This window comes from Eulemur rufifrons, chromosome 12 (assembly GCF_041146395.1).
Source record: "Eulemur rufifrons isolate Redbay chromosome 12, OSU_ERuf_1, whole genome shotgun sequence".
NCBI classification, from domain to species: Eukaryota; Metazoa; Chordata; class Mammalia; order Primates; family Lemuridae; genus Eulemur; species Eulemur rufifrons.
The window spans coordinates 14,932,124-15,003,940 of record NC_090994.1 but is presented as its reverse complement, the minus strand read 5'-3'; the positions used below and the strand labels follow the sequence as shown (position 1 = coordinate 15,003,940).

General features: G+C 45.2%; 1 protein-coding gene across 1 annotated transcript; it reads left to right on the top strand.

The window, feature by feature from the left end:
- Positions 1-17,329: 17,329 nt before the first annotated feature.
- Positions 17,330-65,273, top strand: PRAG1 (PEAK1 related, kinase-activating pseudokinase 1). The gene is made up of 6 exons (XM_069485219.1): positions 17,330-17,360; positions 21,606-22,022; positions 23,990-25,776; positions 46,045-46,202; positions 55,610-56,361; positions 64,068-65,273. The coding sequence occupies exons 2-6, from the start codon at positions 21,693-21,695 to the stop codon at positions 65,205-65,207; spliced, it is 4,167 nt and encodes a 1,388-aa protein (XP_069341320.1). The 5' UTR covers positions 17,330-17,360; positions 21,606-21,692; the 3' UTR covers positions 65,208-65,273.
- Positions 65,274-71,817: the final 6,544 nt, after the last annotated feature.

The following is a 71,817-nucleotide window of genomic DNA, read 5'->3' as shown; positions in this document are numbered from 1 at the left end:
CTTATAAAGTAGCTTGTATACTTCGGAAAAAAGGGAAGCCGTTCAGTGATGTAGAAATTGTGAAAGAATACATCATTGAAGTTGTAGGATGCTTAGACTCTGATAACATTTCAAAGTATAAACAGCTGCTTATTTCAAGGAGAACAATAATTGATTGGCAGCATGAATTAGCCTTCAACCTAACAGAACAACTTCATCCAATACTTCAAAAGGAAAATATATATTATTCAATAGCTTTGGATGAATCAACTGATACTACTGACTCAGCGCAGGTTTTATACTTCATTTGGGTCATAACAAGATTTTCTTTGCTATGAATAATTACTCACTTTGGGCACTCTTGCCAACAGAACACATGGAATAGATATCTTCAAGAACTTTCAAGACAAATGTTGTGAAATTGGACTGAATTTGGTAAATTTACTGACTATATGTATATACAGTGCACCTTCCATGACAGGAAAATATGAAGGGTTTATTGCATAGATAAAAAAAGGATTAACAGATCCAGATGCCCTCATTTTATTTCATTGTGTCTTGTATCAGCAAAATCTCTGTGCTAAAGCTACTATTTTAAGTGACACTTTGCAACAAGTTGAAGTATGGTTAACTATTAATATATTCATGTAAATGCAACATGGCATCTTTGGTTCCCTAACATGCTAAAGTTGAATGATGAGATATTCAGTGTGGATTTGCCGTATCTTTCTAAAGTGCATTGGCTACTGCAAGGGCAAGTGTTAGGCAAAATTTTATCTCTGAGAGAACAGATAGTTAAATTTTTTGAAGAACAGAATCAGCAATGTGAATTACTGAAAGAAGATTTCTATAGGAATGCAGCATTTCTGTGTGATATCATGTCAAGTCAAAACCACTTGAGTATTTCTTGCAAGGTAAAACTAAGTGTATATATGATGTCGCAAAAAAAAAATCCAAGAATTTTGAAAAAAGCTCTCTTTTTTCAAAACACTTCTGTTTCAAAAGGAAATTTCTAATGAACATTTTCCCCAGTTAACAAAGGTCATCGATGAGCAGGATGATATATGTGAAGCTTTGAAGAATGCACAGCTGTTACAGACCTATTAAATGGAGAATACAATGAAAGCTTCACTGACTTTGAGAATCATGACATCACACCCAAATCAGCATTTCAACCTCACCTAGTTTATGTCACCAAAGCACCTAAAGAACTACAAATGGAATCTAGTGAGCTCCTAGTAGATGACATTTTAAAGTCATTATTTGATGCTAAGAAAGATTCAATTGAAATATAGAAAAATGCAGTACAATACCTACACCTTTGGCAGCATGCCCAAAAAATGCATTCTTGCCTTTCAACCACTTATTGCTATGAATCTACATTCTCCTACCCAACCCCCCAATCAAGACTCCCTGAAGGTCACAAATGACTGATATCCATCTAGAGGATCAACTGAAACTGCAGACCTCCATTCTGCAACCAAATATTCAAATGCTTTCCAACAAAAAGCAGACACAACAAAATCATTAAAAAGTTAATTAACTTTAAAGTTAAGAAATAGTTTTCATTTTTTGAAATTATTAAGTATACAGTAGTTAGATTTCTACAAAATAATGTAGATTTTTAAGTATCTCTAAGTGAAGTTTCTTGAATGCAGCCTTATTTGATTACAGCTAAATGAATGCAGACTTCCAACATGAAAAGGTTCCCCACCCCTGCCTTCTACAAAGAAATCAATTGGAGCAGATAAGAGTACCACTGTTATCAGCAAGTCTAGCTTCCAAGGAACAGTCTGCTTGTCCTGCGTCTCTCCTCCTATGCCATTTCCCCATAACTCAGCTTTTAGTCATGTTTCTCTATCTCCACTGGTAACCTTCAGAGTAGAAAGATAAAAAAGAATATATATTCTTCATAATAGCTAAAACTTACATTCTACGTGCCCATTGTGCTGGATGCTTTCGAAGTATTATTTTATTTACTATTGAAAACAGTCCTATGAGGAAGGTACTGGTGGCACTCCCATTTTTCAGTTAAGAACACAGACTCTTAGAAAAGTTAAGGTACTTGCTGAAGAGCATTCAGCTATGCAGAGGGCAGAACTATTATCTGGCTGGTGTATCACCAAAGCTGGAGCTCGTACCCGGTAGGCAAAGACTGCTCCATCCTTGTAAAGTCAAGCTATTTCTTCCAGATGTGATCAGCATCTCTAAACATTGCCTTTTTTCTTTCAAAATTTGAAGGATACATGATTAGAGGCCACGAAATCCTGTGGAGAGGGCTGTGGCATCAGATAGGCCTGGATTCAAATCCAGACACAACAGTTTGATGGTTGTATGAACTTGGGTAATTTGTTTACCCTCCCCAACTCTACCAACTATAAAAGTGGAATAATAATGTTTATCTCATAGAATTATTTTAGAGATGAAATGTAACAGTATGTGTGAAATTAACTCAGTAAATGGTGCTTTTTCTCCAAAGAATAATTTCATTCCCCAAAAGTCAAATTATTCACTACTCCCAGCCATTGTAAATTGACATTAAAAAAAAAAAAAAAAAAAAAAGCTGGACACGTGTAAAGCAGCCAGTGTTTTTCAAACTTTTAAAGGATGTAGAATACCTAAAATCCTGATGTATTTATTGGGTTGTCACTGAATGTGAATGCAGGAATAAAATTAGTATTGTCTTCTGTGTGACTCCCATGTTTTCATAAAGACTTCCTACAATGAAGACATCAAGACTGATATTGGACAAACCTTCCCTCTTTTCATACACACTCCCCTAAATCCTGTCCTTGCATAAAAACCTCGATTCATCTGTTCATCTGAAGCTAGAATTCTATTTGCTTACAGGTGCTACATCTCATGACAGACGTAAGTGAACTGGAAATCATTGCAGGTTTGAAGAACTTTCAAGTGAGATTGATTAATTGGTACATGAGATCATTAGGGAGCACTTAATTTTTAGTTCCATGCAATGTAGAAACATCTTCCATAATATCTTGATTAATTATCTGAACATAAATGCTGACATCTTACCAGTGTTGGGAGCTCACTTATCATGTAACAACGCCACTCCTTCTATTTTTAAACTTATTGAGCCTCCCCTATAACCTACACTTACCAGTCATAGCTTTCATGTAAACAAAATCCCACTTGACATGTGTAGATGAAAATACGATCCTGCCTACTTCTTCTCTTTTCCAGATGATACAGCATCCAGTCTCTTACTCTCTCTTATCAACAGTGTCCAAACTCTTGGCTAAGCCCCCCAACCACCATCCCCACACCCAACATTACAACGAGGCTAAGATTGTATAGACTTATTTTGGTAACCCGTCACCTGGTTGTTGGCTTAACATTGAGCTTATGATGATAGAAATTGCATAAGGAAAAGATCAGTCTCCATGGCTCAGACGAGTGGCAAAGTGGGTGTGGCGAGTTTGACGAGGACAGAGGACCCAGACTCTGTTAGCTGAAAGGCAGGAATGCTGTCTGTGGCAGGATGAGCTCTTGAGACTGAAACAATGTGTAAAATCCAGAAGGCTAGTGGATTAGTTAACGATGAGCAGCAACTGACTGTCTCAGAACCCAGAAGTGGCTCAGATTCAACACAACTATTTATTTCTCCTCTTTCACACAAAGTTATGAAATTCTTGGTCAATGCCTCCATGAACTCTGTAGATGTTCTGTACACTGCATGATCTCTATCAACCAGCATGATCATCCACTGAATCCTCTTCCTGTGTCTTCATATTGAAACAACCAGCTTCCATGGTTATTTCGGGCATCCTTGTGTATGCAGACAGCAATGCAAGTGATCCAGGCAGGGAAGGAGCTTGGCAGGAGGACCCAGTTAGACTAAATATTTTTCTTGACAAAGATTGATGGGCAAACCATCAAAGACCCTAAAACACAGCTTATGGCGAAGTGTATGCTCTTAACCTACAGGGTAAGAGGGATACAAAAGGAGTATAAATCAGGATTTCTGACCTCTGGGCTCTTACTGTTGAGGCAAGAGCAAGAGAGAAACCGGTAAAATGATTAAGAGCAATAAAAGGAGGCATGGATGCAAACATTAAAAGGGATCAATATCAATGCTACAGGAGTTCAGAATGGATTGGACTAAGAGAGAAAGGACATGGGGGAAGGGACAGGAGAGGAGGGGGAGAAATGACCTAAGATGAACTTGAAGGATGAATAGAATTAAACGAGAGGGTGCTGGTGAAAAACAGCTCTATGGGTAGAACTGATTAAAATACAAAATATAGAGGAAAAATTCATTAGTAAGGCAAATGCATTCCATCAAAGATGACAGATTAAATCAAGGTGATACATTGTCCAAGATGTACTGAAGCTTAGGGAAGACCAAGAGAGATTTGAGGAAAACCCATAGAAGTGATGAGAGAATAAATATAACAGTCTCCCAGGACCCCAAAGGGGAAGTAGGATTAGGAAGTAGAAGGTAGAAAAGGACAGCATTTGGAGCAAGTAAAATAAAGTGGTACTTTGCAAACTAGTTAAAAACCTTATAGAATCTCTTAACTGTAAAAGATACAGAGCATATATACATTTTTTCCCCAAAAAGTTTGTATATACACTCATAGTTTATACATCCTCGATAGGTCATGAAGAGAAACCAGGGCTGTGTCTGCACTCTGACTGGTGTTAGCATCATACAGGGCAACAATATCCTTTCTTCAATTATCCCTGGACAAGGACAATGACAAGACCCACTAAGCCATTCTTGAGTTGTGTCTTAAACTGGGAATTCTATGGAACACAGATTACATTTCTGAACAGAAAGGTTTTCTAATGGCCTAGTTTCCAAAAAGGGGTCACTTGATCCTTCAAAAGTGTCCGGTTTTCTTTGAAGTGGTTTGTGGAGCTAATAACGACTGACCTTACTTTCTCTCTGAATTGCCTTGTAAATCCAACACCCTTTCTGATCCGTGCATTTCTAGATATTCTGCCGACACTAGAAACGTCTTAAAATAATAGAATTTGAGATAAGCGTTGAAAAGATTCTGTTTTACTGTAGCTTTGATTAAAAATAAGTGCACTATTAATATGCTGTTTTTGTATAATAAATGATTTATTTTTGTAGGTGGTGTCATGTCGGAGAGTCTCAATTTTAGTTGCTAACTTTCCCTTCCAACGCCACAGAAAGCCCAAGAGCTGTTGCTATTTGTCACTAATAACAAGTTTCAATGTCACCCGAGTCTCTACTCCACACACACAAAAAAGCAGATTCTACCTTTTTAAACGTTTGTTTTTATAAAATGAGGGTTTTTTGGTGGGAAGGGGATATTTATCTCTTACCAACAGTTTATGTAAAAAAAATTTAAATTCCATTAGAATCATAAGACACAATCTTTATCATGATTCCTTTCTTCTAATAGAAGAAATAGAGAAACAGAAATAAAAATCCTAGGGCCCTTAATATTATATATAAGTGGCAACACATTTAAATTTTTTACAAAAGTGTAAACAGAAAACTTGTGTGCGGGTGGCAGAGGCCGGCAGTGAAGCGCACACTGGCACGAGGAACAGTGTCTTTGGTTGCTGTGGCTTAGGGGTTCAGGAAATGCCAAAAACACCTTCAGGAAAAGTGTATTTGTCTTATACCTGAAGCATCCAAAGGAAGGTTTGGTACAGGTCATAAAAGGATACGGCATTGATTGCCTGGCCTCGAGACCCTAATTTGAGCCCGGTGATTGAACTTGTTGTCCGTCTTTGGTACAAAGTAAACTGTTTCTTTGCTCCATATCTCAAATTTCTTACCTATAGGCTCAAAACAATAACACAGAAGTGGTTAAGGGCTGGAACTCAGCAGAAAGCCTCCAGCTTGGCTGCATCTGCGGTCATGAGGATATTGGCGCTAATGACTCAGAACGGACTTGAAGTCTTGGAGGGGTTCACGTCCCCATGGCTTGTCCTGCACTGGGCACAGAGAGCCAAGCATTGGCTGAAATATCCATTATGATAATATGGTGGAGAAGTCTGTGTCTCTCCTAGTGACAGTGGGATGGAGACAGAACACTCAATTGGTGATGGCTCTGACATGGATTTTAATGTCCCAGAAATGATTAAATTGGATATATTCCAAAGTGGGAGAGACAGAGACACGATAGATAAAATTTAAGGTTTTCTTCTTTTATTTCATCTTTTCCCCCTTTCTTTCTTTCCTCCTCTCTCTCTCTGTTTCCCTCTTTCTTTCTTCTTTTTTTTTTTTTTTTTTTTTTTGAGACAGAGTCTCACTCTGTTGCCCAGGCTAGAGTGAGTGCCGTGGCATCAGCCTAGCTCACAGCAACCTCAAACTCCTGAGCTCAAGCGATCCTCCTGTCTCAGCCTCCCGAGTAGCTGGGACTACAGGCATGCGCCACCATGCCCGGCTAATTTTTTCTATATATATTTTTAGCTGTCCATATAATTTCTTTCTATTTTTAGTAGAGATGTGGTCTCGCTCTTGCTCAGGCTGGTCTCGAACTTCTGAGCTCAAACGATCCGCCCACCTCGGCCTCCCAGAGTGCTAGGATTACAGGCGTGAGCCACCGCGCCCGGCCCTCTTTCTTTCTTCTTTTCCTTCCTCTCTTACCTTATCTTTCCTTCTTTTCTTTTTTCTTTTTTACTCTTGAGGAAGGACCATAGGGATCTTCCAGAATATTGTACTTTATTTAGACCTGGAAGGGACTACAGCAGTTTTCTTCTCAAACCTTTCCATTACAGACCAGCCATGTAGAATAGTCAAGAGACCTAAAATAAAAAGGTCTGGATTTTAGTCTAAGCTCCTCTATCTTCTAGGTGTATATATCTTGGGTAAATAACAACATTTCTGAAGCCCAGCTTTTTCATCTGCGCAATAGGAATGCTGACCAGCGATCAAATTCGGCTCCCCTGACTCTTGGCTCAGTGCTCCTTGTGTTTGCTCCAGGATTCCATGGGCACCTCCCTATTTGCCTCCACAATCCTCCCCCAGGTGTCTTCCCTGAAGAAACCTGACCTCCCTGGCCTTGTGACCCCTCCACACCCATCCCTGTGATGCCAGAGGATAGTGACTCACATTCCAGAAAAAGCACCGGAATTTTGTTCTTCCAAGTTCACAACCAGTAAATATTCTGATCCTCCAAAAGGGTATGGAATTAATTGACAACAGACCCGATGCCGTCTCCCACACCCTGCCTCTTTCCCATGTCCCACTCTCCAAGTGGTCAACCCTGACCTTTGCAACCTGAGCTCTAATGTCCATGGATAGGGAAAACCTCCTGGACTCCCTAGACTACAGAAGTCCCCTGTGGCCTTATGAAGCACTGACCTTCAGAGCACCTGTCACAATGTGCCATCAGAGACACATCGTCCTGTTTTTCTCTGTCCTCACCCACCACCTTTCATTCAGAAAGTTGAGAAGTGTATCTCTTGGGCTCATCACTGCAGCCTTGGGGCTTTGGCACAGGGTGTCTGTGAAGGAAGGAATGCATTTCACTTTCTGCTGCGTGCTGTGACAACACCATCCCTTAGTGACAGCACGGTATATGCCAGATTCAGAACCAAGCACTTTACATGACTTAGCTCACGTAACTTCCAAAACGACCCTCTCAAGAAGGTATCACTAACTGCATTTTACAGAAAAGGAAACCGAAGCTAAGGAAAGTACCAAGAAGGAATATCCAACTCAGCCCCCAGCGTCAGGGAAGGCTTTGCAAAGGAGGTAACAGTGATGCCACCCTCGCTTAATTCCATCCAAGTCCTGCTGAAATCAAATTTAAGTGTTGACCTTATCTGGCAACTTAGCTGTCTCAGTAGGGATATACTATATATGAATTGATCACACAATTGATATTTGCCAAGGCTCTATTAGCTACGGGAAATATCAGTAAATATGAGACAAGGCCATCTGGAATGGATTTGGGCTATGAACGGCCATAAAAGGTATGGCATTTTTTTATTTGATTTTCTTTGTGCTCCCACCTCCACCCCACTCAAATGTAGCTCCTTGGAAACCAAGAACTGTGTCCTTCTGGCTCTCTTAAGATACTGCCAAGCACAGGTTTAGCTGTCTTAGAGCCCAAAAGATGTGGATCTCTTATAATACAATAGCATTGTAATGCCTGTTCTTTAATTGAATTACAAACAAAGGAACCCTATGCCTGCTATGAAAAGTCACATTTATTTTCATTCTGGACACCAGCTCTCTGGGATCCTGCACGTGAACGCTGCTGTCATCCCACTCGGACTTAGTCAGCTGAGTTGGAAGAGATTTTTGTGCTTGTTTTATTTATTTATTTATTTTTTAAAGAAAAGAGATTAGTGAATACATGTCTGTTTGAAAGCAAATTCCATTTTGATCAAAACACCAGCTCCACGTCCTCTCTCGCCGTATATCTATCTTGTGATGCTGACCTAGGGGTGAGAATATTAGATAAAGAAAGATTCGTTTAAAGGAGAATCCGAGATAAAACTCTCCAATTCCCTCATCTCACAAATGCGCATTTATCTTTTCCTTTTATGCGCTTGTGCTACATCTTTTTGGAAGCTGTTTTCTCATTCAAACAACCCCTACTGGGCAAGCCTGTCTGCGAGAGCTGCAGGTGTCCCCTCAGCCCCGCTCACAAAGCCTGCTTGTTAATCAGCCCCATCACGTGCTTTTTTGACCCCCTTCCTATCCGGCTTTCTCCACGTCTCCCCCAGCCAACCACTACCACTACTTTGAAAAGAGAAAAAACTGAACAGCCAGTCCAAAGAGCTATTATCCTAAAGACTCCCTAACAAAAGCCTGGGGCTTTCCAGTAAATCAGCCCAAGCTTCTGCTCCCCTCCCCCTTTCTAGACATGGAGCCCCCTGCCCCCTCCCCCCCACCCCCTTCATTGGTCATTGCAAAGCTTGTTGACTCTTGGATGTTCTGCGGCCACTGCACATTCTACCAGGTGTCCCTCCGGAAGCCTCTCAACCACCATTATTTCCTATCTTCCCCATCGGGGCCAGGTAGGAACGCAAATCCACAAGCAGCTCATCCTCTGCCTAAACAAGGTCCAGCAGTGATAACACCATGCAGCGCTATTGGGGAGTTTCAACAGGGGATCTGGAAGACAAATAAGTCTCTTTTCTCCAATTTTCTCTGTTTGATTATTGCCTAGTCTGACAATGCAAGTCCTCCCCGCCTCTCTTTCCTGAGATGCAAAATGAGGATGTTGATTCCAGGCACTATGACTTGGCAAGAGGCGATTTGCTAATAAGAGCCAATGTTTGCAGAGAGCTCTGGGGTTGGCATAGGTAGGTTATAGATAATCTATGTCAATTACGTACCGTGGACCTGAAATTGAAGGATGCTCGCATGCTTCGCACGTCCTACATGGGAGTTTTATTCACTTTCTGTTTCACTCACCCCACCTCGCCCCATGCAGAAATCTGGTAACATCTATCTCATGACTACATTCATGTGCTCATACACCCAAGAAGAGGAAGCAGGTTAAAGTTTTTTTTTTTTTTTTTTTTTTTTGGTTTTACCATGTGGTGTGCTATGGAGAGAGGAAGTTCCCCAGAGTTACTAAAGCTATATCTAAATGGGATTTCCTCAGTGCTGGTTATAAGTTAAATGCTCTACACCTCCAAAAAAATTGTCTGAAAATCCTCTTATGTCCATATTTACTATAGGAACCAAAAGAAAGAGAGCGAAGTCCACCCCATTTCAAGGATGAATAAATAAACACTTTAATTTTCAACAGATTTATAAAATGCTACAATAAACTCCAAATGACATTCTCGTTAGATAAATAGAAACTTTTTTTTCTCCCTGCCACTGAACAATCCTCAGGGAAACTTGATGTGAAGCACTGGTTTCCCTTTGTTAAGTAAAACGCCCTAAGATACAGATCACATCATGACATTTTCATGGCTGGGTTTTGGCAAATGTGACTAGGTCTCAGAGGTGACGGTACACAGAAGCCTTTTGGTAGAAGTCAACAAAAACAACCCAGAGGTCAGGACAGGCTCAAACCTACTGACCTAGTAAAACCGAAACTGAAGCTCCCTTGGGGAAGATACAGGGAAAAGTAACGTTCAGGGATGGAACTGTTGAACCACAATAAAGCATGTGACGTTCTCTCATCACAGCAATAGGCCTAGACTTTCAACAGTTCACTGATAAAAATATAACAGATCTCTCTCTCTCTCTGTCTCATTGTATAAAAGAAATGTAACATCAAATCTGCCATTTTAACCATTTTTAAGTGCACAGTTCATTGGCATTAAAGACAGTACATCCACATTGTTGGGCAACCATCACCACCATCCATCTCCGGAACTTTTTTTCATCTTCCCAAACTGCAACTCTGTACCTATTAATCATGAACTTCCCACTCACTCCTACCCCTGCCCCTGGCAACACCCATTCTACTTTCTGTCTCTATGAATTTGACTACTCCAGGCCCCTCATATAGGTGGAATCATTATCCTTTTGTGATCCATTTATCTCACTTGGTGTAATATCCCCAAGGTCCCTCCACGCTGTAGCTTGGGTCAGAATTGCCTTCCTTTTTAAGCATGAATAATATTCCATTCTCTCTCTTTTTACAAACAGTGTTATTGAGGTAAAATTTACACACAATAAAGTTCAGCCATTTTAAGTGCACAGTTTGATAGTTTTTAGTAAATTTGTGAAGTTGTTCAGCCATGGTCACAATTTAGTTTTAGAACATTTTCATTCTCTCGAGATCCCTCATGTCTATTTACAGTTACTCTTCATGTCTGTATCCCTACACCATCCCCAGCCCTAGCCAACCACTAATCTACTTTCTGTCTCTATAAAGTTGCCTTTTCTGGATATTTCGTATAAATGGAATAATCCCATAAGTAGTCTTTTGTGCTGGGCTTCTGTCACTAAGGTTTCTGAGGTTCATGAATGCCGCCATATGTATTAGTATTTCATTCTTTTTTATTACTGAGTAATATTCCATTGTATGGGTATTTCACATACTGTTTATTCATTCACCAATTGACGGACATTTGGGTTGTTTCTGCTTTTTGGCTATTATGAACACTGCTGTATGCACATTTGTGTGCAAGTCTTTGTGTGGACGTATTTTCACTTCTCTTAGGTAGATACTGAGGAGTCAGATTTCTGGGTCTTATGACACATTTATGTTTAACCTTTACAGAAATTGTCAAACCGTTTTCCAAAGTGGCTATACCATTGGGGTGTGACTGAACAGATCTTTCATACGGGTTTGCTTTTCCCTTGGGATCCTTCCTAATGTGAAGCATTTTGCTTCTTTCCGACTCTGACCTCAGCTCAGTTAGAAAAGCCAAGCAGTGGGAGTCATGAATTAATTCCTCAAATATTTCTCATTTCCATATCCTTAACTCACTGCTGAGTTCACATTAAAACCAAACAACCTTGAAAGCTCAGAAGAACAGTGTTTTGAAATGTCCTATGAGACCTTGAGCAATTCCTGTTGGTCATTTACGGCCTCAGAGTCCCCATTTGCAATGGAAGAATTAGACCTAGATAGTCTCTAATTGTCCCTCCATCCATTAACGCATCTCTGGAAGTGTATTTGGACCAGAATGATCCCTTGATGGGCTTTGAGCTATGTCTCACTTCACACTGCCCGAATATAGGGGTGGAATTTCTCAACTGTGCACGTGCCTGTTCAGCCCTTTCTCTTATCCTTAGACCCTAAATCTTGAGGAAGAGGGAGTTGTAGATGAAATAATGACCATTCTCTTAGAGGACAGGTCAAAACTCCCACAGAGAGAATGAAGGGACATCCGAGCTTCCAATGACAGTGCACCATCTGGCATCACACCCCTAGCGGTCATTAATGAACATGTCTCCTGTACACCACATGCTTATGAGTTGATTTTTTGAAGCATATTTACCTTCTGTCTAGGAGCAGCAGTGCAGATCACTCATTGGAACATTTTCATTTTGGTAATTTTACTAGCTTCCTAGGGCTAGCACTAAGCACTAAAAGCTGGGGTGGCTTAAAACAACAGAAATTCATTGTCTCATAGTTCTGGAGACTGGAGTCCCAAACCAAGTTGTCAGCAGGGCCAGGCTCTCTCTGATGACTCTAGGAGAGAACGCGTCGTTGCCTCTCTGGTTTCCGGTGTTTGCCGGCAATCCTTGGTGTTCTTCGGCTTATAGATGCATCACCCCAGCCATATGGGCTTCTTCCTGTGTGTCTTCACACTATCTTCCCTCTGTCTGTGTCTGTCTCTGTGTCAATTTTCCCTTTTTTGAAGGACAGAAGTCACTAGATTAGGGCCTACCCTAATGACTTCATTTTTAACTTGACTACACATGTAAAGATCCTACTTCTAAATAAGGTCACATTCTGAAGTATTGGAGGTTAGAACTTCAACATGTCTTTTTTGGAGGGGGGAGGGGGGAAGGAAGGACACACAATTCAACCCATAATGGTAACATTTTGAAAAAAAAATTAGGTTTGTAATAACGTGTCTGTCGCTGAATGACATCTAAGTATAATTATACATAAAAGGGGGGAAAAATGTTCTTCTTCAAACCTGACATCTGAGCTCTTTGGTGCTTGGGCATGAAGAAAGATCATAACAATCTTGAACCTTTGGCTCTCAGCCCCATGTGGTTTGAGATGCTGACATCCTGCAGTTATTATTTAAATAATAGCTTTCAGTTTGGGCAAAAAAAAAAAAAAAAACCTATTCAGTGCTTGAAATAAGACATTGTACATTATTTGGAATGTTTTATCTTGTGTAGTGCTGCCTAGGACTAAAGTCAGGAAAGAATGCGATGTTGGATATGGTTTGCAAAACAGTTGGGAGGCAAGGATGTGATACCACCGCAATCACAGGACAGGGATTAACCGATAAGATTATGTGAACTTCCACACCTCAAAGAAGGAAGAGATAGCTTTGGGTTGGCGACTGAAAGAGCTCATTATCACTCTGGGATTCTCTTCCAACTCTGGAAGGTGGGAAGCCGGAGTGGGGCTGAGTAGCCTTGCTAGACCGACCTCCAAGTGGCTTGCTGAGAATATTATCTTCTAGCAGGACAGAAGGATCCCAGAAGAGCTCTTCATAGCAAATTTTCAAAATATTTTTTCCTTTCTCTCCTTATCTCTCCTATCTCTCCCTGGTGGTTTTCAGACCTCAGATGCCACCAGGGTAGTCCCAGCTTCAAGCTCAGGTTTTAGGGAGCACATGCCCATGGCTTCCAGATGCACTAACCTCTCCCATCTGTAGTCACCCTCCTTCCTTGTGGAATACTCCTTTTCTCTACTTGCAACCCTATCAAAGTTTCCATTTGTCTTCCCATCTAGTTCCTCTCTTCCATGGGGTGCTAGGGAACCTCCTGCTGCTATAAACAAAGTCTCTAAGAGTTTAAGCCTGTCTGAAACACTCCCCACCTCGTGCACTTAACTGAAACCTGGAATTCCCTTGATAACACCTCTTCCCTGGCTCTCCCCTCCAAGAGACCTCTCTTCAGACAGCTCTGGATTTTCAAAAGTCTGGAAGAGAAGGGGCTGCACTTCATTCTTTTCTTCATCACCTCTTTTCAATTCTTGTGTCCCCCAATCCTTCACCGCTTCATGTCATCTTTACTTCTTTTTCACAATTCTCCTCCAACCTCTTTCATTTGTCTTGTGGATCCAAACGCCACTTTGGTAGGAGAACTTCATTCACTGGCTGTCATATACTTCCGACTCAGGAAACCACAGACTGAATCGTCTGACTTCCCTGTTTGTACGAATGACATCATTATTCCACCCGTCTCTAGGGCTCACAATTCTCTGGATCACCTTTGATTCCTTCCTCTCCCACCTCCTGTGTTTCTGTGAGGTTTAAGTGACAGAAGCCAGGCAAATCCTTTAGCACACAGGCCCTGACACAGGGGAAGCCCTCTATCATGTAAGCTAGTAATAATTAATACATTATTGCCCACAGTGAATCAGTTAAGTACTCCATGTCTCCCCCTTCATGCCTCTCAAAACCATCCACACTCCATTCATCTTTCTGTTCCCCTTCCCACCTCTCTTATCAAAGCACATTACCTCCCACCTGGACCAGGGATAGAAATTCCAAGCCAGACTCCTTGTCTCCAATCTCTTCCCCCACTTCCTACTCTGTCTGGGATACAAGATTCAGATAGGGCTAATGAAAAACTACCTTGGATGACGTCATTCTCCTGCTCAGCAATGACAATGCTATCCTGATGGCTCACCTGGAAACCAAGCCCTTCCCAGGCAGAGCCACACTCCCTCGGTTTCCAGGCTTGGATCCAATAACCACCACGCTCTAGCCAGACTGGAATGGGAAAACTCTAGAAGCTCTTCCGTCTCTCCCACATCCATTCCTTTGTGGATAACACTCTCTCAGCTTGAAGAGTCCCCAGTGTCCACAAATTGAAGTTGTCCCATCCTCCAAAGCCTCCTTCTGCCCGGAAACCACTTTGTGTGTTTCTGTCTTTTCTCTGGGTGAACCCCTATTGCCCCGGAAGCTTATCTTGCTCTCATAGAGCTTATATTCATCTCTTACTCATCTTTCTTTGTTTTCCCTGTAGGACCTCATGCAGTGCTTCATAATCAGAAGGCACTCAATAAATCCCTATTGACTAAAATTGAACACCTTGCTCATGTGAAGGCGAGTGACACCCCTCTATTATTTGAGATCTATTCCCTGGCTGGGGAGATATGCATGGGATCTCTTTGGCGCAATCTTCATGCTGTCTGATCCCTCTCAAATACCCCAGCTTGCATTTTTGCAGGACAATTAATGGCTTGCACTACTTAATTCTGCCCTTTGGCCTTTCTGATTCCAAACTACCTTACCTTCCTCACCCCAAAACACTACCTGTCTCAAACTCTTGTTCTAATTTCCTAGAATGTAATTGCTCTTTTGTACAGAACGCTGCCTGTGGACTAAAGCGCTGAAGGGAATCACTTTTCTTCAAGGTCTGGTCTGTATCAGAGAGCCTAAGCCCTGCAGTTAAAAGTGTCGTAAAAATGGGCTGATAAGTAGCTGCAAAGTAGAATGCTGCGTACACACAAATTGCACTGCAATGCAGGGTGCAGTCTGGAAGTTCCAGCAAGAATTGTTTATGAAAATGCATGAGTTTACAGTAGCTTCACTGAGGAGATCATATACTTAACAGTCACTGGTGGAGCGCTGTATAAGAGGAAGGGTGTTTTATGCACATCTAAGCAACTCCTTTGAAGTATTTTTTGATTCTTTTCATTAGGCAAGATGAAGCCATGTTTATAGCCATGAGCCTGGCATCAAAAGATGCACATTAGATGTCAGCAACTACAGTGCAATGCATTTATTTTGTGTGAGCACAGTAAACCACTTGAGAACACAATTTATTTTGCAGAAATACTGAATTAACCCTTCAATTCCCATGTCACAGAGCCACCAGTCTTGTTATACTGTAGCTTTTATTTCTTATAAGGATGTTCTTTAGCCTGTTCAGGTATTAAGAATAAATTAGGTAAAGAGAAGAAAATAAAGTGCAAAAGTGCTTCCTATGAGTTGCATGCGTCTCCCAAAGTCACTTTTGCATTTCCCCAGTGCAGACTGCTTTGCACTTACTGCTTGTCAACACTGTCCCCTCTTGGGTCCTGGGATCCTTCAGCTCTCTTGGATGTCGATGGAGCCTAACCAAAGTTTTCCTTCCATATTTTTTCAAATGATTTTGGTTTGGGAAGAAAGAAAAATATGGCCGGACTTCCAGTACTTGGGGAAGGCGATGTAGCAGAGTGGAATGGACTATCAGTGGAGTCAGACAGCTCTTGGTTCCAATCCCACTACCACCATGTTTCAGCTGAGGGACCATGGCAAATTATTTGGCCCTCTGAGCCTCAGTTTTCTGCTCTGTAAAATGGGGATAATGATGTCCTCCTCCTGTGGTTGCTTGGCACTTAAGGTATGTTAATTACACTCCCATCCCTCTACACTTTCCCCCAAATTCTATCCATAGGCTTGGGAGAAATGGGTGTCACTGGAGCATGAGGAAGTATTCCCTATATCCTTTTGACTTTCTTTTTTCTTCCTCACACAGAAGCCAAACCTCAAAACACATCCCCTCTGGTCCCCTCCGGCTACAGCCTCAACCTCAGTCCTACTGTGTCAACCACACAGCAAGGTGAGCTCAAGAATCTCAGAGGGGACCCACCCTCCTCCTCTCTGGCTCTCCCTGGCCCGCTCACTGGCAGAGGACACTGGTTGGAGTTACAATAAACTGCCTCTCTGGGGAGGGTAGAGGGGCAGAAAGAAGACACAGGTGTTTGGGGGGTCTCCCTCCTGTGCCATTTCACCCAGTTCCCCCCATTGCCCTGGGAGATGAACTTCGCACCGGCTCCCTGAGAAACACCCAGGTCAAGGTGCAAGCCCGTCTTAGGCAGCTGTTGGAAGGGAGGGGACTGATCGAGTCGTGTTGCAGGCTGTCATACTATTACAAGATTCTCTAGCCCCAGGACTATCTCGAACTCGTTCTAGCTCAGTGAGTGACTCACTTACTGGAAATGGTGTAAACACAGGTGTAATCCTGGGCTGCCGAAGACCTGGGTGTCCCGGCCTGGTGGAAGGCCAGCTCCCTCCAGTTCAATCCTTGCATACATTCTACATCCAGAAAACTAAAGTTCAAAGAGGTTAAGCAACTTGCAAGAGGCCTGGAGTCCGGGGACTGAGCAGGACCGGGAACCTGCTGCTGGGATTCCCGACCCTGCTCCCTCCGGCGCCACCCTCCCCCCAAAGGGTGCAGGAATCGGCAACCTGGGTGCTCCTGCCGCTTTCGGGGCCCACTTCGGAGGACCCCGACCTGGTTATTCCACTCCCGACCCTCACTTCCTCGTTTCCTCCTCCTCCTCCCTCCCCAGGGTCCTGCAGGGCCGGCTCAAGAAGTGATGCAAGGCGCCGGTACCTGCACGAGCATCGTGGTGGAAGGAGCCTGCCACTCCGGAGCTCGCCCCTGCAGGCGCGCGCGGGGCCCCCCCTGGGTAGGGGGTGCAAGTGGGTGCTGGGCAGGGGTCCGCCCGCGCCAAGTCCGGGGCTGGGGGCGGAGCGTCCGCGTCGGGAGCGGGAGGGAGGTGGCGGCGGGAGGGGACAGGGCCGGGGCGTGGAGTTTGGAGTCGGAGCCCGCGGGGAGGGAGCGGTGGTGCGAGCGGAGCGGCCCGGCGGCGCGGGGACTGCGGAGGTGCGGCGGGCGCGGGGCGGGCGGCGTCACCAGAGGCGGAGGGGGCGGAGCCGCGCTCGCAGCTGCCACCCGGCCGCCGGGCCCAGACAGACGACACCCGCCCGCGGCCGGGCTCGCAGCGCGCAGACACTCTCCAAACAATGCTCCGCGGCTCCCGGCCGGGCGGCGGGCGGCTAGGCGACCGACGGCGGGGCCGGGGGAGCGCAGCCCCGAGGTAAGCCCGCGACGTTTCCTCCCAATTCCGCCGCTTTTTGTCTGGCCCGGGTGGCCGCCGAGGGGAGCCTTCGGGGAGCGCTGCGATCGCCCGGCGGGCGACCGCGGATCGGCGTCCCCGGGGTGACAGGCGGCCGCCGGGGGAGAGCGCAGCGCCCGCACCGCGTGCGCCCGGGGTGCCGCCGAGGTGGGGGCGCCGCGCCGGGTGGAGCGGGGGCCCGGAGGGTGTTTGCGATTCATTCGAGAATCGCACTCTTTAAATCGGGGAAACTTTCCTTCGAGTTCCGGGAGGGGGACCCGACTGTTGTGATGGTTTCGCTGGGCTTGCTGCTCTGTTCGCGGCGAGAGGCTGTCGCGCCTTGGGGACGGCTTTGACTCGAGAGTATTGTCCGAGGAGCAGAGAGGGGAGGCCGCCTGGCCGCTCGCGCCAGGACGAGGGTGATGGTTGGGGGGTTCGGGGTAGCTCCCACCTAGGCAGCAGCGGGTCTCAGGAGGGAACGAGGTGATGCCCTTTTCCGGAGCCGTGGCTGAGATCTGAAACGCATACTATGAGCACGGGCTTACCCTTTGCTCGTGCAGCCCTCTCCCCATCCACGGACACACACACACACGCACACACACAGACACACACACACAACATAGGACCTCTCCACCGGAATGAAGCACACAGCGTCGGCTCCCTGGGTGTCCATTTCTCTCAGGTAAGCCCAGCCAGCCAGCACATGGGTTTGCAGAACCGATAGATAGCAAAGCCCAAAGGTCTAGAGGCGAGGAGTTTTGCAATGTATTCAGTCCAGAGTCAGGTTCAGAAGGTTTCACTGATCACTGGCCTGAACTATCGTTAACAACCCCTCTGCCCTTCCCTCCTGGAGAAGGAAATTTGACAGGAAGCCCTAAGGAATGCTACAGTTATTTTGCTATCCTGGGTTCCTTTGAAACTTGGGTATCCTCCTTACTGGTTAGACTGTATTGGGTGCAAAACCACATTCCTCCTGCAGAGATTAGATTACACAGTATTGGAGAAAGAAAAAAGAAAAGGAAAAGTTGCGTAAATATCATAATTTAGCCTCTGTGTGTGCCTGTGGGTTCTGGGGGGGTGTTAAGGTTGTCACTTAATCCTTTCTGCTTGGCCAGCCCCAGGCAGTGGAGTGTGCTGAAATCCGGACACTTTTCATACATATTTCCTTTTTCTGCTGTTGCATTAGTTCAATAATATATAGAATATTTTTAGATGAATATTTTCAGGAATTCTGCCATTTCAGGGTAAGGCATAAGCAACTTCTGATGCTAGTACCAGGGGCATTTTGAGCCAGAAATATTTCATTTTATGGATGTGGCCACCCCGATTTGTCAGATTCTTTTTGAAACCAGGTGGGAGTGTATCTGACAGCTTCAGTCTTGCAAATTGTAGCCACAAATCCAGTGCAGGAGTTTGCAGAGGCAAAGACGTTTTATCATGACTTGGATCAGAAAGAATGCTGAGATCTTTTTCTCATCTGACACTGCAGCCTCCCACTGAAATGGGGGGATTTGCATAATTCTGGGGGCCGCCTCCCCTTGGAGGTAAGGAATGTGGGCTGGGAAGTGCCATTCCCAGGCTGTGGAGAGCTGGCACCGCTGAGCTAGGCGAGGCCAGCCTCCTGCTTTGTGGGCGCCACTTGCCTTTTTCACCATCTTTTACTTAAAACAAATAGGAGATAATTCCAGGCACAGAAGCGCAACTGGAAAAAGAGTCTCTCTCTCTCTCTCTCTCTCTCTTTTTTTTGGCTGGACACGTGGTAAATTCTGTTTGCTGCCACTGAGAAACCAGTTCTAACAGGACGCAGTGAGTCCATGACAGTGGGAAGCCCAGGGCTTCATTGTGTTTTCTTATTCAAGGACTGCCTCTTCAAAACCTCCCAGTCCCTGGTCCCTGCTCCTTGGCAGTTGTGTGGTGAGAGTTGTGTCTAATCATCTGAGAATTTAAGAGCTGAGGCTGGGAGCAAAGCGAGCGCTCATAAACTGGAGAGGTGTTCTCGTGGAAGCTTCCTTCCCCCATGTTAGTAATCCGGAGCCTACCACCCTCCCAGGGCTGCACATTAGAAAGTGGGGTCTCTGGCACGAAGCAACCTTCATGGCAAGTTTGTGCTCTCTGTTGCCTGGTGAGAAAATGAGATCCAGCCACCCAAAACTCCTTCTTTGTGAATCTGTGGTAGCCCCCGAGAAAGTCGTCGGACACCTACGTCCTCAGCCTCAGGAGGGGCTGTCAGAAACTTGAGGTGCTCACACAGAGCTGGTTTCCAAGCTGTCCTCTTACATCCCACTGAGGGGACATGGGAGCCTCCGCCTGCCATAGAGGTGGGCCCTGTAGTGTCTTTTCTGTGGCCAGGAAGACCTAGGCAGCCTCCACCCATCAGCCATCCAGGAAGAGACCTACCCTCCACCCCTGAAAGCCAAAATATTTCCTCCACTTTTTCCTTTTTGCAAAATTTAGCTGCAAGCCTACCACTCTCTGTAGCCTGAGATTATAAGAGCAAGACAAAATGTGGCTACGCTTCCTGTGCTCATTGAAGCCCAGTGACCTCTTCTGGAGAACTTGGCGAGGGACAACCCTGCTACTTGGGTGTATTTAGAGAAGAACCTAACTGACAATCGTCTCAAAGAAAGGGATGTGTAAGACCCTAACAATGATTGCTGAAAGACAAATACTTTTTCTTTCCTTCAGAGGATTCATTTAGTTTAAAGATGCAGTGGTCTTCATCCTTAATCTGGGAGGGCAAAGAGGCACAGTTAGCTTCAGCACTTGTTGAATAAGCACCCTTGTCTGTGAGTGTGGGAGGCAAGAAAGATGGCACTTCTCACAAAGACTCTGAAATGATCTCCGGGTTGCCTAGCCCATTCTCCCTGGTTAGTCTCGTTGGTAGTTTAGCGAACATCAACCCCAAGCTAATTCTCACAGGAGGATCGTGGAGAGCAAACCCTAGAGAATCCATTCACCTTGGAGTCTTAGGGAAGATTTTCTCCGAAACACTCTGATTATAGGAAGTCAGCTCTCTTTTAAAAGAGTAGGAAGAGCCATGAGCAGTAGCAGGCAGATCATGGCAAGCTACTCAGTCTCATGAACACTGTGGTCAGTTGAGGAGCTGCTAGCAAAGTTGGCTTCTCTTTCCAGAACCACCGACTCTCTGTGTCTGTGGACAGCTCTCAGTTCTTGTCTCTGCCATAGTTTCCCCACCTATACAATGGGCATAACAGTTAGACTGGACGTTATTCAAAGTAATTGGTCGATGTCTGCAACCCTTTGAGCTCCTGGGTGGTGAATTGACAAGGGAGTGTGGTGCACACTGTTTGCAGTTTTACTATCAGAAGCAATGAACTCTTTGAGCAAAGCGATAGCCTTCTCTTCAGTGCTATCCTAGGGAAATAACTACTTGATAGTCTCTTCTCTCTCTTAGAATCTATCCAGCCACACTTTGACCAGGACCATAGGGACCAAGTCTTTCTCTTCCTACTCTTTTCCCCTTTGGCCTACAGCAGCCAGCTTTGTTGACCTCACCAAGCACAGGATGGAATAATGTATATTAACCAAAGGTAGCAGGAACATTCCCAAGATGCCAGACCTCTCCACAAGGTTCCTGGATGGGGGGAGGGCCACAGGCCAGCACCCCACTTCTCCCTTTTCTCAACCAATCCCATCTCCACCTGGTTGGAAGTGTGGATTACAATGCCCGTTTCAGGGCCCAGACCTGCCGCCCATCTCATACATTTCTTGGTCAAAAATTGTGGGTTATCTTCTGGAAGCCATTATTTTTATTTGCTATATTATGTCACAGTTCTTGTTTCTCGGGGGGAGGGAGGATGGTGGCTGTCCCAGGCTCTAGATCCCTAGTGGCAGGGAATACATGGATGAAGGACAGGTTTCTCATCGCAACCCCCATGTGATGTCCTCCCATAACTGCCCAAACCCCGAAGCACCCAGGATTGTAGGGGACTAAAATGCCTTTTATGCACTCTTTTCACACAACAGGGCCGTGTTTAGTTTTTACAGCTTCAGATAAGGCCACACCACTAGAGAGTGTCTAAGAGCCTCGTGACAAATGGTTGAGGGCCCTAGAATAAATGGAATCCTAATCTTTACTTTTTTTCCTCCTCCTTATCTCCTGTCTCCCCCTCTTCCTCCTCGATCAAATAATCAGACTCTAATTGAGAATATACCCATCCTGCAACAGAGCAGGTCTCTAATCAGGAAAGTGTCCTGCCTTTCCAGGAAGCCACCCTGTGACCCACCTCTGCCTCCTGCAAGACCACGCCAGAGAGCCGGGCGCAAGATGAACCAGCACACTGTCGGCTCAAGATGCACCAGACCCTCCAACTGAACCCCGAGAGCCCGAAAATGTCTGCGTGCAGCGACTTTGTGGAGCACATCTGGAAGCCCGGGTCCTGCAAGAACTGCTTCTGCCTGCGGAGCGACCACCAGCCGGTGGCCAGCCATCCCCAGCCCCGAGCCGGCAGCCTGCCCCCTCCACCGCGCCTGCCCCCCAGGCCTGAGCACTGCCGCCTGGAAGATGAAGGTGTGAACAGCTCGCCCTACTCCAAGCCCACCATCGCTGTGAAGCCCACCATGATGAGCTCCGAAGCCTCTGATGTGTGGACAGAGGCCAACCTGAGTGCCGAAGTCTCACAGGTGAGGCTGACTAACCCCTGTGGTATTTTTACAGGGGCTGCTCCTGTTGTAACACTTGGTGACTGGCAGCCAGCCAGGGAGGGCTGTTTTAGCAAGAATCCTACAGGATGGCTTGCTTGCAGCTTGCCCCGGGATTGCTCTTGCCAGACTGCCGGGATTTGCTGTAGCTGCCCTCCTTTCTCTCTGTCCCTTTTGGCTAAAAACCATTTATCCAGCCCCTCAGCATTCCCTGCTGTGATTTGTGGAGACTGCATGGAGCAGATAAAAATGAAGCTTTTTAAAAAACAGTTTTAAAAAAATTTCGACCATAACTTTAAATACACACACAAATAGCAATAACTGCATAATGAATCCCAGGCACCCAGTACCCTTCAACATGAACTTCAACAACCATCAACTCGTGACCAATCTTGTTTCATCTCTTCCCCACCCACCTGCCCCTTCCCTATGGTTTCAAACCAGACCCCAGATATCACATCATTTCAGTACATATCTTTAAAAGATAAAGTCTTTATAAAAAAATATAACCACAATGCCATTATCACACTTAAAAATATCAGTGGTAATTTCTTAATATCATCCCATTCCCAGCCAGGGTTCATATTTCCAATTTTTTTTTTTTGAAGCTTAGATTTTACCAGCTTAGATTTAGGATCACTAAAAACAGTTCCATCCCTAGAGACAATTCTGCTCAGCCCATAGGTAACCCTTAGAAAGGTATATTTATACCTTAGAAAGGTATAAAGATCAGTGGTCCCCAACCTTTTTAGCGCCTGTGACTGGTTTCATGGAACACAAATTTTTCATGGACCAGGGTGGGGGTGGGGGTGGCCTGGACTGGTCTGCGGCCTGAGGTTGGGGACCACAGATTTAGAATACACGTAGCCCAGGGCTGCTGGCATCGGCTGCTTTTAGACACGTCTAGGAAGCTGCAAGGCTAAGACATATTCTAGGAACTGCTTGCTTCCTGCTTGACCTCTTCGCCTGTTCTAGTTTTTCTCACCAATGTGATGAGTGGCTCCGGAAGGCTGTGTGGGCACATCTGAACACAGAGGCCAGTTTTAACTCAGGGGAGGACTCACTGAGGAGGGACATTTGCTGTGCTCACTGTGAGCTCAGTGTCCCCTTCAGGGCTGCTCTGCTGGCTACACCTATTCCCAGGCCATTCTGAACACCTTCAACCTTCACCCACGTGAGCCAGGGACTCTTCCAGAACCATCTGGGAGAGGAGCCAGAGGCAAGCCCTACTTTGATGCTACTTCTAATCGTGGGGGTAGGGAGGACTTCAGATGAGAAGGAGGAGGGAACAGTGACTTCAGTGAGGGTAATGACCAGGCCACATCTCTCTGCCATCACAGCCCAACTAGTCCAACCACGTGCACAGGCTGAGGTCACCGCTGCAACTGGGAGAAAGAGTGGCTCTTTGACGTGACCTGAAGCAAAGCCCAGAACAAAAGCAAGGAAGCCGGATCCACCCCTAGCCCTCCTGCCCTACCTAGCCCCACCACCCCCAAGGTGTTTTAAAAACCCTATGACTTTGATATCCTCAGGAATGTGCTGTGACAGAGTTATCACAAAGCCTACGAACACAAAGGAAAAAATTAAACAAAACCCCCAATTCTATTTTCCACGCCTGCAGAACAGCATTATTCCACCTGGTAGTTGCAAGCGAGGGAGAAGCAAAATGTTCTTTTCAGAGTTGCTTTTTCTTTTCCTACCCCACAGACTTAAGCCCAAAGCGTTACAAGCCACGGGTGGGAAGCGCAGCTCAGTCTCCGGCAAGACAAATGGCTCCGCGGGGGCCCCAGCTCACAGGCGTGGGGAGATCAGAGGGTGGGCGTGTGCGGCGCCTGCACCGGCTACAGAAGGCGGTCTCCAGTGTCACCGCCCTGCCCTGTCACTTTCTCTCTCTTGCTTTTATCTCTGACAAGGTCTAACGTAAGTCTTTTCACCTTGGCGCTGTGCAGGTCGTCTGGAGACAAGCCCCCGGCAAGCTCCCCCTCCCGAAGCAGGAGGACGTGCCCATAGTCTACCTGAGCAGTTTCCGCAGCGTGCAGAAGCCCGCGGGTCCCTCGGCCTCCGCCATGGTCGGCCTGCACAGCCGCGAGGCCCGGGGGGAAAGGACCTTCCACCCAGTGAGCTTCCCAGATGGGAAGGGCAGGCGGGAAGATAAACCTTCAGTTCCCTACCAAGACCTGCCCTCCGCCCAGGAGAGCTTCCGCCAGAAACTGGCTGCTTTTGCCGGGACAACATCTGGCTGTCACAAGGGCCCCTCCCCTCAGCCCCTTCGGGAGTCCCTGCCCTCGGAGGATGACAGTGATCAAAGGTGCTCGCCCTCCGGGGACAGCGAAGGCGGAGAGTACTGCTCCATCCTGGACTGTTGCCCCGGGAGCCCGGTTGCCAAGGACGCCTCCCAGGCAGAGGGCCACCGGGGCAGACGTGGCGGAGGGGACTGCTCTCCGACGTGCTGGGAGCAGGGAACGTGTGCCCGGGCCGCTGAGGATAAGAAGCGGGTTCTGAGCTTCCCCAGGGAGTGCTGTAGCCAGGGCCAGCCTGCCAACCCACCCTGCTTGGGCCCCAAGAAGCCGTCCCTCACCTTGGAGGCTGCCACTTCTTCCGACGGCCTCTCGTGTGGCAGTGGCAGCAGCCGGGCCAGCAGCCCCTGTGCTCCCCACCTCGAGAGCGACTACTGCTCTCTGGTGAAGGAACCCGCGCCAGGGAAGCAGCAGGACCCTGGCTGCCACAGGGTCACCTCTAGCAGATGCCTTGGGCTGGCAGGAGAGCCCCAGCCCCCAGCCCACCCCAGGGAGGCTGCGCAGCCTGAACCCATCTATGCTGAGAGCACCAAGAGGAAGAAGGCAGTTCCAGCGCCTTCCAGGCCACAGGCTAAAGCAGAACAAGCAGCAGCTGCCCAGGCCCAGGGCCAGGGCCAGGTACGGACGGGTAACAGCGTCTGGTCTCAGAAAACAGCACCTGGCTGGGGCCAGGATAGCCCAGAACCAGCTCCCCAGGTGGCGGCCACCATCACTGTCATGGCAGCCCACCCAGAGGAGGACCATCGGACCATCTACCTGAGCAGCCCTGACTCTGCGGTGGGGGTGCAGTGGCCACGCGGGCCTGTGAGCCAGGACTCCGAGGTGGCCCAAGAGGAGACTTCAGCCAGGCAGGGGCTGAGCTCCAGGGAAAGCCGTGCTCAGGATGGCGGCAGGAACACACCCAAGGGCAGGCCCGCCATTCCCCCCAAGCTGTCCAAGAGCAGCCCTGGAGGGTCCCCGGTGTCACCCTCTGCCTTCCCACTGGCTGACCTCAGTGAGGGGAGCTCTGGTGGCAGTGGTGGTGGCACTGGGCCCCCGCCTGCATCCAGAGGCCCCATTGACCCTGCTTCTTCCTGTCAGACTAACGGTGACCCTGCCCGCTGTCCGCCACCAGCTGTTGCCTCCTCCTCTTCCACCTTGGACCAGAGGCGGCCCAGGTTCCAGACGGGCACCTGGAGTCGTCAGTGCCGGATAGAGGAGGAGGAGGAGGTGGAGCAGGAATTGCTGAGTCAAAGCTGGGGAAGAGAGATGAAAAATGGCACCATGGACCATTCACACTCCACGACCTGGCACCGTCTCCACCCCACCGACGGCTCCTCTGGGCAGAATAGTAAAGTGGGCGCCGGGATGAGCAAGTCGGCCTCTTTTGCCTTTGAGTTCCCCAAGGACAGAAGTGGGATTGAGGCATTCTCACCTCCTCCCCCACCCCCAAAATCGAGGTGAGTACCCTGGTCTGTGTGCAACCCTGTGTGGAGGGCAAAGGGCTCTTCCAGAAACCTTTGCCTTTGCTGTCTCTCCCAAAGGCCTTCAGGCCTAGGATCTAGGCCCCAGCATCTGCTCCAGGGCCCTGGTGTCTTTATGTAAATTTCTAAGAGTCCCCCTGCAGCCCTGAGAGAGCAGAAGCTGTTGCTCATTGGTGCTCAGCAACAAGCCTGCTTGGGATTGGCTATTTGGAATGAATCTTTCCAAGAAGCACCCCTAAGCTGTCTCTCTCTTTTGGTGTCCATATTTTTATTATGTGGTACTATTTATTTATTTATTGCCCCCATCTCTGGTGTCTTCAGCAGCCTTTAAAGGAAACCCTAAAATTTTTCAGTTATTTAAACATGCAAAAGAGGGCAAAAGGAGGGTATGCTACAGGATTTGGGGAGACAAACAGGCAGTGCCAAATGTGTGCTCAGTGAACTGTTTGTTACCAGTAAACGATGGTGCTTAGGCTTTGGGGCCGAAAGCAGAAAAGAGGAAGCTTTGTGAGTGGTTAGGAACCCTCAGATGTGGGGTTTTCAAGAAAAAAAAAATATAGTTTCATGTTAGCATGCTGAAACTCACAGCTTTCTCCACTGCTTCACCACTATCTCCTGCCAGTTTAAAGTACCTTTCAAAGGCTCAAGAAAAATAAATGCCTTTTCTTTAAGCTATTGGGTGAGCTGTGCATGGAATTTAAATTCTGGCCAAAAAATTTCTCTGGAGGAGAGCAAAACTGATTCCTATTAGGGAAAGGAGAGACCTGCTGTTTTTCAAAAAATGACAGTCCTTCCCAACAGACTTTCTCTAGTCATTCATTCCCAGTGGCTCTGTTTCAGCTAATGTGCCTCTAGGTTGATGTCAGAAACAAGAGAATTGACCACAGAGAGAAGCAGCCGTGACACTTGACTTTGAACATCAAGGCTTCTCAGGCTGTGATGTGATCTGGCATGGGCTTGCTCTCGTGACCACTGCTTTGTTCTGGTATTGCATTGGCCACCCACCATGTGGAATAGACATTTTCCAGGTCCTCAGGTGATTGCAGAGTCTCTTTGTCTACAGTTTTAACTCCCAGAATGAATGAAGGCTTCAGCAACTGAGACAAGCTCCCATTTATATGGTACTTGCTGTGGGACCAGGCATGGGTTTAAAGGCTTTAGACATATTAGCTCATTTAATCCTCACAACGGTCCTAGGAGGTAGGAATTACCAGCCCCGATTTGCAGATGACAGAACAGAGGTAGACAGTTGAAATAACCTGCCTAAGGTTACAGCCGGGCCTGGAAGCCAAGCTCCTAAGTCTGTGCTCCTGAACATGCAGGACATCAACAGGCCTAGGATTTGAGCAGGGCGTGGGAGAGAAGCATCAGCACTCCCTTTGTCTGCCTCTGTCCTGGGCAGCTTAGTGGAAAGTACAGGCTTTGGTGTTAGAAAATCAAGTTCTAGTCCATCTCTTTAACTTACAGGCTGAGCAACCTTGAGCAAACCACTTGCTATGACTGAGTCTCCACATTACTCTTCTCTAAAATGGGATGATAATAATACCTAGCCGGCACCCTGTTATTGAAAGGCTCTAATGAGAGGCCACTGCAGAAGCCAGTGCAGAGGGTAGTTGCGATGTAGGCAAAAGCCACCTGAGCTGTTGATTGTGGCAATGACACCCAACGCCCTCTCTCCGGAATGGCATGGCCCCATCCCTATAGGAACACCACCTGAGCCTTGGAAAAGTAACTGAAACTTACTTCTTTAAGAATCACAGGGCTTGGAGAAATCCCAGCAACCATAGCAACATGACTCAGGTAGGGTTTTAATTAGCAGCTGGGTTGAGATCAGAGTTTTTTGGCCCAGTTTGTTATGATAAAACCGTGAGGATTATATACAGCTCAAACTAGGGGGGAATCTTGGAGGTTCTGGGTTTCAGCTCTTAAAAAACAAACAGAACGAAAAACTCCAAAGTTCTTATTTTGGGGACTTCTGGGAGAAAAATCTAGGAAATATAATTAGCCTAAAAGAACACAGAAAAAAGAAAAGAGCATCTTGCACTACTTAAAATAAATCAGACTAGTATATATGTTCATTTCGGGGTGCGTTTTCATTTTTCAGACATTAGTGACATTATCTTTTGCATCTTCATTTCTCTTCCCTGTGAGGAGACAAGAGGGCAGTCTTGGGACTCTCAGGGGACTTTTAATTCTGGAACTCAGTACTTACTGAATTCCTCTGAGGAGGGTGCCAGGAATCCCAGAGTCTTCAAACCCAGCAGGCCAGGGTGTTGGTAAATCAGAGCATTAGTGGGAACACAGCCCATAGTGGATCCAGTACCAATCCCAGTACACACTGGTAATCATGGCAGGCCGATGTCAGTTTCCAAAATGGAAAATGGGGAAGATCTTCTAGCAACGTGCAAGGTCAACTTGATTTCTTCCTGTGGGCCCATCTGTTAAGTGGATCCTAGTTCTAAGGATCAGCTTCATTAAGTGTGTTATATCCACTCAGAACTCTAGAGAAAGGGGTTTCTTCATGCAGGGCAGTGTTCCTTTTCACTTACACAGTGTGGCGACAGAGACACATCCATCTGCTTTCTTGGGCGATTCTGGAAGAACAGAGAATGATTTTCTGGTTTGCCCAGTGTCCTGTTTATCATTCTGTTTTACAAAACTCACTGACCTGGAGGAAAAAAAAAATAGATGTTAAGAATCAGTTGGCTTTCCCGTGATCCTGTTTTGAATGTTTGGCAGTAGCTTATCTGTCCGAGATATTGTCCTCTGTAATCTCCCGTTCGTGTTCCTGAGGAACCGCTCGCTGTAATGCCATGCGGGACGGGCTCTCCAGGCTTGTGTCAGGTGCTGAACAGTCCTTCTTTGGAGGAGTTTAAGTGCGTGTCCAACCCTCCTCCTGGGCAGGGAAGGCAGGGTCTGGGTCCTTCCTTAGCTGTTTTTGCCAAGGCAACCTTCTCTACCTGCAGAGTCACACTTACTTAGAATGATGGACCCCACAGAGTCTGTGGGTCACCCCTGCCCCAATTTAGGGCAGAATTATAAGCAGAGGACCAACAAGTACTGCTGGTTAGGAAACAAAACAACTGCAGGAAAGAAGTGTGGAGTCTTGGTTTGAATGTCATGTTCAAGATTTAAGGCAGTTTGATGAGGACAGCAGTGCTGAGCGAAACAAGATGTGAAAGAACCACATTTCATCTGCCTTTTATTTCTTTGCAGATGCAAATGTCGTTTTTGATGAGTTTTGAATGACAAAGTCAATTGAAGGAAAATCACCTGGTTAGTGCAGACAAGCGTTTTCCCAAAAAAACTCCAAATTAAGAGGCTAGGCCTGAACACAGGCAGGCTTGAGAATGACAGGTGAATAAGAAATAAGACAGGTTGACGTGGTTTCAGTGTCCAAATGGTCTTGGCCCTCGGTGAGGCTAATCAAAAGAAAAGTTTCCCCAAGAAAGTGAGAGATGTTTTTGTTTTAAAGTTATCACTTGTGCTCATTTTAATTTTACCTCACTACTTACTAAATTCTCTCTTCCTCAGTGGGAAGGCTGGGAAGCAGATGTTAAGTCTGTCCTTGGGCTTTGACTCACTCTTAAATTCACCCCCTGTGTTGCTTCTTAGAAAGGTAGTAACAGTGTCATTAATAGAGTTCATTTCTGTCCACAGAAGTGGCCACTTGGCCACTTGAACCAAACTGACTTCATTATGTGGTCTTTCCTGTAACATGCTCTCTCAGCACGAGCCCCAGGGATGGGCATAGGGTGAGTGACATGGGTGTTTCTCTCCAGACTCTCATCCAATCCGAAGCGAGCTCCAAATGCTTTCTTCCCCAGGCACTTTCTGCTGTAGTAGATTATGGTGCGGTGGCAACTGCTTACTAGGAAATCCCATAGTCTTGATGCGTAATGGCCTTTTCTGTGCTGCATTTTGCAAATCTCAGTTTGTATTAGGAAGCACTATACGTAGAGAATCTTCTCTATGTTCAGTCTTTTGGACAAAACTTAAGTAGGCTGGAGGTTGAGCTGGTCAGGGGAGAATGAATACTGGGCATACTTCAGTGGGAGAAATTGCTCCCCACATGGACACAGAGTTTGGCAAACAGAACAAAGCACATGTGTCAACAATGTAAGTTTAGGTTCTGTCTCGTGCCAGGGGAAAATTCATAGTTGGCCTCTTCCCATGAGTTTGCGGCTAGAGCCTGGACACATGGGACACCCAATGATGCCATAAGCAGTGACTATTGAACTTGAGTCCTAGCTTCCTGTTCTGCGATTTAAAAAAAAAAAAAATCACTGACTTGATTCCCTGGTTCTCATAGGATCTGGATTCTCAGCAGATTCTGTGTTCTGTCCAGTCTGGGAATAAGTAGTGATAGTCTCCTTTAATTGTATTTTGACCTGATCCAAGATCAGGATTAGTACAGACTTGTAAATAACCACTTATTTAAAAAAAAAAAAAATAGGCCAGATGTTCTTCGAAGGGAAAGAGCATGCTTAGCCGTCTGGATTTCCACAAGGTCCAGCTTGGTGCCTGGCACATAGCAGATGCTCAAGAAATACTTGTTAAGTGGACAGTTGTAGGCAGAGGCAGAGACCATGCCTTATTTCATTTTCCAGAAAAGCACCTAACTCCGTGCTTTACACATAATAGGTGCTCAAGAAATGTTGAAAAAAGAAGCAAGTAGCTTTGACTACAAAGTATCCTTCTGAGACCAGATCTCCAGACTGCTGCAGTACTGTGTTCCCGCCTCTGTTTTGGCAGTTAACAGTGTATCCTGCATTGCATGAAAATGGGTCTATGTTTGCATCTCCTCAACAAATTTTGAACTCTTGGGAGTGCAGGGACCATGTCTTGACTTCCCCATAGCATACCTTAGCACAGAGCCTGCTAGGTAGTAGGTATTCAGTGAAGACTGATTAAATTTAAAAAAAAAAGCAGGCCAAAGTGAACTACAGATTAAACAGTTCTTGGCTTGATTTTTTTACTGGACACTCATCGTAATTCTGTGGCTATTGTCACCTTGAGTTAAAGCAGCTGAGGTTAATAATTATTAGTGCTTCAAGGTGGGCAAACACTATGTGGGCACAATGTCCCCTTTCATGGATTAATTACTTTCCAATGATTGTATGTTTCCCTCTGGCAACTGGGCTCTATTACTCTTCTTATTCTTTCTTTCTTTTTTTTTCTTTTTAAGTGGAGCAGGTGTGTAGAGCCAGCCCTCTCTTGCCACAAGAATGTTTCTTTCAGGTAGCAATCATTTAAATGCTTTTTTCTCTCTTCCTACTAGGGAGGTGTAAGGAATTCTAGGGTGTGGTTTTGCTTCTCTGAGAAGAGATTTTCCATGCTTTCTGAGCTGGGTTGGAAAAGCTCTATGATCGAGCCCCCTCTGTCACAGGGACTTTGTCCTTAGAACCGCCTGCCTCCTTTTGATCTGCACAGTTGGTTGTGGAACTCACCAATTGGTGAGAAATTTTCTCTACTAGCGGCCCAAGAAATTTTTTGTTGTTTTGAGATTGTTAATGTCCTCACTTAAAGGACTTGCATTTCCTTCTACCAGGGTTGGTAGACTAACTACAAAGAATACTTGGTGTCCCTTTCTGCAGCTGATAAGTTTCAGAGTCTTAATCCTCTGTGCCTAAATTGCTCATATATTTCTTTTTATTGACTTTTGGGTAGTTCCCTAAAAATGTTGGGTGTGAAGGGTGTTCATGCTGTTCCCACACAACCCTGTAAAATTCCCTGCTGCAATTAGCTTCCGTCCAATGCTTTGGACGGCTTATTGTCTATGCTTCTGGCAGGCGGGTTTATATAAACAGTCTGACAAAGGGGAACTTCCAGGTTGAAGACTGCTTAAAGAAAATCCTTTTTTACTCAGCTATTTCGTTCTCCAGTTAATTTTAGCATCTATCACTATCAAAGGATCTCCCTGACTTCCTGGTAGTTTGGTTTTTAGCCATTTCATACCTATTTATGCATGTGTTACAAAAACTTTTCTAAAGTCTAAAACCTAGGCAAATAGTTGGTGCTGAAATCACTACCTGTTTCTGAGTTGTAGAAAGCCCTTCAGAATGGTTCCTGCTTTTTGGGAACTGCTATGGTAGTCAAAATTAGTGAGAATAAAAATACATTGGAGAAATACAAGAATAGTTGAGTCAAATTGACATATTAGGAAGTAATAGGACCTTGACAATCAGGGGAAAAAGGGAAGGAGAGTCATTGGAATTTTAAAATCAGTCAGCATGAGGGCATCACTTAAAATAATTCTTATTAAGATGTGCAAATCAAAAGGAAGGGAAGATTTTATGACTGCATATTTTCGAACCATGAGGGCATTTGGGTTGCATTCTCCATGCCAATTCTGATCAACTAGAGCGGTGGTTTGGAGCTCCATGCGGGAGAGATGGGAGTATTACCTCTAGCTTTATTTTGGGGAAGATTTTAAGATGTATTGGTAATAATTCTTCTTTTAATGTTTGGTAGAATTCAGCCACAGAGCCATCTGGTCCTGGGGTTTTCTTTGTTGGAAGGTTTTTAATTACTTCTTCAATCTCTTTATTTGTTATTGGTCTGTTTCAAGCTTTCTGTTTCTTCCTGATTCAATATTGAATTTAGGAATTTATCCATTTTTTTATGTGTTGTCCAATTTGTTGGCATATAATTGTTCATAATAGTCTCTTATGATCATTTTTATTTCTGAGGCATCTGTTATAATGTCTGTACTTTCATTTCTGATTTTATTTATTTGAGTCTTCTCTCTTTCTTTCTTAGTTAGGCTAGGTAGGTGTTTGTTGATTTTGTTCATTTTTTCAAAGAACCAATTCTTGGTTTTATTGATCTTTTTTCCCTATGGCTTTTGTGTGTGTGTTTTTGTTTGTTTGTTTCTTTGTTTGTTTTTAGCCACAGGCCACCCACCTGTCAGAGCAGCCAGGGCCCAGGTTGCTTTTGTGTTCTTTATTTGATTTATTTCTTCTCTGATTTTAATTATGTCTTTCCTTCTGCCGACTCTTTTTCTAGCTCCTTGAGACATAATGTTAAGCTGTTTATTTGGGGTCTTTCTTCTTTTTTAATACAGGCATTTATTGCTACAAACTTCCCTCTTAGAACTGTTTTTACTGCATCCCATACATTTTGATATGTTGTGTTCCCACTGTCATTTGCTATTTTTTAATTTCTCTTTTGATTTCTTCTTTGACCTATTGGTTGTTCAGAAACATGTTGTTTAATTTCCAAAGAATTGCGAATTTTCCAGATTCCTCTCATTACTGAGTTCTACTTTCATACCATTTTTGGTGTATACAATACTAGATATGATTTCAACTTTTGTAAATTTGTTAAGACTTATTTTATGGGATAACATATGGTCTTTCCTGGAGAATGTTTCATGTGCGCTAGAGAAGAATGTGTGTTCTGCTGCTATTGGATGGAAAGTTCTATATATCAATATGTCTGTTGAGTCCATTTGGGGTAGAGTGCAATTCAAATCCAGTATTTCCCTGTTAACTTTCTGTCTGGCTGATCTGGCCATTGTTGAAAGTGGGGTATTGAAGTCCCCTACTATTATTATATTACTCTCTATTTCTTCCTTCATGTCCATTAATATTTTCTTTATATATTTAGAAGCTCTGATGTTGGGTGCAGATATATTTACATTTATTAGGTCCTTTTGATAAATTGTCCCCTTTATTATTAAATAATGACCTTCTTTTTCTCTTATAATAGTTTTTTATTTGGAGTCCCTTTTATCTGATATAAATATAGCTACCTCTGCTCTCTCTTGGTTACTATTTGCATGGAATATCTTCTCTCATCCCTTCACCTTCAGCCTGTGTGTGTCCTTACAGCTAAAGTAGGTCTCTTGTAAGCAGCCACAATACCTTTTTTTTTTTTTTTTTTTTTTGAGACAGAGTCTCGCTCTGTTGCCCGGGCTAGAGTGAGTGCCGTGGCGTCAGCCTAGCTCACAGCAACCTCAAACTCCTGGGCTCAAGCAATCCTCCTGCCTCAGCCTCCCGAGTCGCCGGGACTACAGGCATGCGCCACCATGCCCGGCTAATTTTATATATATATATATATATTTAGCTGTCCATATAATTTCTTTCCAGTTTTTTTAGTAGAGATGGGGTCTCGCTCTTGCTCAGGCTGGTCTCGAACTCCTGAGCTCAAACGATCCGCCCACCTCGGCCTCCCAGAGTGCTAGGATTACAGGCGTGAGCCACCGCGCCCGGCCCACAATACCTTTTTTTAAAGGTAAATTCAAGACATCTAACCAATATACAGGTATACCAAATACAGTATGCATACCTAGAAGTGAGATATTGGGAAAGGAGAGAATTAGAGTAGAAATGATGATGAAGGGAAAAACTAAAATAACACAGACCAGTGTGAAAGTGTGTCATTAATTAAGCTTGTGATTATCTTACCTCTTTGCACTTGAAGTAAGTACAACAGGAAGAGAAACTGTCAAGGAGAAATAGAGGACTTACCTGAGATAGGTGAGTATGGTGATTAAGAAGATGAATAAAAGTGATGGATGTTTGGAACAGCTAAGAGAAACCATTGCCAGGGAGCCCAGCCTGCATGGTCTGTACTTTCCTAGAGAAGCACTGGGCTGCCGGGTGCAGGAATGGCAGGTGTTTGGGGTTATCCAGGTTGGGGGAGTCTCAGCTAAAGCTGAAGACTAAAAGATGGAGCTGCTGATTTGCAGGTAAGAGAACGAAAAACTAACTGACCGAGGAGTAGGGAGAGGACCCGTGAGGACATCTGGTCCTTACTGGGGAACAGACTAGACCAGCATGAGGAATGAGGAAGCAGCTCATCCTAGCAGCTTTGTTCCAAACAGCTTGCCAAGCTGGGAGGGTAGAAATGAAGTCTAGTATAAATACACACTGATTTCTTAAGTCAAACATTTCAGCTCAGAAGCTGAGTCAACAAAAAAGGACTTGAAATACTCGCCGAATCAAGAAAAGGAGGATCTGAGAATTCTGAGAGCAGGGTTGCCAAAACCAATAGTCCAGAAACCAAAAGATTCTGGTCAGCCACAATTGATCTTGCTGGATGGATTCCAATAGGAAAAGATCAGGACCAGAACCACAGTGACTCCCGAGTTGGTAACGACTCACTACTGGTTTGGTTTAGTCAACTGGCAGAGGTGTGTGCGCGCTGGGGATGAGGGGGTGGGGTGAAGGGAGGAGTCATCTTAGGATGCTAAAGGTACATGGGAGATTCTTTTTTGCAAGGTGACGGCAGGCTGATGTCATAAAAGGGGTTGTAGGCTTTCATATAATGAAAGTGAAGTGCTAAAGCTAAACAACCTGATTAGCTGTGGAGCGTTCCAGCCGCTGGATCTGAGGCTATGCTATAAATTATCACGCTCTTGCACGCACACATTCAAAATGAGCTCTGGTGGATGGACAAATGAAGTCTTTTTGGTTATTTTAAAATAATGCATGACCTCAAAGCATCAAAGCTTATCTTTCTTTGAGTATTTTTTAAATGTTGTAGTAAAAGGAGTGACATCGAGGTAGAGTAAAATATTTACCATCTGATGATTTCAAAAAGAATTATGAAATTCTTTTTGGAATTCTGGAAGCTGCTAAAGTCATCTCTCTGTGTATCCATCCATCCATCCATCTTCCTATTTAACCAGCACTTCCCGTGTACACTGTTTTTAGCACTTTGTAAATATTAACTCATTGAATCTTTCTAACAACCCTATGAGATCTGCATTTTATAGAAAGGAAGTTGAAACACCGAGAGATTTAGTGCCTTTTCCGAGACACATGGCCAGTAAGCAGTGGAGCCAGGACCCGAATCCAGGCAATGGGGTCCCAGTGTTCACACTCTTAACCACCACAGCACTGGCCTTCCCGGGCGACTGAAATCCATCCAGGAAGTTACTCAAGTGCCGGCATAGCTGTTCTTTCCAAAGGCTCCAGAGCGCCCTGCCTCACTGCTTGCCTGTGGATCACAGTTGCTCTGTCTTCAGTTCCCATTTGTTCTTTTTTTCATCTCCTTCGCTTCCCATCTGCTCTTCTCGTGTGAACAGCTGTAAGAGCTTCCTTCTTGACTTTCCAGGCTGTGGCTTGGAGACTTGTTATTCTCAGGTGATCATATTGGAGATGAAAGTGTAGGGGACAGGTGATGGGGTCGAACTGCCGAGTACTTCAACACTCTCTTACCTGCCCCTCCAAAGCTCCAACTCCCGGCCTTCAGCCTTAGTTGGAACCTCCTGAAACACCTAGATCATCCCAGACATCTGCCATCCTCACTTCTGCACCAGGTGGCCCAGTTCCTCTCTGGGAAAGTCCACAACCATGCAGGCTGGGGCCACAAATAAAAGATTTTGCTTTTCTGAGAACGGAATGGTCATTTAAAAATATATATATATTTGTATCTCTGAATGCCAAAGTGGATCTGTATAGAGTCAGGGTAAATGCTCGTAAATTTCCATTTGAACAACTTAAGTACTTTTATCCTTGACTAAAACTAGTAACCCAAAAGTGTGTGTGTGTGCATCTTTTAATGTGACTATGGCTTTGTTCCTGTGTTTAAATGGTTTGCACTGTTAAATTTGTAGAGCCCCAGAAGAATCACCAGTGCATTAACTGCAAATGCAAATTAATAGGCCTGCACCAGGGGGACCGCAGAGGTCATCTGACCACAGATGAAACTGCTGTTCTATATTTATACATGCTAATAAATCAGTGGGGGAAACACACCCCGGAGCAGATTGGCCCTGGCAGTTTTTTCAGGTGGCACTTAGGTGCTTACAAAATAACTTCCTTAGCATTGTCATCAAAAAGCACCAAAGGCAAAAATAAAAACCCTTCCCACTTAGTTATCTGCCTTTTTCATCCCATCTTTTGGGGGAGAAAAACCCATTTAAAAACTGCAAGACTTCTGCAAATTCAGGCTATTTTAAGACTGCTGTATTTTGTGAATATGAAAAAGGTTCAGCTATTGAATCAAGTAATCCTGATGGTTATTCGTTGCTCTGTGTTCCTGCCTTTTGCAAATTTTGCTGGGCAAGTGTAATTCTTTCTTAAGAAAACATTTATTCTCCCAGATGCCACAGAGGTATTGAAATAGAGGCAGATAAACTTAATCAAGAAGTATTTAATAATTACTCTGTGTTCCAGCACGTCCCAACTGTGACACAGCTCTCCAGCCGTTTATAATTCTGGGGGTGGTAATAAGCCTATTTCACATGAAACAATTAGAATAATCTAACCAGGATTAGAACCAAATGCTCAGTGACGTGATTCACACCCAGTTCAGTATGAGTTCCAGAAGGATGAGACAGGTCAGAGAAGATCTGAAATAGTTTGGGAGGAATTTGTAGGTAAGTGAAACTGATGCTGGACCTTGAGGATAGGCAAGGTTTGAAGGGAAGAGAGGAGAGTTTCCTCTGAGCCAGGTTGGGAGGGGAGAAGGAACGCTTTGGTGCTTTGGGGGCAATCGAAATGCAAAGAAGAGCTTTCATGAAGCAAAGGATTTGTGAAGGGAAGTAGTTGTATATTAACCAAAATGGTTCTACTTTTTTTTTTTCTGAACCAGAAATCTAGGCATGTGTTCTAATGTATAGACAGTGGAGGAAATACTTGAAATGGAGATAGTCAAAGAAAATCTGAGATGTGTGTTTCTGTCACCACAGATGACCTGAGTCCATCCAATATGGTGGCCAACGTAGAGAATCCTGTGGGAGCTCCATGTAGGATTTTTTTTTTTTTCTTTTTTCCTTGAGACAGAGTCTCACTATGTTGCCTGGGCTAGAGTGCTGTGGCATCAGCCTAGCTCACAGTAACCTTAAACTCCTGGGCTCAAGTGATCCTCCTGCCTCAGCCTCCCAAGTAGCTGGGATTACAGGCACACACCACCACACCTGGCTAATTTTTCTATGTTTAGTTGCCCAGCTAATTTTTTCTTTTTTTCTTTTTTTTAGTAGAGATGGGGGTCTCACTCTTACTCAGGCTGGTCTCGAACTCCTGACCTCAAGCTATCCTCCCACCTTGGCCTCCCAGAGTGCTAGGATTACAGGCGTGAGCCACCGTGCCCAGCCTCCATGTAGGATTTGACAGGGTCCACCAGCATTCTGAGAGCAGTATTTTAGAAAGATTTCAAATCAGGGTGGTCTACCCCAAGGATGCAAATCTTTTCTAAAGATGTGGACCAAACCCTTTCTAGATGAGCTTGATAAATAGCTCTCTTCCAGGTTGTAGGTTCGTTGAAGCACAGAGACTGTGCAGCTCTGCTCAGCGTTGCATCCGCAACACCTAAACACAGCACTGGGCACAGAGTAGGCAGTCCCTAATTAACGCTGAAAAACCTGGGAACGGTGTTCAGGATACATGAGACAGAGCATGCACTGCAGGTAACCCAGGCATAAGTTAAAAAGGGGTGTTCTTACTCACCCAGCGAACGTGGCTGGCTACATAGTAGGGAATAAACGGGGAGAAACTGAATGTTTTTTGGAGCAGATTTGAATTGCTTCTAATCATGGAGCCCAATAAGACAATTGGAGATTGAAAACTGCAAGTCAGAGAGGCAGAGCCGTCCCTGTTTTCCTGTGCTTTTGCAGGAAGTGCATTTTATAGAAAAGTCAGAGGGGAACGGAGGGGAAACGGAGAGCTCTGAGCTGGTGAAGTCACCGCAGCCCGGGGAGCCACTCCGGCCGCCTCTGAAGCTGGCCCTTTACTCCCAGGGGCTGCTCCATGGGACCCTGAAGTCACTGGCCCAGCCTGTCTCAGGCCCTGGGATGAGGACGGCACCACGGGCCAGAATCTAGGATGGTAAGAGGTTCTCATTCTTTCATTGAGGCATTCGTTGATTGTTTGAGTCTAAAACAAGTCTTTTTGCTTCTCTTTCGTAATTAAAAAAAGGTGTATAGAATTTTTTAACTGGTTTGTGCTTTCAGAGCGTTCATTTTATTCTTTACAACTTTTCTTTGGCTCTTCTCCAAATCATCCCTAAACTCAGTGGTCAATGTGACCAATCCCGAGACTTGCTGGTGCGAATGTGTGCTGGAGTTCAGAAAGCAGGTCTCAAACTGCGTGCGAGCGTTATTGGGGTTTCCAAACGTTCAGCTCCAGAGGCAAGAAAAAAGCTCTCAGCCAAATGTATGTGAACTCTTGAACAACAGTCAGGGCACTGAGAAGGAAAACTGACCTCGGCCACACTCTGAATTGTGCTGTCGCAGGGGGATTCTAGCAGCCATGTGGAGTCTGAGGTACGCTCTGTGCCGCACACAGGGACCCGGCATCCATCACGGATTGTGGACATTCTGAAAGCTCTCATTCTGCAAGCTCGGCGGGTATTTTTAGATGAAGCTTGTTCGATGAATGAGGAAGTCTGGCAGATGGTTCTTCCGGCTAGATTCTTTTTTTTCTAGCTTTTCACCGACATAGTTTGGAGACCACTCTGGCAAGCCCTCCGTGTCTAAGGACAATGAGGGGAAAAGCCATTCTCAGAGCCCTGGGGAGCAGCTGCAGGGCTGAGTCCCTGATGACGCTGTGCCACCGGCCCATGCATTTCACCCTGCCCTCCTGTGACTGTGTGTAATCAACAGTGGGAGGCAGGAAAGGAAGTCTGAGCAAGAACAAGTCGTTTTTTATCACACCGAGTGAGCAAAGACATCTGTGGAGGCCATACCCTCGCTGTAGCTGATAAGAATGTTATTCACCAACCAAAGAGGAAAGACCAGAGTATGCGGTTTTTGTGCATTGAAGCCACTTCCTTAAACTACATGACATCAGATTTCATTTTAGATGGTTTGCACCGGTTTTATGAAAGACAAATCAAATTATCCTTAATCAGGGGAAAGCGCCTTTTATAAAAATAAGTATAGTCTTGCTCTACGTTGTTGAGTGCACTCAGATTGTCATTTGGCTGCACATCTGACAGAACGGTCCATTAGGGCTCAGAAAAGTCACCTTGGGAATATTAAGCCTTTTTTTTCCCCCAGGGATCCTTAAGAAGTCTGTTGCACACACAGACTGAAGACACAAAACAACTTGATTGTTAAGACTCCGCTTTGATGACAAGCTTCCCTTTCATTTTGAAATTTGATGTGGTTTTGCTCATTCTCTAATTAAAGTAGCAATTCTCAAAGAGCGCAGATTGCACGGGTTTCCAGGGTGGAAGCTTTTTGTGGCAGTTTGTGTGAAAGAGTCATCAGTCCTAAGATGTTGCTGTTAAGGAAAAGGGTCACCCACATGTGTATCAGAAAGCAAGTTCCCTCACCACTTATACCTGAGCATTCCAAATGCCTACTGGATTTTAGCTACCTGGTGGGAACCTGGACTTCCTGAGCTTTTCCAGTGGAGAAGCAGCAGTGATATCTCTAGAAGCCAAGAAAATTCCACTTGTGGCTTGGATACTAAGATTTACCAACGTCTACTTTTGGAGGCCCCCTGCCTTTCCAACACACACACACACACACACACACACACACTGCGGAGAATTTATCCTGTAATCATAGATAGACTGATTTTGTCTGCATTCACCTGGTGCGAGTCTTCACCCCTTTGACTTCTTCCTTATAGTCCAAAGAATTAATCCCAAAGTCTTAGAAGAGTTGCTGGGTCTGTAAGCAATGTTTTCCATCCACAAGGCCATTCTGAGGATGCCTGTTCCCACTGTAGGGCCTGCTGGAAATCCCACCCTGTTATTCTGCGTGCTCCTCGTCTCAGAGACACAACAGCGGTTCAATAGGAGTGGCCATGCCTGGCTCATTCAGGTGTTCATGATTTTCTTTCCTGCTAGAAATGTTCATTTTCAATGCATCAAATATTTCAAGCATATAGTGAAGTTCAAAGAATGACTGCATGCAGGTGTCCCCCTAAGATTTTTCAAATATTAACATTTTGGCATTTGTTTTAGATTTTTTTTTTTTTTTTTTTAGGAGGATTGCTTGAGCTCAGGAGTTGGAGACCAGCCTGAGTAAAAGCGAGACACTGTCTCTACCAAAAATAGAAAAAATTTGCTAGGTGTCATGGCATGCACCTGTAGTCCCAGCTACTTGAGAGACTGAGACAGGAGGATAGCTCTGTTGCCAGGGCTAGAGTGCTGTGGCATCAGCCTAGCTCACAGCAACCTCAACCTCCTGGGCTCAAGCGATCCTTCTGCCTCAGCCTCCTGTTTAGATTTTTAAAAAATAAAATACTACTGCTTCAATGGGAGATCCCTCCCTATCCAATTCCCATTTCAACTTCCCATTGCTACCCAGAGCAATCATTGTCTTGAAGTTGTTGAGTATCATTTACATTTTATTATGTGATCTATAAAATATATAAGTTAGGTTTTAAAATATATATAAATGGTATTGCACTGTACTTGAGTCTTTTGTAAATACTTTTAATACTCAACATTTTAAGAAATTTTTTTTGTATTTGTACATTAAAATCCAGTTCATTTTTGACTGCTATAAAGTATTCCATTATAAGACTATATCACAATTCACCCATTCCTTCCTTTTTCTTTTTCCTTTTTTTTTTTTTTTGAAACAGAGTCTCACTCTGTCACCTGGGCTACAGTGCAGTGGCATCATCATAGTTCACTGCAACCTCAAACTCCTAGATTCAAGCGATTCTCCTGCCTCAGTCTCTCAAGTAGCTGGGACTACAGGCGCGCACCATGACGCCCAGCTAATGTTTTCTATTTTTGGTGGACACGGTGTCTCGCTTTTACTCAGGCTGGTCTCCAACTCCTGGGCTCAAGCAATCCTCCTGCCTCAGCCTCCCAGAGTGCTGGGATTACAGGTGTGAGCCACCATGCCTGGCCTATCCATTCCTTTATTGATGGATAATTGGACTGTTTACAATTTCATTTTTGGTGTTCATAACACTGAACACCCCTGTCCACGCATGAGAGTTCCTCTAGATCTGTGCTGTACAGTATGGTAGCTGCTAGCTCAAGGTGAGGCTAGTCTGCATTTCAGTGTGCTATAGATGTAAAACGCATACCAGATTTTGAAGACTGAGAATGAAAAAAAAAAAAAATCTCATAAATTTTTATATTGATTGCAGGTTAAAATGACAATATTTTGAACGTATGGTGTTAAAATATATTGCTAAAATTAATTTTATCTATTTCTTTTACATTTCCTAACGTGGCTGCTAGAAAATTTAAAATTGCATATATGGTTTGCATTATATTTCTATTGGACAAGCTTGTTCTAGAGCAGGCGTCTATATCCCATTGCCTGCATGCTGGTCATCTGTTTTTGTAAATAAAGTTTTATGGGAAAACATGCCCATTCATTTATATATTGTCTGTGGCTGCTTTCCTGCTACAACAGCAGAATCGAGTAGTTGCAACAGAGTCCCTATGGCCCATGAGCCTAAAATATTTGCCATCTGACCTTTTAAAAAAAAGTTTGCTGGTTGCTATTCTACAGTAGTGATTTTTAGCCTTTTCTTTTCAGCCATGACCCACAATAAGAAATATACTTATTATCTGATCCAATACACACACACACACACACACATACCCCTATCTGAAACAAAAGTTTTATAAAACAAAATTTCATAAATTCTTACTATATATTTTCATAGTTTCTGGTCTGCATTGTTTTGTTAAAATAAACTACTGGTCAATAACTGCTGTGACCCATTAAAATGACTTAGCTGTTCATTCTGTACTAGTGATTTGAATGACATTGCTCAAGAGTATGTACCCCAAAATGGAGAGACTCTGTTATAGGAATGTGCATATTTAACTTTATAAGATACATCAAATTGTTATCCTGTGTGTTTGTATGTGTGCATGTGTGTGTTGACCAGTCTGCAGTTACACAGTGCAAGAAAGTTCCCCTTTTCCCATACCCTTAACAACACCTGATATTGCCGCTCTGATCTGATCTGACGGGTGTGAAACGAAATCTTGTTTTATTTATAATGGGAATATTAGTAAGTTTGATTATCTTTTCATGTGTTGACTGACCTTTCATGTTTCTTCTTTTGTGAGTTGCCTGTTCATTTCCATTGCTCTTTTTAAAATGGGATCCTTTATCTGTTTCTTAGATTTATAGGCATTCTTTTTACATTCTGGATACCAATACTTTATGAGTTACGTGGGTTGCAAAGATGTGAGTTGCCCACTCCAAGGTTTGTATTTTCACTTTCTTCACGGTGTCTTTTATTTTATCAGACAGAAGTTTTAAATTTTAAAGTAGTGAAACTTATCTATCTTTTATATTTCTATTTTTTAAGCTCTTATTTAAGAGCTTAAATCCTTCCCTACCCCCACGTTCACAAAGATTTTCTCTGACATTTTCTTCTAACATTTAAAATTTGGTGGGTTTTTTTTTTTTCCATCATAAAAAAAAAAAAAATATGGTGTGACATCCAGCTCTACTTCTGTTTTTTCTTCTTCCATAAATAACTGCTGTGAATACCACGAACTGGTGTGGCCACCCTCCCCTCAGTGCAATGCTACCTTTGTCACGTAGCAAGTTCCTGTGTACAGGGTCTGTTTCTTAGAGCTCTGTCCTCAAAATATTGGTCCTACATTTATTAGAACCAAATCTTTACCGATCTCACTTATATAGTAACTGGGCGCCAATGGTTTCGCAGGCAAATTTTAGCAATCTCTCAGGGAACACTTCATGCTTGTCTTATAAAAACTACATGAGATAATTGAAAAAGAGAGAAAGTTACTCAATTCATTTTGGGATTCTAATTGAACCTTTATATCACAACTGGACAAGGATGGGACAGGAAAGAAAAATTACGGGCTAGCCTCTATTTGAATGTCAATGTAAAAATCCTAAATTAAACATTAGTAAAAATGAATCTAGCCATGTGTAGTAAAAATAAGTGTATGCAAAGGGTGCCAGCATGGTTTAAGAAAAGCCATTAACATAACTCATCACATTAACAGAATAAAGGAGAAAAATGGTATGATTTTTCCCATAGATATAGAAACAGCATTTGAGAATATCTAAAAACTATAAACGATTTAAGAATACAAAATTCTTAGAAAACTTGGAATAGAAACAAACTTGTTTAACCTAATAAAAGAGCATCTACCAAAACCTACAGCAAATACATGCTTAATATTGACACCTTCCTTTTACTGCTCTGATACTAAGTTTCCTCTGTGTATTTGGCACCTGATTTTTCTTTCTTTCAAGCTTGGCTGTTACTTTAAATAATCATGTGTGTGTGTGTGTATACATATGTATATGAATATGTATATATGCTGTTCATATATACACATATTTATTTTTGTTTGTTTGTTTTTTCTTTTCTTTTTTTTTTTTTTTTTTTGAGACAGAGTCTCACTCTGTTGCCCGGGCTAGAGTGAGTGCCGTGGCGTCAGCCTAGCTCACAGCAACCTCAAACTCCTGGGCTTAAGCAATCCTACTGCCTCAGCCTCCCGAGTAGCTGGGACTATAGGCATGCACCACCATGCCCGGCTAATTTTTTGTATATATATATTTTAGTTGTCCATATAATTTCTTTCTATTTTTAGTAGAGACGGGGTCTCACTCTTGCTCAGGCTGGTCTCGAACTCCTGGCCTCGAGCGATCCACCCGCCTCGGCCTCCCAGAGTGCTAGGATTACAGGCGTGAGCCACCGCGCCCGGCCTGTTTTTTCTATTTATATACATTTCATTGGTTTTTTTTGTTTTTTTTTTTAAGTTTGTTGCATGGGGAATTGTGCCAGCTCACTAGCCATGATGATGGAGTTTCTCCCTTGCTGAGTTTCTGGGCCTGAAGAGTGAGAAACTCTGGAGACCACCTTGGAGAGGGCAGAGATTGCCACAGAACTGGCTTCTGTCCTAGACTGAGGAGTTGTCATTATTCGTCATTTCATACTCTGGCTTCCTCTAAGAAAACCATTAGTGATGGATCCAATGGGGATAAAAAGATTGTATGAGACTTTCTATGATTGTATTTTGCCAGAGGGTTAAATAAAGATCATCTGCCGTAGCCTTCCCTAAGGATTGGATATTTCCAAGATCCCAACAGCAATACTGAAATACAAAGACTACAGTTGGATTACATCACAGGCACTGTCACACTTACATTTGACAGCTTCAAAACATTTTTAAAATGTGATTCTAAGGGTTGGGAGTGAGGAGGGGGACGTGTTTTCTAAAGAGCCCTTTTCACGGCAGCAAGCAAACTGTCTCTAAACTTTTCTCTAATAAACAAGGGATTCCAGTGACTATGAAAACTAACACAGGGCCTGGCAATGTGGAACACAAAGAACAATGGATCAATTCTTAACTGTAAGGTCATATGCATTAAATAAGGCAGTTCTGATGGCAAATCAATACTGTATTGTGTATTTCCTATAGCAGAGGGTGAGATACAGATCTGCTATAGTAGGAACAGGAATGTCATCAGGAAATATCAGTGTGGACAAATGTGGGTTACCACCAGCAGGGAAAGAGCTGAATTGATCGTGATCTATCTCCCTTCATGGTGAAAATGTCAGGTCAGAAGTGAATATTCATGTGGTCCTTGGAAAGGGGGAAGGAGAAATCAATAAGCTAAACATTCTACCTAATAATGGAACTATTTTCTCCAAGGTGAGTTCTTTTTTCATGGAGTTGGTATTCCTGTCCCTGATATGTTGGTAATGATGTCTTAGAGATGCAACAAAAGATTTCATAGAAAACCAAAGGGCAGATTCCATAGTTCTGGAACAAGGGTTATGTCAGCTTGATTCTATCTAAGCATTTCCCTGGAAGTCTGGGTAAAATTTAAATAAAGTTTTCCTTCATTCCAAGGCACAACCTAGACCCTCTGAAACTATGACAAAAGAGTACCAGGCAAAAAAAAAAAAAGAAAGAAAGAAAAAGAAATCCCACATTTTTAGGGCTAGTTTGCAATGTTCTTGTCTTGGGATCTTGCAAAACTACCTAATCCCTGTATATCTCTATACATTGACTTGTATGATAATGTTTTGATTTTTCTTTGTAGAGATGTTACACAGGATATAATTGAGGACGTAAATATTTTGGCATATGGGATCAGAACACAAAGGCAGTTCTTTCCAAGTCAGGATCGGGGTGCTTGTCTAAATGGAATAAGCTCACTCCTCCTAACCACACTTGGGAAGTCTCCCGCCACTCATGTGCATAAGGATTCCGAAGAGCCTCTATTCTCTCCCCCCAGAATATTTTATTTTAAACTTGCTGACATTGGCCAGGTTTCAAGAGCCCCGTAGGTTCATGATCCATCAGCCTGGTTTCTGAATGGAAACCAAATGAATTGCTTTTATTGTTTGTTCCTACCTTTTCCAGGCACCTTTTAAAAATGAACAAGAGCAGCTCTGATTTGGAGAAAGTGAGCCAGGGCTCTGCAGAGAGCCTCAGCCCATCCTTCAGGGGTGTCCACGTCAGCTTCACCACCGGCTCCACGGACAGCCTGGCCTCCGACTCCAGGACCTGCAGCGATGGAGGTAACACACTTGACCTTGACAGACAGGCTTAGGGTCTCGTGGACCTGCAAGGCCAGTCCTGGGTTGGCTGCCAGGCTTCAGAGGGGCTGTGCAAAGCCTGCTGTCTCGGTCCTGCTTTCTGCATGGAAGCATGACTTTCCCAAGGAGTAGTGGAAGTTAATTCCCTACTGAGTATGTGACAAGCCACCTCGTCCATGGTGCCCTCGCCAATTATAAGCACATTAGCATGGCAGCAAGGTGGGAGGAAGAGGAGGTTGAAAGATACTACTGAAAGGCTCCTGATTCCTTGGGTAACTGTCTATGTATAGGTCTGTTCTCCATTTTTATCCTCAGGGTTAGTCCTAAGGGGGTTGGATGCCCACTGGCCACAAGTCACCCTCTGTGTCAATCTCTCTCTCTCTCTCTCACACACACTCACTTGCACAAAGCAGGTGTTTACATACATGCTGAATTGGCATGGAGGCTTCATTAGGCCACCACCCATCCCACCTTCCGGACCCAGCTCTAAGTCGCAATATGTGGGTACGTCTTGATTGGCCATGTCCCTGTAAAGGAACTTTTGTTTTTCTGTCCTTGTGGCCTGGACGGGTGGTGTTTAAAACCTCTCATCCTTTCAACATTCTTGGTGTGTGTGTGTCCCCTCCTGTGAGTCTCTTCAATGTGCATTGATTAGCGTGTTGGGTTTAGACATGTGCCGGTGTGACTTCCTTTCTCATTCCTGTGGAAATATTTCTTCTCCGTAGGCAATTCTGCAGTAGAGGCCTCCATCATAAATTTACTGTTAGCAATGTCTGTCTATCTAAAAGATAGGTAGCAGCTAGGGAAAAAGTGTGCTGTTGTAAGTCAGTCTGTGGCGTGTTCTGATGGGAAAGCTCTGATAGCTCACGCCTAAAAACAGGAAATATCTTAGCCTTGATTTGGGAGGAATGGAGCAAAAAAGGATTTTCTTTTTCTGCAGAGTTCTCTAGGCTCCCATCTTCTTCCTTTTCCCATCCCATTGTGCAGAAAATTCAACGAGGCAAATTATTCCATAGAGGGCTGGGCATCTCGGCCATTAGACCCCGTGCTAGTCAGCTCTGATCCGGTCTCTTGGGGACTATGCCCAGTTCTGAGAAAATGACATATAATGGACCTTTCCCTCAGCCACCAGCCAGCGGGTATTACGAGAACTGGACTTCATTGCTTCAACACTTTGCTTCTTTGAACCAGTAAATTATGACATCTGCCCTCAGGGCTCTTAAGGACTAGCTAGGAAAAAGGTGTTTAAAACGCATGACACACAGGTGGATGGAATAAGGTAGGAAACTGAGCCGCCCACAACATGAGTGCTTCTATGCCTTTCCAAAGGCTTCCAGAAGACAGAGAATCAATGAAGACCTATTGGGGGTGGGGTGGGGGCTTCAGGGAGGGCTCTCTGAGAAGGTGGGACTTCAGCTCATGTCTGAAGGGTGGTTAGAACTGAGAGGTAGGGGTGAGGAGGAGACGGCTTTCCAGGTTAAGGAAATATTAATAATAAAGCAGGAACAGGCATGGCAATGCACGTCTGGAAAAGGATGAGACCAGCCTGACACACTTCAGGTGAGGGGAAGGGGGACATGAGGTTGGTGGGAAGCCGGGGGCTAGATCATACGAGGCCCTACACAGCAATCTGTGGAGGTGAGAGACAGGGAGCCGCGGGAGGTTTCTGAGTACAGCGTGGGCACCTAATTCAGACATTTATGTTAATTTCTCAGTAGCATGAATTAAAATGAACATATTTTCATGGTATTCCTTTATCACAAGCCAGTTATTCAGTGGAAATGCACTTGAAAATTTGGATTCCTAGATCAACAAGAAGACATGTACCTTGTCACTGGACTCTGGCCCTTTAGAGACAACCACTTTTATCTGTTGCTCCTGGGTGTGGCTCTGTACCTGGAACCCTGTTTTGAAACTGGCAAGAGACCAAAAGAGCATATTCATTCATTCATTCTCTCTCTCTCTCTCTCTCTCTCCTTTTTAACGTCTCAAGCATTAATCTGGAATATATACAGAGCCACTGGCCATATAATGTGGGAAGTCTTTCAGCTTACCCACCATTTACCAGGGCAGCTTGCTTTTCAATTTGTTATTGAACAATCATCTTTCAGTCCCCGAGTCCTTACTATCTTTTATCTTGTAGCTGAAATATTTACCCATTCACCACTTTAGTTACCATGTGGGCTCTAGTACCGACATTGAGACAGTGGGTCAGACGAGAAGAAATAGAATCAGTTCAAGCTGAAGCTCTTTGAAACTTGCAATATAGTGTCTGCCTCTCTAAAATTATACATTAAGTCAAAAGATACTGTTAAACTGTACATTTATTTGGTCAGGAAAAATTCACTAATGGAAACAATGCATTTTGTTGACTTTTTGCATCCCTGAGTGAGTTGAGGGAAAAAATCACCCCAAGACATGGCATAATAGAAGTTTGTGTAAACTTCTTGGAAATTTATCCAGGTTAATGGGTAAAGTGAGTGATCTACTATTCAGGTTTTAGGGCAAAAAGTAAAGTTTTCCATTTTATAAGAAAAACTTAATTGAAATCTATAGCTTTGTTCCATATTTAAAAACAGGAGTTAATCCTAAAATGTTATGGTGACAAAATGTCATTTTTGTATCCATGTTAATTTCACCTCTTTATACTTGTATCAAATTGCAGATTTCTCCCGGCACATTTGCTATCCCATTTGTCCACGTGGGCTGTTCAGTTGCACAGTGAGTCAACTCAGTGGAAGGAAAAATTTGTCTAAGCATCGTTTGGTGTGTGCCTAGTTGGGGAAGGACAGACTGCATGTGTCAGGACAGATCCACAAAGGCTGCCGGGGGAAGGCTGTCTGCAGGGAACGGGTGGATGCCTCAGAGAGGGAAATGATCAGTGGAATGAGCATCAGAAATGTCATCAGAACACTCCTGTGCTTTAAGCGGTTCTTTCTAAATATGCAAACCTAATGTCGCATGGAGATCATGTCCCTCTTTGATTTAGGATAACATTAAAATTCAGTTCAGCAGTTCAACAAACATTTCTGAATGCAGGGGATTAGAGGAGATTAGAGAGTTCTCTGTTGAACTGAAACCATCGGCACCAGCAAGAGACGAGAAATCTAACAATACAGTGTATCTAGGTATAAACTCACGTGAATGTCTGCACCAGGGCAGTGTAGTTATTCTCATCTTTATAGCTAGCAAACCAGAGGTACAGAAAGTTAATTAAATATTTTGACAATAGCTTATTTTGCTTAACAATAATACCGGGCAGTTTATATATAAATGTGTGTTAGTTCTATCGTTCATTTGATAGATATTTGTTGAATGCAAACTCCATTCTGGGTGCAATGCTAGATGCTGAAGACCCAGCAGTAGAAACAAACTCCCAGTCCCTTCTTTCAGGGGGCTTGCATTCTGGTGGGGAGAGATGGGCGATGGGAAGATAAAGAAATAAAGTAGCTAGTGTGGCAGGTGGCAGCTAAGTGCTTCCATCAACAGCATACGGAGGCCAGGTGTGGTGGCTCACGCCTGTAAGCCTAGCACTCTTGGGAAGCCAAGGCAGGAGGATCGCTTGAGGTCAGGAGTTCGAGCCCAGGCTGAGCAAGAGTGAGACAGACAGACAGACACACACACACACACACACACACACACCCGTCTCTACTAAAAATAGAGGCGCGGTGTGGTAGCACTCGCCTGTAGTCCCAGCTACTCGTGAGGCTGAGGCAGGAGGATTGCTTGAGCTCAGGAGTTTGAGATTGCTGTGAGCTAGGCTGATGCCACGGCACTCTAGCCCAGGCCACAGAGCAAGACCCTATCTCAAAAAAAAAAAAAAAAAAAAAAACCCACAGCATATTGAACTAACTTTTAATTTTACTAACTTGGAAGGAAACCCTTAATGATTATGTTATACCAGGAGATTGAAAAGTTCACAATTCCAGAACCACACTTGGGCTGTAGGCATGGCCTACAAGGTGTCTAAAGCCTTTTTTCCGAACTGAGACGGGGCTTCTCTTCTTTTGCATGTAAATCACATTCATGTCTTGATTATTGTTTCCTGGGATGATTAAGTGGTCTGGAGAGACTCCTCACAAATGGTACCTTTTTCATCCAGTTGTAAAATGCTAATAACATGCTTCCACTTTCAGACCACGTTTATCTTCTTGAAAAAGCAAAGGCTCCTTTTGAAGGAAAAAAAAATTCTGTATTTAATGTTGAGCCTGTTCTGATTGCAGAACCAAACAAGAGGTTGCACAATTTTCCTTTGGAGGAAAAAGTGCCATGTAAAGTTAGAGCATCCCTCTGTCCCTGCCCTTCAAGGGATTGGCAGAAGCCTGCATGAGTGCCACTTCCTGCACGACACTGGCAAGGGGCCTACGCAGATGGCTTTAGTATTCTCACCTCTAACACGAGGGGATTGAACCAGGCCACAGGGAACAGGCAAGGTTTTCTCCAACTGCTTTGTCCCCTATGCCTTGCACTTAGTAGGTGCTCAAGAAATAGTGGCTGAATGAATGGATAAATCTATATGGCTATTTCCAGCTATACAATCTATTATCCTCATGAAAAAAAAAATCCATAAGATAAATACTCCAAGTTTTTCCAACAAAAGAAAATTTCATTCACTGTACCTTACTCGAAGTTGGAGACCGATCAAGCACACAAACTAAGAGCTTGGGCAAACTTCAGTGGGACTCTGCCCTTTGCTCCGCCCCAGCTGCTGTCAGATGGCAGAGCCTTGCACTGAGAGAACCAAAACAGGACTGACCACTTCCTCTGTAAGCACAGCTCTCATTTTGGCTGCAGAGAACAATGAAAGTACCTATTAAAACCCTACAAGAAGGGAGGGCTCTATAATAAGGAAAACCTCACAGTACCACGTTTGAACTTTTGGCCTGCATTTCTGCAGAGGGGGTAAGCTGTTCTTCCCAACCATTGAAATCCTGATTTTCCATCTCTGCTTTCTAAACAGAATGACACCAAACTAGCATCCCTCCCCCTAGGTCTTTTACGATCCGGCCCAATGCACCGTATGTGATGTGTAGCTTCCCACTAGAAGCACATTCACTAAAGGGATACAGGATGTTCTACCCGATAGTCGGAAACCTCCTTTATATGCAGAATTGAAAATTAGAAGGAAAACTTAAGAACTAGGGTTCAGAGCCTCTGGCCCAATTAGTATGCAAAATTAGTAAAAACCTATCACTGATATAACTAAAACGTAGGCAGAGTTCCCAGAAGTGTTTTCCATTCTTACCCCTTTTACACCCTTAATTGTAAGGCAGACTTTGGAAACAGCCATCTAACTCCAGCATAAAACCAGGATGTATTTGAATTAGTCTCAGGTCCCCTTGGCTTGGAGTCCTGAGAATTTGGGCTGTTGACCAAAGTTGTTTAGGAGTTTTTAGGCAGATTTTTCTGAACTGGTGGTTTGTCTGTGAAGTTTGGACTATTTTAGGTGGCAAGGCATATTTCTACCCTCTTCTTTCTGGCTCTTCTAAATCCAGAGTGTGGCAGCTGCTACAAATAGTAAGAATCTAGTTGCTATGTTGCCTAAGGCTGTGTTTAGGAAGAGGTGGTTCCTGAAGTTGAGTGAAGAAAATGACAGAGCCAGAGTGGGCCTTTAGGAATCCTCGCCCATAAGACCGTGACTGCTTATCACGTGGTGAAGAAATCAGTTTCATCTGGAAGGGCCACAGGTTAGCATCTATTTCAAAGTCGCCCTGAGAACATTAACATCTGAGAAGCTACAGGATCCTGAAGGGCCTGGAGGCTCCCAAAGTGAATTATGAGCGTTCACCCGCTGTCCTTCCACATCTGGAGAGCTTCAAGGAGCTGCAGGTTCGGAAGGTGGTGTCACAGAACCAGGCATATTTTTTTTCCAAATGCAAAAATCATAATATGTGTACACAGTGCCCAGTTATCCATGTAAAGTCCACATTTCAAGTGAGCCTTACTTCACCTGGTAAGGTTTGTGCAGGGCAAGTCCATGGTTAAGGATTGTTTGTTTATGCAGTGCCATTCTCTGATCAGTACGTATATTACGGATTGTTGGGTAACAAACTCATAGCATCTAAGAAATAAAGAAAAATGAACTTGGCTGAGTGCAGTGGCTCACGCCTATAATCCCAGCACTTTGGGACATCAAGGTGGAAAGATCGCTTGAGGCCAGGAGTTCAAGACCAGCTTAGCAACATAGAGAGACCTCCACCTCTACAAATTATAAAAACAATTAGCCAGGCGTGGTGGCACGAGCCTGTAGTCCCAGCTACTCTGGAGGCTGAGGGAGGAGGATCGCTTGAGCCCAGGAGGTTGAGGCTGCTGTGAGCTGATTGCACCACTGCACTCCAACCTGAACAACAGAATGAGATCCTGTCTCTAAAAAAAAAAACACAACAAATAACTAGCCCATGTGCTAATCCTTGGAGCCACGCCTCCCTCCAGATTACTAATATCCCATGCCAGATTTACCCAAGCAGTTGTCGGGTATAGACCTGATCAAAGTCGCTGACTAACGCAGCTCCCACAGGAAAGTAAGGGACACAGCATTGGGTGTCGGAGAAAACCACTTCCTCTCGGCTGCCTGAACACACGTCTCTGTGCTGGGCCCTACCATACTCTCTAAAGCACAACCTCTTGATTCTCTTTGGTAATCTAGAGAATAAGAAATATTACAGATTATTATTATTATTATTTAGAAATTCCTGCTATTCCTACGGATTGCAAAGTTTACCAGCTGTAGGCTGTGCGAAGTAGGGGGAGAAGCTATTGCAGCAAGATAACCATCTGCCTGGAGGCGTTCGCTCTCAGGGGCAGCTTTGAGACAAAATGCATGTTTGGAAAGGTTGAAAATGGACAGAGTGGCTGAAATTATAGACTATTAGTGCTGGGAGGGGCCTTCCCAATGATGCAATCGGTCATTTTTAAACGAGGAAACCCAGCTGGGTAAGGCCAATAGCTAGTGAAGGTTTCATTCTGCCGCTCACCCTTGAATCAGGGTAGAAGCAGAAAGGGGCATATTGGAGGCATCAAAAAGCCTCACCTTAAAGACAAGGAAGATGAAACCAATGAAGATGGGGAAATAGCCTAAGGTTTAAAGAAGGGACTAGCCAAGAAACTGATTTGTTAGCAACCTCCCCGGCCTTCCCTGTCACTGCCACGCTGATGAAAGCATGGACCAGGCATCTGATCACACTCCACCTGCAGCCCCCACCCGCGGCCCCTGCCGTGTTGATGACAAATTGAGGATCAGACACCTGGGTGGTGCAGAAAGGTCAGGAAATGCAGGTGTGCTCCCTGCTGGCTGAGCCTCTTACTCATCAGGTTGGGGGTTTGGTGGCTCAGACCTTCTGTCCTTTGAGAGCCTCCTACGTAGGTGGTTTTACCCTTCCTTTTTTAGCCTCCTCCTGTGGCTTTCGTGGGGGCGTGGGCTGGGCAGACCGTGGACTCCAGGGTTTCAGAGCCTGCGGGGCCGGGAGCTCCCCCGCTGTGGCCGGCTGCTGCGGCTGCTGCGGCTGCTGCAAGTGCGGCCTCTGCTCTGACTACTGAGGGGAAAATTCATGGGCGTGTACAGCTGGCTGGTCCCAACTGTGCCACTGCTGCTCCATTTATTATTAACCCGAGCCCTCCTGGAAGGGGTATAAATCACTCATTCAGCCTTGCCGGCAGGAGCCCCGCCTATCATTAACAAAGCAGGGTAAAGTGGGAAGGGTAACTATAATCTTGATGAAACACTGGGAAGAAAAAGGGATTGCTACTGCAGACAGGAAAGAGGGCAAGCGGGGCGTGAGAAGCATCGTGCTGCCTCCTGAGCCTGGGGAGAGTCCAGGATGGGCTCGGTGTGGGGTCCGACAGCCATGCTCAGCTGCCCGGGGGCCGCTCTTTGCACGATCCCATCGGTTCTCAGCTCCTGCGTCCAACACGCTGCATGCTCCGACTCTGTGGTCCCAAGAGCTTTGCATTGGGGGTTGTACTAGGCAGGAGGCCCCTGCGGTCACCCACTCACTGGTTCTGCCCCGGTCAGTGAGGCCGGGGCATCAATATCAGCGCCCGCCATGCCCAAGGACGTGGCCATCCACCCTCTGCGTGCATTGTGCCTTTTTCATTCCGGTCCTACTGCCGAGATGGGGAGAGGTGCAGAGAGACACTACATTCTCTGCCCTAAGGTGACGTGGCACGGGGAACTCAGTGAGGAGGGCACATCCTAAGTCCCCATTTCCTTGAATCTAAGACCCGTATTTCCCTCACATATTAACCTTCAGGATGATAGGATATATTCTACAACCTATGGATATGGTTAATGTTTCTTTTATTCTCCTAAAATCTGTTATTCAAATAGTAGATCCATCTGAGAGTTCTTAGTTCTTAGAATGAAGGAAATGAGTATTATTTCAATCTGCTTTTTTTCTCTGTCCAATTGTACCCATCTCTTTACTATATATTTTTTACTTAAACTCTTGTTTCACTGTGAAGCCTCCATTTTATACATTGATAAGAAGAATGAGGTCCGGCCTTCACCTTATAAGAGCCGGCCCTCCTCTCCCCGTCTCGTGTGCTGCCTGGACAGGTTTTCTGAATGTCCCCGTGCTCTGTGGACACTGTGGCCCTGCATGAACCTTCCCCCTCATCCAGTTCAGTATCCCCTGTGCTCCACTCTGGGAACTGTGAGCCCTTGAAAAGACCTATTTTCCTTTAAGATCTGTTTCCTCATTTATAAAAATCACATTTTCCATCCTTCTAAAATGCCTGTGGACCTGCCCTGCCCGCTAAGCCAGCAGGGTGTTTGTGAAAACGCAAAGAACTTCACACTAAAAAGGAAGAATTTTACTGTAGGTCAACTGTTATACCTTCTGTAAATCTGACATTTTTTTAAACAATCCAGTTCAAGTTTGTTTTTGCTGTTGCAACACTGTAAAATATTTGAAAAAATATAAGTGTCCACCCAGGGGGACTGGTTCAATAAATTACGATACCACATATGACGATATATTATGGTATGGTTGTTTAAAAAAGTTAGACAGCTCCGCGCACCTAAAGTGAACGCTCTCCGAGATGTGAAAGAAAAGCAGTATTCCAACCAGTGGGCACTGTTTGCTCTCCCTCGTGTAAATGTGTGTGTGCGCGTTTGTTTGCATTGTCGGAAGAATGCGTGACAAACTTCTGGCAGTGGTTTTCTCTGATGAGAGAGGCTGGGTGCTAAGAAGGGACAGGGTAGGAGGAAGACTTGTCAAGGCATACCATTTTGAATTTTGAATTTTGTCCACTGTGCACATATTGTCTATTCAAGAAATAGAAAAGAAGTAAAATAAAATTAATTGCTTTGACAAAAAAAAAAAAAAAAAAGTCTGCAGGCCCCTGGAACCAACTGGCCTTGGCCTGATTGTTTTTGCTTCTCCTTGCAGGTCCGTCATACGAGCCGGCTCACTCGCCCACCATCAGCGGGAAGAAGCTCTTTGCTCCCGTTCCATTCCCTTCGGGCTCCACTGAGGACGTGTCCCCCGGTGGGCCCCTGCAGCCCCCTCCGCTCCCCCAGAAGAAGATAGTGAGCCGGGCAGCCTCCTCTCCGGATGGCTTCTTCTGGACCCAGGGCTCCCCCAAGCCCCGGACAGCAAGCCCCAAGTTGAACCTAAGCCACTCGGAAACCAACGTCCACGATGAGTCTCACTTTAGCTATTCCTTGAGTCCCGGGAGCCGCCACCATCACGGCTTCTCCTCTTCTGAGCCCCTGGAGAAAGCTTTCAAAGGCAATGGCCACTGGGTCCCCGCGCCGGGGCTGGCGGGCAACAAAAGCGGCCGCGGGAGCCCCGGCCTGCAGTGCAAAGGGGCCGCCTCCGCCTCGTCCTCCCAGCTGAGCGTGTCCAGCCAGGCCTCCTCCGGCAGCGCCCAGCTGCAGCTCCACAGTCTCCTGAGCAGCATCAGCAGCAAGGAGGGGACCTACGCCAAGCTGGGGGGCCTCTACACCCAGTCCCTGGCCCGCCTCGTGGCCAAGTGCGAGGACCTCTTCATGGGCGGCCAGAAGAAGGAGCTCCACTTCAACGAGAACAACTGGTCGCTCTTCAAGCTGACTTGCAACAAGCCCTGCTGTGACTCGGGGGATGCCATTTACTACTGTGCCACCTGCTCCGAGGACCCCGGCAGCACCTACGCTGTGAAAGTAGGTACCACCCCCTCCTTCCGTGCTGCAGCACCATGGAAGTCCTGGCTTGGGCAGAATTGTGGCTTGAGCAAGTCATTTCGCCTCTCTGGGCTTCAGGGGGAGGTTTGATTCCTAAGAATCCTTTTCCCACTTAGCGCTCAGTCATTGCACTCTCTGTCTGGCCTAGCACAGGGTGCAATGAGAATTGTAGATGAATATAAGACGCATTCTTTGCTTTCAGGAATGAACCTATGTGATCTAGTTGGATTAAGAAAACAGTTGCCTTTTGGTGCAACAGAGTTCGTTCATCTAGTCAGCAGGTTTTTATTGAGTGTCTACTATATGCCAGGGATTTTGCAATGATCTCACTACAAAGGGGTGAACACAGGTTCCTTATGGGGCTTATAATCTAGTGAGGGAGATGCACAATTGAGATATTGTTTTTCCAATGTTAAGGCCAGAAGCAGCATTAGACCTAGGCATTGTCTTGAACAATAGGAGTAATAGTAACATTTACTGAACATTCACTATACAGCTAGACTCTTGGCTAGGAGTATTAGCTACATTGCCTGTAATCCTAACAGTAACTCTGTAGAATAGGTAGGTTTTACAGATAGGGGATCTGAGTCTCAAAGTGATTAAGTTGCCCACAGCTAGGTGATTTAATGATTAAGTTGCACACTTCATCTATGGCTGAAAAGGATTTGAACCCTGGTTTGTCTGTCTCCAAAGCTTAAGCTAAGATCCTCTAAAAGTCAATAAAATTCAGAGAAGTTAAGTGACTAGCCCAAGGTAACACAGCCTTTTAACTTCTGATGCTGGATCAGGGCTGTTGCTACCCCACCTCACTGCTCTCTCAGAGTGCAGCTCTGCAAGAGCTAATGGAATCACCTACACCCATTTGAACCATTGTGGTCTCTATCATGGACTCCGGTTCTTCCTTATGGCCTGTTTTTTCATCTTCCTTAAGTGTTTCTTGAATACCTGGTGGGTCCATGGCCTTCTATAAATGCAGGCTATTGTGGGGAATAAGAAAGGGGACCCTGAGCTCCCTTCTGCCATCACCTGTTCCAAGGCATTCCTTTTTTTCCAGTTAGAAAAATGCAAATAGTGAACTAACTTGAAATGGCCTTAGTGGGGTAGCTTACCTACCCGCAAGTTTTTTTGTTTTGATATGTTTTGTTTTGTTTTTTCAGACAAGGTCTCCCTTTGTCGCCCAGGCTGGAGTGCAGTGGCACAATCATAGCTCACAGCAGCCCTGAACTCCTGAGCTCAAGCGATCCTCCTGCCTTGGCCTTCCAAAGTGCTAGGATTACAGGTGTGAGCCACTGCATCTGTCCACCACAAAATTTTTTAAAATAGTCTGATTATTAGCCAAGGAAATTGCAGTGAATTTTATTTTGAGATTTTTCTTTTAAGAAATTTGTGACACCACCATAAGATAGAGATTGGGAACCCCTCGTTGATATGTTCAAGGGGCTATATATAATTACTTGCTGCCTTCCTGTGAAAAAGCTGGAGAAGTGGCTACTAGGAAGATCCAGTTTATTGTACAGAAATCAAGGGCCCCAAGGCTGGGGGATTATGGCCAAGACAGCAGATTTGGATGGAGAACACACAGACATCCCAAATGAGATTCTATGGTATTATTTCTTGAACTCCATTGGTGCTTTATCATCTAAACCCAGCAGCTACTTTCCTGGTAAGCTATACTTCCCTGCCTCTCCCCTGACCAAAATTCAAAGAAAAAGACTCCCAGAGTTTCTCTTCCTCTTAGGATGGTCCCGTATCCAGTAGAGGAAAAAGTGATTGGACCCTGTCTGAGCTGAACATGATTATCCTGGGCTTGTCACTGTGGGCCCAGATCCAGGTTCTGTTGTTGTCCAAGGAAAGAGGCTTAAATTTGAGCTCCTTGAAAGCCGAGGGGACGGAAGTGTGTTTAGGAAGTTCATGGCTTTCACCAGGCCCAGCAACCTGAGACTGTGATCTGTGGACCATCCGTCTTCTACCTTGACCCCTTCCTGTGTTCAGGTGCATCGGTCACTGTAGCCTTGTGGCCTGGGACTGCACCTGGGGACTCATTCTGTATCAAGAGACAGCTTACCTCTGCATTTTGAGGAGGAAAAAGCCTGGTGAAAAAGGCTTAATTCCTCTTGCTCCTGGGATAGAAAGTGCAAGAAGTAAGGGATGGAGTCTCCGGGCACAAGATACCTGGTTCTGCCCCTGAACCCAAATCTTGGGGCAAAAAGTTTTTTTTTTTTACATATATCCGTAAGTGATGGTGCTGTGCAGCTTGGACCCCAGGGCCTCATATAATAATGTAGAATTAGCCATATTCTCCAATAAACAATGCAGAAGAAATTCGGCTTTCCCAGAGGATGTTAAGAACAAGCATTGCTCCTTATTTCATTAGAAATCTAAGTCACACGAAACCAGAAGATAAACCTTGGTCCTCTAAAGAAGAGTCCCAGGCCTTTCCCATCTCACTTCCCTGGAGACTTGGTAGCTCAAGGACCATCTCTATACCAGGTGCAAAATTTGGAAAATAGCATCAAATATGCAGAGTATGATAATTCTTGGAACAAGATTACCAGGAACAACAATATCAATTTGCAAATGTGCCCAGCCTGGTAATTCGGGGAGTGACGGGTAAGGGTAGTGGAGCATCATTTCGCACGTGCAGCTGTTCCAGTTCATTAGCGCTCCAGTCTAGACGGAACACAGTCAGTCATCTGGAGTCTGCAGGAGGGGGAGTGGGTCTCCTTCCCAGCCAGCCAGCGGCCTGTCTCAGGCTGAGCTCATTTCATCTGCGCTTGTTAAACAGGGAGCGGGCGCTGCAATCAGACGGAGCCTTGGTTGTGGAAGTCCCAGTTAACAGTAGCAGGCTCACACCTGCTCACCGCTGATGCTGGACCCTTCAAGTCACGGGCTCAGTGCCCTGCAGCAGCGAGGAGATGAAGCTGGCTCTTGTAGCCCAACTGCATGGATATGTGGCAGGAAAAAAATAATCATTAGCTGCGTGTGCGTTTTCAAAGCCGTTTCATTTCTCAGCCATCTAGAACTCCAGTACAGTAATTAAGAACCTGTGTTAAGCCGCTGGGCCTTTTGTGTTTAACAGACGTGACTTAGCCCAGATTTTCACCCGTGCCAGAGACCCTGGCATCAAAGTTTAACATGAGTCTTGCCTCAGCAAAAAGTTTGAAATTGAAGCTGAACCAAAGGTCTGTGCAAAGTTTGAGAGCTAAAATCTGAGTGCAGGACCCCCTGAAAATGAAACAAGTGTGGCGGTGGGGGCCAGGGAGGGCAGTTGGAGATGAGGATGGAGAAGAAGCCTTCCCTCTCCCCACGTTGTCTCCCCCGCCCCCATCCAGCACTGTAGCATGATCTCAGGCCCAGGGCTCCCAGGGCTGGTTAACATGCGCCCTGCACAGCCCTGCACAGCCCTCTCCGTTGCGGGGCGCTGAGGAAGCTGTGTATCTCCTTGCCAGAGGCCCAGCACACTGGTTTTGAAATGCATCCAGCCCGGTTTTCATTTACTCTGCTCCTTCATTTACATCTCTGTGCAAAATGTCAGTGGCTCAGACCAGAGCTCCGGGCCCAAAGTGTTTGCGGGACCCAGGCCTTTGATACCCCTGAGAAAGGGTGGGGGGCGGGGCCTCAAAAACACTTCCCAGGCCCCCTCTGCAGCTGTGCTGTCTGCATTTGTACAATACCTGCAAGCCAGCTCTGGATGGCTCTGCAACACCATATGGCAACAGCCGAAATGACAAGAGCAGTCACTATAGCAACCTTTCCCATTGTGCTCGCCGTGGGCTAGGCCTGGTGTTGAAAGCCACCCCTACAGTATTTCATTTGATCTCACAGTGGCCCTGTGCGGAAAGATCCATTACCGCCCCTGTTATTCAGAGCAGAAAACAGGCTTCGGGACAAATACTGTTGATCCTCGTTGTTCGTGGATTCCATATTTGTGAAATCACTGACCCACTAAAATTTATTTGTAATTCCAAAGTTAACACTCACAGCACTTTGCATTAATTTCTAGGCATGCGCAGGTCAGGGAAAAATTTGAGTTGCCCGGTGTGCATGTCTCCAGCTGAGGTGGAGCAAAGCAATGCTCTCCTGTCTTGTTTCAGGCCTCACGCCGGAAGCCAGGGCCCTTTCTGCAGCCTGTTTATCTCATTGATGCATGATATTTGCATATATTTATGGGGTATATGTGAAATTTTGTTCCATGCATAGAATGTGTAGTGATCAAGGGAGGGTGTTTAGGGTACCCATCACCTTCGGTATTTATCATATAATTTCTCTGTGTTGGGCACATTTCAAGTCCTCTCTTCTATTTTGAAATATACAATACATTGTTGTTAACTGTAGTCACCCTACTCTGCTACTGAGCACCTGAACTTATTCCTTCAATCGAACTGTATGTTTGTGCCCATTAATCAATCTATCTTCACCCACCCCTCCCACCCAGACACCCTTCCCAGCCTCTAGTATCTATCATTCTACTCTCTACCTCCATGTCACCAACTATTTTAGCCCCCACATATGAATGAGAACACACAATATTTGTCTTTCTGTGCCTGGCTTATTTCACTTAACATCATGACCTCCAGTACTATCTATATTGCTGCAAATGACAGGATTTCATTCTTTTTTATGGCCAAATAGTATTCCATTGTGTGCATATACCACATTTTCTTTATCCTTTCATCTGTTGACGGATACTTGAGTTGATTTCATATCTTTGCTATTGTGAATAGTGCAGCAATAAATATGGGAGTTCAGATATCGCTTTGATATATGGATTCCTTTTCCTTTGGATAAATACCCAGTGGTGGGATTTCTGGATCACATGGTAGTTCCATTTTTAGTTTTTTGAGAAAATCTCCATGCCGTTTTCCAGAGTGGCTGAACTAATTTACATTCCCACCAATAGTGTATAAGAGTTTCCTTTTCTCTGCATCCTTGCCAACATGTTATTTTTTGTCTTTTTTAATAATACCATTCTAACTGGGGTGAGATGATATTGTGGTTTTGATTTGCATTTCCCTGATGATTAGTGATGTTTAGCATTTTTTCATATACCTGTTGGCCATTTGTATGTCTTCTTTTGGGAAATGTCTATTCATGTCTTTGCCAATTTTTAATGGGATTATTTATTTGTTTTTTTTTTTTTTTTACTGTTGAGTCCCTTGATATTCTGGATATTAGTCCCCTGTCAGATTACTAGTTTGCAAATATTTTCTCCCAATCGGTTGTCTCTTCACTCTGTTGACTGTTTCTTTTGTTGTGCAAAAGCCTTTTAATTTTATACAGTCCCATTTGTCTATTTTTGGTTTTGTTGCCTATGCTTTTGGGTTCTTAACCGTAAAATCTTTGCCTAGACCAATGTCCTGGCAAGTGTTCCCTGTTTTCTTCTAGCAGTTTTAGAGTTTCAGGTCTTGTGTTGAAATCTTCAATCCATCTTGAGTTGATTTTTGTATATGGTGAGAGACAGGGGTCCAGTTTCATTCTGCATGTGGCTATCCAATTTGTGCAGCACTATTTGTTGAAGAGGAGTTTAACGAGATTTAATGAGATGCTGCATGAAAACTGCATAGTTTGGCACAGTGCCTCGCACATTTAAGAGTCCAGTATCTGTGGGGAGTGAGACGGTAACAGTGATGTCCTTCCCCCCATCCACAGAGGGCAGATAGTAGCTGGCCAACTGCTGAGTATTTATATGCAAGACTCTTTTTTTGAGAACCCCTCCCAAATCTTTTAAATGACGGATGACTGTCATTTAAAAACCCAGTACAGTTTGGTAGGCTGGAATAAGAAAGATCCTGAAACAATGCCCTTTAGACATGTATTCCAAAATCATTTTTGTTAGTATAATGGGAAGCAGTGTCTGGGTAAAATGTATTTCTCTTTTATTTCCATTCTGCCTCTGTAATAAAGAGATTACTAAATTAAGGTGTTATCCACCCCTGCCCCCAATTAGCTTTAAAAGAGTTTCCTCAGAGGCTGAACTCTTAGATGCCAGGTTTCATGCTGAGAAGGTTTGTATAGCCGCAATCTAAATAAATCTCTGTGAAAAGGTGCTTGCAATAGAACTTCTAAAAACGTCACTCCTTAGCATTACGGTGCTTCGAAAATTCTGCTTCATAATCACTCCAAAACAGCAGCCCAAAGGGAGGGTTATTTTGGGATTGTAGCAGGATAATATTTTATAGGTAGATGTGAGATGCCTTTCTCCCCGGCACTGCACACCTATCCTTGCCTTTCTATAACAAATGCATGGGTGAGGTGGTATGATACTCATTTGAGAGAGGAGGCCATTTACCATCTTCAGTCCCTTTCAGTGTAATTACAGGGCAACTGAGGCCTGGCAGAGGGCCATGACGGCTGGCTCAAGGCTCTCTAGCTGAGTGGCGGCTGGATGAGGATAAGTGTTGCAGAGATCTTCAGGTGTCTGGCACTGTCTTTAGTGCAAGAAGAGACAGAAGAGGCGAGAAAGACATAGCTGTGTAGACTCCCCAGGCACCCTTCCCACAGAGGAGCCTGAGATCATCCATCTTTTTTATTCTACCTTCAGTTCAGAGGGTGCTTTTGGGCAGGGACTTTGGGTTCCCTATCCCTGGAAGAGCTTTCTGTTTTCTTTCAGCTACTGTGACTCACCCTTGGAGGAAAAGTCTGTGGCTACCACATAGCAGCACCACTAGAATCAGCCTTGCAGGTCATGCCAGCTAGTAGGCATTGAGTATGTACCTGGATCTAGAGACTAGGGCAGCCTAAGAGAACTCGGCCAATCCTAAAGGCTTAGGGCCAGCCCCTGAGATTCCCTAAGAAGGGAGCAGAACAACAAATCAAACCCATCTGCTGTCAGGCAGCTGCTGTTCCAGGTGACGGGGATGGGAGTGAGGCTGATTCCTGTGTAAATTTTCATATGTTTTGCCTAGTTTTTGATTGGGTTGTTTCTCTTTGTATTATTGAGTTGTGAGAGTTTTTTGTAAATTCTAGATGCAAGTCCTTTATCAGATACATGTTTAGCAAATATTTTCTCCCTATTACTTGTCTTTCCTTTTTTTAAATGGTGTCTTTAGAAGGACAAAAGTTTTAGATTTTGAAGTTAAGTTTCTGAATTACTTTTTCTCTTATGTTTGATGCTTTTGGTGTGGTATCTACGAAATACTTGCCCAACCCAAGGTCTCAAAGATTCCCTCATATATTTTCTTCTAAGATGTGTATATTTTAGCTCTTACCCTTACATCTGTGTGATCCACTTTGAGTTAATTTTTGTATAGGGGAAGAGGTTAACACATTAACTGCCACACTAGAAAAACATTTTTTCCCCCGGGGGCCACAGTTTTTATTCATAGAATAAAAACTTCGAAAACAAAACGATCCTTTATAATTGAATGAAAAATTTATTTTTTTTGTTTTGTTTTCTCTGTGTGAGTTATATGCAACTCACACGGTGCTAGAATCCATTTTTACACTGCACACCAATTGAGTTTTATGTGACTCACGACATACTTATTGAATTTGGGAGAACTGAGTCTTCATATGCTTCACAAGGCACCGGGCTCAAAACTAGCGTTTGTTAAATACAACTCACGTGGCAGTTAATGTGTTAAGCTGACCTTTTTTTGCGCGTGGAGACCCACATGTCCCCGCATCATTAGTTGGACAAAACCACAGATTCCACTCTTGTCCTCACTTCTCCTTTTTCGCCACAGATCTGCAAAACCCCTGAGCCCAAAACGGCCTCCTACTGCAGCCCGTCCGTGCCGGTGCACTTCAACATCCAGCAGGACTGCGGCCACTTCGTTGCCTCGGTGCCCTCCAGCATGCTCACCTCTCCGGACGCGCCCAAGGACCCCGCGCCCGCCCCGCCCTCACAGCCGCCTGCCCAGGAGCAAGACTGCGTGGTGGTCATCACCCGGGAGGTGCCCCACCAGACCGCCTCCGACTTCGTGCGGGACTCGGCGGCCAGCCACCAGGCCGAGCCCGAGGCTTACGAGCGGCGCGTGTGCTTCCTGCTCCTGCAGCTTTGCAACGGGCTGGAGCACCTGAAGGAGCACGGCATCATCCACCGCGACCTGTGCCTGGAGAACCTGCTCCTGGTGCACTGCGCCCCGCAGGCCGCCCCTGCCACCAACGCCCCTCCCGCGCCCGCCCCCGCGGCCCCAGGCCCCTCTGCCGCCGTCCCCACCGCCGGGGCAGCTCCTAGCCCCGCGGCCGGCCCCACCGCCACCGGGGGAGAGCCCGGGGAGAAGCAGCTGCCCCGGCTCATCATCAGCAACTTCCTGAAAGCCAAGCAGAAGCCCGGCGGCACCACCAACCTGCAGCAGCAGAAGAGCCAGGCCCGGCTGGCCCCCGAGATCGTGTCCGCCTCCCAGTACCGCAAGTTCGATGAGTTCCAGACGGGCATCCTCATCTACGAGCTGCTGCACCAGCCCAACCCGTTCGAGGTGCGGGCCCGGCTGCGAGAGCGGGACTACCGGCAGGAGGACCTGCCCCCGCTGCCCGCGCTGTCGCTCTACTCGCCGGGCCTGCAGCAGCTGGCGCACTTGCTGCTCGAGGCCGACCCCATCAAGCGCATCCGCATCGGCGAGGCCAAGCGTGTGCTGCAGTGCCTGCTGTGGGGGCCCCGGCGCGACCTGGTGGAGCCCCCTGCCGCCTCGGAGGAGGCGCTGTGCGGCACCCTGCACAACTGGATCGACGTGAAGCGGGCCCTGGTGATGATGAAGTTTGCGGAGAAGGCAGTGGACCGCAGGCGCGGCGTGGAGCTGGAGGACTGGCTGTGCTGCCAGTACCTGGCGTCCGCCGAGCCCGGGGCCCTGCTCCACTCGCTGAAGCTCCTGCAGCTTCTGTGAGCCAGGCCCCAGCCTGCCCCCTCCCTGCCCGACCCCCCCCCCCCCCCCAGCCTTGCCTTGGACGCATCCGTGTCTCCCTGGGAAATGGTACAGATGACTGGCGTACTTGGATGTAATATATATATAAAATATATAAATACGAAAGCCTCTGGCCTCCCCTCCTTGCCAAGTCCTCCCGGGTTTTGTCCTGTAATTATGTACATTTCTAGTCCCCTGCAAAGTCCTGAGGACAGTTCCACCAACAGAATGAAGCCTGGACTCTGGCCTCACCCCCCTGTTATGGAATCTCTTCACCCTTTTGTCAAATTGTTATTAAAAAAAAAAAAACTCCATTTAAAAAAATTTAAAATTTTATCCTCAAGTGCCTATGTGCATTATTAATGTCTTTGGTGGGTAAAATGGAGTATAAACTTCTGCAACGGTGGCCAAGCTCGCTTGAAGTGTCCTTGGTCTTGCATGTCTCATGAGATAGAGCAGCTGTCTATAAGATCCAGGCACGTGGGAACCAGTCAATCTTCCCTGCTTCTCTTCCCATCTGGCAGCCTCCTGGAAAGAATCCAGTGAATACCGGTGGTTTGGAATTCCAGCCCACTGGTCCAAACCCATTTCCAGTTTGCTACAACTGGTCCCCATTTGTATCAATCAGAGGTCTGGCTGAAAACAGAATCCACCCCAGGTGAATCACGTGAAAAGACCTTAAGGGGACCATGGAGACCTTAAGGGCACCACTTAGTGAGGTGTGGTCAGGGTTAATAGAGCAAAGGCTGATGAAGCCAAAGCGAGGGCTGGGACTGCAGAACAGGGGCCACCTGCACGAGGTATCTGCATCCAGGTCTCTACCGCTGGAGGTGGCTCTGCCTGTTTTCCACCTGCCTCTCCAAGCTTATGGGGACAGCAGGGGGGCTTGGGAGATGCAGTCTGAAAGATCAGCCTCTAGGGGCGGGGAGAAAGCTAGAGCATGAATGAGGAGCCAGCTGGAAAGCAGCCCTGTTCCTTCTGCACTAGATAATTGCAGTACAAGAAGAGAGCTCAGGTGTTCCAACTCCCAGACCAGTACTCTCTCTGCTGTTCTAAGCTCCTTCAGGTCTCTTTTAACACATTTATTGGCACCTACAATCTACTGTAGTCAATATTTGTTCTCACTCCTTTACAAATGCACAATGAGAATAAGGAGGTACTCCATCTTTCCTCCTCCAAACTAAACACACCGACAAAAAGCCACACATTACCTACTGGAAGAGAAATCGCCCCAAGACCTAATAGGTAATCTTCCCACTAGCAAACTAATTAATTTCTCAAACCTTGTTAATAACTGTGGACAATTTAAAACAAATGCAGAGATCTTAACGGATGTCCTAAACATCTAGGGAAGTCGTTAGCAAGCAGGACGGGGAACTCTCCCAGGTGCCTTTCTGCATATTAATGTCACTGTTTTACAAGTTCTGCCTTCCAGCCTTTGACTGCCTGTAAACACATCCACATTTCCATGCATTGGTGGTGAAGACAGCACCTGGAGGCACGTTTGTAATTTCAGTTGTTGCTTGAGCATTGAGGGAAGAGCTGGCTAAAACCAGCTCCCAACTCTATTTGTACAAGAGAAAAAAAAAAGAGTCTTTGAATATGGAAATAATAATTCTCCCTAGGACCGATCTGTTTCTTTCAGAGAGTATTATTTTGTCAGTTGTTGGTTCCTTGGAATTTTCCAGGCAAACCTTCTGCCCTCAATTTGCTGTCTTTTGCTTTCTTGTCCTTTTTCACTGCAAGTAAATAAATAATGGAGAGAGAAGGGCAAAGCTTCTGCCAAGGGAATGCAGTGCCATTTGGAAACACATATCTCAGGAGGCGCATTTTTAATCCCTGAATTAATTGCACCTTTTTTGTATGCCACCCACTTCAGCAAAAAAATAATTAAGCTTGTAAAAACAGTTTTCAGAACCAAAGTGAACCAAGAAGTAAAGGTGGAAAAAGAAGAAACTATAGCAATAAATTCTGATCGGGAAGAATGAGAGCAATTAAACATAAAACTTACTTCTCAGCTACCCACCAGCCAAGAAAAAGAAAAACAACTGGTTGCAGCATTTTGTGTGTGTGCGTGTGTGTGTGTGTGTGTAGTTTTAGGAAACAGTTCAGCTCATCAGGAGGAAAAAAAAACCTTTGCCCAGTGCTTGGTTCTGAAGGAAATTTGTCAAGGATTCTTTGTTTGAAGGCATTGAATAATGTCCCAATAGCAGTTTAAAAAAGAAAAAAAAAGCCTTTTTTTAAAACATAGGGCAATTTGTTATATCTACCGTGGGTGAGACCCAAGCATGTAGCAGTCAAGCCTTAGTCCATCAAGAGCTTCTGTGGGGCAACTGCCACCCATTCATCTCTATGGTTTGGCCTTTGCCATTAATGATTAGCCACGTGGCTGTGAGTACTGCATTCGGCAAACAACTTCAGTCTCACTAAATTCAGAAGCTCAATATAACTGTTTTTTTTTTTTATTACCTAAAAATACACCTGGGATGCACAGCTCTATCTTATAGAAAGCTCTAGCACAAAATAGATTAAGTCCAGAAACAATAGTTTGTTCCATAGGACTGAGGTTAAAAAAAAAAATCAGGTTGCATAGCACCTGGCTATTTAATACTCCTGCTGTCCATGAGCTCATCTCCCCTTTTTTCTTGGCTTTAAACCCAACTACTGGTATTTAAATCTCCTGTGTTTCTTCTCTCCAGCTCTGAGTCAAGTCGCCCCCATATCTTTTCCACATATGTAATTTTTGTTGTTAATGGGCCTTTCCCATTTTCATACCAAGATGTGGAATCTTTTTGCTTCTCCTAATTTTTTTTTTTTGTTTGTTTTAATGTAGGTGTTATGAAGCCTCACATCTAAATCATTACGTCCTTGCCAGAAGCCAGAGAGGCACTTCTGGGATTATTTATTTATCGTAACATATGGCTCAGATCTGAAAAGACTGGGCTCCAGGGAGCTGTAGTTACCACTTTATATAACACTTCCTGGTTTCCAAGCACTTAGGGCTGAAGAAAACTCTTTTGAGACGTACACATGTACACAAAACAATTAGGAAGAGTTTGAAGAGGGAAGACACATGTTACTTTAATGAGTTCTCTGAAGTTTGCTCTTTAAATACATAACCAATAAATGAGGCAGCCCTTTCTCACTTTGCCGAATATCTCAAAATCTTTGGAGAGCGAAGGAGGAGCTTGCCAAATCTCTCTAAAATAGAGCATTTGTAACGAAAATCCACTTGCCACATTAAAGAGAGGGGGCTGTGGATGGAATCGATTCATTAGAAACCAGAACTTAACCCAGATGATGTCATTGCTGAAAATAAAAGACAAGAATAAAATGTTTGGGGCAGGTGCCATGGAGTAAATGTCTTGACAAATCACTCTTTCTCTTTTCCAGGGCTCGTTAATACAGGCAAAGGGGCAGCTTTAGTTTCAGGGATGTCCTAGGAGGAGGACTTGCACCCTGGAAAAGTCGTTGGGCCTGATGGGTTCCAGGGCCCCAGGAAAGGAGTCCAAATTTACCCAAAACTGGTATCGTTGATTTAGGGGGAACTGGGGTTGGGCCAGAACTTCTCTGACCACCTAGATGCTTACTGGATCTTGGATACTCAGACTTTCCTCTTCTGGATCTTTCTTCCCAGGACTTGACTGCACCCATTCCAAGTTCATGTGGGGGAAGCAAAGGACTTTTCTTCACGCCAGTAGGCTCGCTTGGTATTAGGCCATCTCCATAATGATTTGGACATAAACATTGACCACATATTCTAAATGCTGGATTCCAATCTTTCCAGCTCCTTCACCAGAGGTGATCACAGCTCTTTTCTAAATCACACCATCCTGGACACCAGATGTGCTTAGACTATCAAGACTTTTATGTGCTGTAATGGACTTAAAGGTTGTTCTTCAGACTCCTGCCCTCCTGCCTCGTCTGGGGTGATCGGGCATGGATACAGGTTGAGGGAATTGAACACAGAGGTTTAAGGAGGGAAGAGAAGGCAGGAAATGAGGACACGAGATCCAGAGACAAACCTCTTTACCACGTGGTGCCTGGATCCAGCCCTGATGACATCCCACAACCCTGAAAAGGTATTCATGCCGGTCGGTCACCCCTTTACTGAGATTATACAGACCCTTGTGTGTGTTTGTTCTCTTTTCAAAGACCTCCAAGGGTGAGGAAGCTGTATACCCTTTTCTAAATTGCGCAGTTCAATTTCAGAGTTTATGGCAGAGCCCTTAAAAAGTCGGAAAGACTTTAAGAGCCTTGTATTTAGATTCTTTATTTATTGACTATTTTCACCACCATGGTGACATAGACAAGTTTCAGTTTCCCTAAAGGAAAAAGAGGCATTTTCTGTGCCCTATCCTTCAGCTTTGTTGGTTTAATTTGTTTTGAATATGCAAAACATAACATGCCACTCAAAGGCAAACTATTCAAAAAGGTGTATTCAGAGCAGTCACTTCCTGATGGCTTCTCCCCAACTCCATTCCTCCATCCTGTCCCTCTGTGCCCACGCACTCCCCATAGACACCGAACTCACCAGTTTCTGCTCAATCCTGCCTATATTTGTGCCCAGATGAGCAGACACAAGTATGTTCTACTTTCTTACACAGAAATTACCAGATGCAAGAGCACTCTGCGTTTCTCACTAAGCAGTATGTCAACAGCAATGCTCTTACAGAGAGGAAGCAACCTGACTTCTCCTTTGAGTGAGAGAATTGACGAGGTTTCATCACCCTTTACTCAGGCATTAAAGCATCATTTGCACTGCTTGCAGAATATTAGTCCATCAAACGTTTAATGATCCCTTGCTGGTACTGCTCCTTGGTTTTAGGTCTTAGGACAACTCATTTTATTAATATTTCCATTGGGAGATACAGGCTGCTTTTTTCCGCAGATGGAAATCCTGAGGCTAGCCTCAAACCGCAGTTGACATTGACAGCAGACCCCAGTTAAATGATAAATTCACCCCGAGGCCCTTACTAGTCCCTGGAGTGGCACTGCCAGTCTTTGCATTTGAAGCTAAACTCTGCATCGATCTATCTATCCCTTGCAGCAAACACAACTTGGTGACGACAGTCAGTTCTCAGAGGAAAATTCTTCAAGATGATTTTCCAGAGATGCTGTTTAAGGAAGAACGAGGTTGTGCTACTCCGTGTCTTGGCTCCTCTGTCACTTCTGTGTGGTCATTTCTTTCCATGACTTTAGAGAGCTGCAATGTAAGCAACAAGGGCTCCACTCATTGAAACTGTTCGTGGGACTTGGAGTCAGCTCTCGAACAATAGAAGCCCGAATGCTGTTGGTCTTGGCCGAGTCTGACATGAGTCATGTGCCGTTTCAAGTACCTGATTGAACATGGGTAGAACGAAGGCGCTCTCTGGGTGTTGGCCAGAGGAACAGTTCCATGTGGAGACGAGGGTTGGGGGAGGAGGGGGGCGGGAGCTGGGCTCCTAGCAGGGAAGGCACACAAGGCACACAAGGCACACAGGGCACAGAGCAGAGAGCGCCTTCCTGGCCAGTGCTGGCTACACCCTGCAGCTGGGGTTGGCAGCCTCCTCCCAGCTATGAATCACATATTTGATCGCAGCCTTCACCCTGCAGGCAGGTCTAGCCTGAGCCAGCTGCTGGGCCCTGGCTTGTCACCCAACAGCCCCCTTTGTTTCAACTCTGAAAAGGCACCAGCCCATTAAAGAAAGCACTGGAATGAAGAAATCCAAGGGCAATGTTAAATGGGGATGGCAGCCATTTATGTCCTTTTGGTAGAACAACCATGTCTAAGCAACAGCCGCTCCTAAGTGCTGCTGTAAGAGGGCTTTTCACTAGGGTACGGGCCTCTGGGAGCTGCTCTCTGGGAGGGAGCAGTTTGTTGGAGGGTTGGGATTGTCGCCATCAAGGGGACAGGCCCTATGTGGTCTGGAATGTCTCCCTCATGGTAACTCTAAGTTACCATGAAGGGGAAGAAAGGATACAGGAGAGAAACACTCAGTATTCCTGGAGTGATGTTAAGAGCATGCCTCAAGCCCCGAGGGTGGCCAGAGCTTGGCTCTGATTGGTTTCAGTGTGTCTGTAAATGGACCCCACTCGGTTTAGCAAACAGAAACTGGCATCTAGTCTGGGTCCTTTGTCTCGTTTTCATTCGTATACCCTTGTGGTCTGAGCACCAAAAAGGAATTCACGAACACTGGTGACCTATTGTTCATAGACTCCCTGGGTTGTGTGAACAGAAGTTTTTAGTTTGGTATCTGATGAAAATATTGGAAAACTATGAATAATACAATAATCTCTTTGTTTACCTGACTTCTCTGCTCCAAAAGACTCAAAGTCCTGGTATTTGAAATATTATTTTACCTTCTTACAACATGTCTCTACTATATGGAGAAATCTAGGCAGGTCATCTACATCTTGAGAGAAAATTAAGGTCTGGAAAAGTGAGTTGATAGGTGAAGTGTAAATCCAGGACTACAGTCTAGGCTGTGTGCCTTCTATTGTCTACGAGGTACACATACCATGTGCATGCCCAGATGGTGACTGTCAACATCTGGGTACCCACCAGCAACCTGGCTGTCCTTGAAAGTTCAGCTGAAGTCTTACCCTGCTC

Excerpts from the sequence above, each read along its gene's own strand:
- PRAG1 (XM_069485219.1), top strand. The coding sequence starts at position 21,693 with ATGCACCAGACCCTCCAACTGAACCCCGAGAGCCCGAAAATGTCTGCG. Across the intron at positions 22,023-23,989 it reads TGAGTGCCGAAGTCTCACAG|GTCGTCTGGAGACAAGCCCC; the intron begins GTGAGGCTGACT and ends GGCGCTGTGCAG. Across the intron at positions 56,362-64,067 it reads GCAGCACCTACGCTGTGAAA|ATCTGCAAAACCCCTGAGCC; the intron begins GTAGGTACCACC and ends TTTTCGCCACAG.